At 43.4% G+C, this 72089-nt stretch overlaps 2 protein-coding genes across 3 annotated transcripts; both read right to left on the bottom strand.

Moving 5' to 3' along the window:
* Positions 1 to 3651: 3651 nt before the first annotated feature.
* On the bottom strand, positions 3652 to 10970 carry LOC115131733 (casein kinase II subunit beta). Of its 2 annotated transcripts, none has more exons than XM_029663684.2 (7): positions 10851 to 10970; positions 10066 to 10146; positions 9686 to 9788; positions 5976 to 6091; positions 5780 to 5855; positions 5230 to 5419; positions 3652 to 4981 (listed from the first exon to the last, which is right to left on the bottom strand). In XM_029663684.2, the coding sequence occupies exons 2-7, from the start codon at positions 10135 to 10137 to the stop codon at positions 4891 to 4893; spliced, it is 648 nt and encodes a 215-aa protein (XP_029519544.1). In that variant the 5' UTR covers positions 10138 to 10146; positions 10851 to 10970; the 3' UTR covers positions 3652 to 4890. The 2 variants fall into 2 exon arrangements, with proteins under 2 accessions (XP_029519544.1, XP_064876607.1); XM_065020535.1 differs by lacking the exon at positions 10851 to 10970 and adding an exon at positions 10628 to 10652.
* A 6464-nt stretch (positions 10971 to 17434) lies between these two features.
* LOC115131732 (protein PRRC2A-like) lies at positions 17435 to 68842 on the bottom strand. The gene is given in 19 exon segments (XM_029663681.2): positions 17435 to 22579; positions 22582 to 24322; positions 24325 to 24679; positions 25101 to 25323; positions 25575 to 25905; positions 37620 to 37681; positions 37684 to 37875; positions 40783 to 41377; positions 43099 to 43194; positions 43383 to 43587; positions 43837 to 43960; positions 44492 to 44732; positions 47482 to 47738; positions 51975 to 52118; positions 52263 to 52356; positions 52452 to 52548; positions 52878 to 53055; positions 65385 to 65536; positions 68546 to 68842. Coding segments are annotated over 18 exon segments (5982 nt in total). The 5' UTR covers positions 65500 to 65536; positions 68546 to 68842; the 3' UTR covers positions 17435 to 21647.
* Positions 68843 to 72089: the final 3247 nt, after the last annotated feature.

The following is a 72089-nucleotide window of genomic DNA, read 5'->3' as shown; positions in this document are numbered from 1 at the left end:
TTTGTCCCCATTTGAAAAGACAATCGACTCCTCCTTCAGAATCCATTCAGCAAACTGGGGGGAAAAAATTGATGGGCATTTCAGTTATCCCCAACAAAATCGGGTTACACTTAAGATTCTAATTCTCAAGTATACAACGACAAAGCTTTAAGCTAAGCTATACAGTTTTCAGTAGGTTAATTGTACATCACTTATACTCTCATACTTACTTTCAAGGCAAAGACCCCACAAGAAGTAACATATTGTTGGCATGGTGAGGAAGGGTATCACACACCCATTGTCACATTCGTCATAACGATGAGACCAAGGCGCAGCGTGATTTGAATACATTATTTTATTTAATGAACATGAAGACCACTAAACATACTAACAAGACGCTCATAATAACAAGTGCTGACATGCAACTACACAGATAATAACCCACAAAACCAAAATGGCAACCTAAATAGGATCTCCAATCAGAGACAACGATAAACACCTGTCTCTGATTGGGAACCAATTCAGGCCACCATAGACCTACATTTACCTAGGTAATACCAAAACCGCATAGATACAAAAAACCCTAGACAAGACAAAAACACACATACCACCATCGTCACACCCTGACCTAACCAAAATAATAAAGAAAAAAAAGATAACTAAGGTCAGGGCGTAACACCCATCTGGAGATATTTACAACCCTTCTCTCTCAGGAATGATCTGAACATATATGTTAATAAAAGTACAGCATTTTGAAACACTTTATTGATTACAATATAGAGATTAATAACAGAGGGGAATCTGAGAATGCAGAGATTCCAGCAGGGTGTAAATTGAAGTAGCCAATTCTGGTGCTGACAAGGGCTGGAATGTAAATGACATGTGATCATCTCGGATTATCTAACATCTGAGAACGGGCAGTCATTCCCTCTGATGAAGAGCATCTCTGTCTTGTTGATTATGTGCTGTCATCCAGGTGGAAATGTCACCTGCATATCTGATGTAGGAAAAGAGATAAGAGATAAATTGAGTGTCCAGTGAATATGTTTATGTATATGTACTGTACGTGTGTCTATGTGTATATATATATATTTTTTATTTTTTAAATTTGAATTATTATTATTATCATTATTGTGTTTTGTGGTTGAGGGTGGGGGGAGGTTGATGGGGATGGGGGAGGTGCTGGGGATGTCCTCTTGAGGGTGGAGAGACCTATTGGGGTGGGGATTCTTCAAGGAGGCATATTCAGTGCAAACTACTTTAATGACTTTCATTCATTGGCAAGATAAGAAAACATAGGGATGACATGCCAGCAACAAATGTTGACACAACACATCCAAGTATATTGGACCAAATTATGAAAGACAAGAATTGTACTTTTGAATTCTGTAAAGTCAGTGTGGAAGAGGTGAAAAAATTGTTGTCGTCTATCAACAATGACAAGCCACCGGGGTCTGACAATTTGGATGTAAAATTACTGAGGATAATAGCAGACGACATTGCCACTCCTATTTGCCACATCTTCAATTTAAGCCTACTAGAAAGTGTGTGCCCTCAGGCCTGGAGGAAAGCTAAAGCCATTCCGCTACCCAGGAATAGTAAAGCCCCCTTTACTGGATCAAATAGCTGACCAATCAGCCTGTTACCAACCCTTAGTAAACTTCTGGAAAAAGTGGTGTTTGACCAGACAATGCTATTTCAAAGTAAATAAATTGAAAAACAGAATTTCAACAAGCACAGCACTTACACAAATGACTGATGATTGGCTGAGAGAAATTGATGATAAAATGATTGTGGGGGCTGTCTTGTTAGACATTATCGATCATAGTCTGCTGCTGGAAAAACACGTGTTATGGCTTTACACCCCCTGCTATAATGTGGATAAAGAGTTACTTGTCTAACAGAACACAGAGGGTGTTCTTTAATGGAAGCCTTTAAAATATAATCCAGTTAGAATCATGAATTCCCCTGGGTAGCTGTTTATTAATAAAATGCATGTCAATCTCTCCTGGCTGAAAGTGGAGGAGAGACTGACTTCATCACTACTATTATTTATGAGAGGTATTATTGACATGTTGAATGCACCGAGCTGTCTGTCTAAACTACTGGCACACAGCTCGGACACCCATGCATACCCCACAAGACATGCCACAAGAGCTGTCTTCACAATCCCCAAGTCCAGAACAGACTATGGGAGGCGCACTGTACTACATAGAGCCATGACTAGATGGAACTCTATTCTACATCAAGTAACTGACACAAGCAGTAAAATTAGATTTAAAAAACAGATTAAAAAAACACCTTATGGAACAGCGGGGGACTGTGAAGCAACACAAACATTGGCAGATGCATACACACACATGCACACACACACGATAACATACGCACTATACATACACATGGATTTAGTACTGTAGATGTGGTAGTGGTGGAGTAGGGGCCTGAGGGCACACAGTGTGTTGTGCAATCTGTGAATGTATTGTAATTTTTAAAAATTGTATAAACTGCCTACATTTTTCTGAACCACAGGAAAAATTGCTGCTGGTTTGGCAGCAGCTAATGGGGTTCCATAATAAATACAAAATACAAATAGTCATAGATTTGTTTATTATATAATACATTTATTAGTATTGTTTTCTTCTATTATTATAACAGTTTACTGTGATTATGGATATGCACTCATGTTGACTTACATATTTGAACTTTCTTTTTCGCCACAGAGTACAATTTTTTAAATGTATTATTGTAACTATTACTACTATTACCTACTATTATTGTTACTATTATTACTACTGTACCTACATTCTTAAAAACTAAAACAGAGAAGGTGTAAAAAAAAAAATGTAGGAAAACCATTACAGCGAATAGCACGATAGGATGAGGGATTGATAGAGAGAACAGTAGAGGGTTTTCTGAAATAACCACTTCCTTATGTGATAATTCCTGTAGCACACATCAGAGGGCATGATAGGTCAACAAAAATGATTCTGAAGTGTGCCAGGCCTTGCAGTCCCAAGGTAAAGGGGGGGGGGGGGGTTGGTAGGCAAGAAAATAGCCTTGCCGAACCCCCACCCCCTTTTAATTTCCTTAATTTTGTGGCTAGAATAAAATACTTTCTGGGGCACACACTACTGGTCAACATGAGCTACCAAAATTATTCTGAAGTGTGTCAGGCCTTGCAGTCCCAAGATAGAAGGGGGCAGTGGGATTTTGGCAGGCAAGAAAATTGCCTTGTCGAAATCCTTCTCCAATGATACTGATGTACAGTGCCAGTCAAAGTAGCCACCCATTTCCTTGATGACAGCTTTTCACACTCTTGACATTCTCTCAACCTGCTTCACCTGGAATGATTTTCCAACAGTCTTGAAGGAGTTCCCACATATGCTGAGCACTTGTTGGGTGCTTTTCCTTCACTCTTGGGTTGAGATCAGGTGATTGTGGTGGCCAGGTCATCTGATGCAGCACTCCATCACTCTCCTTCACAGATCAGACACTCCAAAATTCCATTGACACCATTTGGCCAAGAGGCAGAAGTACAGCTGTATCTGTGTGGTTTGCTACAATATTTCCGGTATCGGTGTACTTTCAAGGGATTCCATTTTTAAAAATAAAAATGTCATGGTGAGTATGGAGAAATAACAATCTAATTTATACATAAACCAATCAACACAATTGTATGAAAAGAAAACGTTTATTGAGAATTCTGAATCCTGGTCACTCTTCCACAGTTTCAAAAAAACACAGACACACATGAATCATAATCTTGACAAATCATCCTTATTGTTCTGGATCAAAACATATCAAGAGTTCTACTTTTTGCAACAAGGAATCAAAAGTACACCTGTAGTAGGGCGCCGAAACCCCAACTGCATCACAAAATAAAAACGGATTTTCTGTAACTAGATTTTACATAAATAATACTACAATAATGTGTGGAGGGACACCAGTTAAATCAGTGCAGTTGTGGAGAGATGGGTACTGTTGCAGTGATACTAACCCAGCAACATGTGACAGAGCTGACATACTCACTGTGCCGCACAAACAGGACTGTTGTTTTGGATGACACACAGAGACAGCAGGTGATTTTGTTATGTATTTTCCCGGTCCTTCTAGAACATTTAATTCATTTCAGGTTTATTCGTGTCTATCCTACATCTAGCGTGTAAAAATGCACAGCTATACTATGCCCTAGATGTGGACTTCCTGTAAACCACAGGACCTGTGCAGTTTCTCAAAGTTTAAGGCAAATTTGACAGAACACTTGTATTGTGAATGACCGCCTTGACACACTGGCCTCTGAGTATCACACAATAAAAGAGTGATACAAGCCTGCACAAGTGCCTTGGTAAAACAATGGTTTTACAGAAGAGGTGAAATGGCAACACCCTCAGTGACAAATTCTCCTTATCATCATCATCATCATCATCATCAACCAAGCGGTCTCTGAGTGCCAGCCACAGTGTACATGGGTATGGGGGGGTAGCGGAGGAATTGGTATTCAACCAGTGGTGATGGTCTACCATGACCCTTTACCAAACTGTGCCAAAGACAGGACCGAAAACAACTCACCGTGGAGCGAGTTCATAGGGGCAACATGTGGTAATATCACTAAAAGAAACAGCGGCGTCAAATCCAATAACATCCATGGACTTTCTTCCACCTACCCCTTTTATGTTTCGACACCGATGAGTTTGGTGACGTAGATGCATGGAATCCTAAATGCGTATGTGTGTGTAAGGGTTTGGGATCGAAGCTGGGCGTTTTTGTCTTTACACATTGTTCTCAATCATCCTAATCTAAACTAAATAATAAAGTCTGCAGGACAGAGAGGAGGCATCTGTAAGGAGCTTTGTGCAGATGACCCATCTCCTCAATCATCCCTTTCTCTTTCTCCCACTCTCACTCTGGGCTTTAGCGGATGGCTTTGACAGGGCTCTTGAAGCTGGAGGCTGCTTGCAGCTGGAGCTGGTAAGCCATGGGGTGGATCTTGAATCCATAGAGCCTGTTGTGAGGACATGAGAATTCATTACATCTTGATGAGAGTGTGACAGGTGTCTATAAAGAGATTAGCATTAATGGTAACATTTCATTTACATGACTCTTTCCTCTGGTATGTACTTGGAATTTCTTAGAAAGTTACCTGTTATCAATGAGTAGAAATTGATCGAGGACCCTTTTGCTTTCAGTATATTACGTTGACATGACTCGAAAATGCACACCCCTATTGTAGGGTGACACAGTTGTACTGACCTAGGCACAAACTGGTTGGCGGGCCTCTTGGGCCTGTACTCGGGGTGCACCATAAAGAGCATGTGGGGGAATCCAGTGCCAAAGTAGGCCCCGTCCGTGTGGTGGTGCCGGGAGGACTTGGGAGTGTACACGTCCATACACTTAGGGCAGTACAGCTTCACCATAGCCTCGCCCGGAATGTCCGACAGACCTAGGGAGGGATAGGGGGACGGAGAGGGGGAAGAATTTTGACACATTACTGGTCTGAAGTTATTATGAAATGCTCGGGCACACTATTGTATTCATCCATGTCTCTTGGAAATTAGATTGGATCTGACATGGTTGTGATATGATACATAAAAACCTTACACAGAGAATTCAGAGATACTGTACTGTATAGAGGATCAGCTTTGCATAGTTTGGGTTATGAATGCTGCAATCTGGCTGGATGACAAAGACTGACCTATGAACATGCAAAGCCATGATGCAAATAGTGCTCGGAGGTGGATCAAAACAACCACACAGTGTTAACTGAGTGGTAATCGTTCAAACAAGACCAACACACACTCACCAATGGGAAGCATGGGCTGGTTCTCACAATAGACTCGGGGGCAGTAGCCAAAGTCCCCCTGCTGATACTTCTCCAACTGAGAAAGAGAGATGGAGATAAATTGAGAACGTGAAAAACGTTTCCAGAATAATGCTGCATACATTTGACATGCAGCTTTTCAACAAACATTGGAAACAGAAAAGGGTAGTTGCTGTACCATCTGAGCGATGCCCCGGTTGGTGAGGATGTATCGTGCATGGATCAACCCGTAGAGCATCTCTGCTGCCTGCTCTATGAGGTCACTCTGGTTAGGGTTGTCCTCCAGCTCCTCATCTGTAAAACAAAGAGAGGGAACAGGTTAGGGAACAGGTTATAAGAGAGAGGGGAAGAGGCCATTCATATGGGGCGGCAGGGTAGCCTAGTGGTTAGAGTGTTGGACTAGTAAGCGGAAGGTTGCAAGTTCAAACCCCCGAGCTGACACGGTACAAATCTGTCGTTCTGCCCCTGTTCCTAGGCCGTCATTGAAAATAAGAATTTGTTCTTAACTGACTTGCCTAGTTAAAGGTAAAAAATAAAATAAATAAAGATTACTCACAGAAGCAGAATTGTGCACATGTGACCCATTACAGAAAGCTGGGCATATGACACTTCACAGGAGAGGCATTTCAACTTAATGTTTTCTGCAGAAATCCCTTCTTGAACATGCGCCTTAATAATAAACTTGTCTGTACTCTGTAAGGCTTTAGACGCAGGTGCATGATAATGGTCCATTCTAAATCAAAACAGATTTCACACATATGTAGTATATGTAAAGACAATATTAAATCAAGAATAGTCTGATGGGTGACAATATTAGCCTATCACTTGTGAATGATGCCCAGCAAAATTACTGCCTATTTTTGGGCGACTTTTTCGAATCAGTCGCAGCCTAGCCCATAGGCCTATATATTTTGATAAGGTTTGTATCACAACTAAAAGTAACTCCTTAAAATGAAGCGCATGAATCCGCCTTACAAGGGGTATAGAGCCTAACTGGCATACATAAGCAGTGTGTGAGTTTCAAGTTTGGGGAAGATAATTTAACATAAAAATGCATTTATAATTAAAACATTACATGCATAATCGCATTTGCTGTCATTGTTTTCCGCTAATGGAACATTCACGCTTATAGTCTAACTGCCATGTGTGCATTGCTGTGCTTATGAATGTGAAGAAATAGCTTAATAGTTTATCAACATTTTAAGCTGAAACGTTCTGATCTGTTGCGTCAGCCACATTGCGTAAAACAGTTTTTTTTTATGCTAGTTGTATTAATTTGGGATCTATCGCATCCCACATCTGTCCCGGACTATGTTTGGAATATTTATTTCCTCGCACAGAATAGGTCAACTTTTATATTATGGGGGATAGTAGCTTGACATAGGCCAGTGCTTTTGCTCCTCAGTAAAAAAGTACATGACAGCCCACTTGGATTTTTGCCAAAATACACCTAAAAGACTCTCAGACCATGAGAAACAAGATTCTCTAGTCTGATGAAACCAAGATTGAACTCTATGCCGTGAATGCCAAGAGTCACGTCTGGAGGAAATCATGCTGTGGGGATGTTTTTCAGCAGCAGGGACTGGGGTCACTCTGAAAGATGAATGGTGCAAAGTACAGAGAGATCATTGATGAAAACCTGCTCCAGAGTTCTTAGGAATTCAAACGGGGGCCAAAGTTGACCTTCCAACAGGACAACGACCCTAAGCACACAGCCAAGACAACGCAGGAGTGGCTTCAGGACAAGTCTCTGAATGTCCTTGAGTAGTCCAGCCAGAGCCCAGATTTCAACCCACATCGAACATCTCTGGATAGACCTGAAAATAGTTGGGCAGTAACACGCCCCATCCAACCTGACAGAGCTAGAGAGGATCTGCAAAGAACAACTCCCCAAATACAGGTGTGCCAAGCTTGTAGCGTCACACCCAAGAAGACTCAAGGCTGTAATTGCTGCCAAAGGTGCTTCAACAAAGTACTGAGTAAAGTAAATATTATTTGTTTGTTTTTATGACATTTACATTTACATTTAAGTCATTTAGCAGACGCTCTTATCCAGAGCGACTTACAAATTGGTGCTTTCACCTTATGACATCCAGTGGAACAGCCACTTTACAATAGTGCATCTAGGTCTTTTAAGGGGGGTGAGAAGGATTACATTTCTAAAAACCTGTTATTGCTTTGTCATTATGGGGTAATGTGTATAGATTGGGGGAAAAACAATTTTAGAATAAGGCTGTAACCTAACAAAATGTGGAAAAAGTAAAAGGGGTCTGAATAATTTCCGAAGGCACTGTATAGCCCAACGTTTGTAGAACAACTAAAGTTACATTAGTAACTCTGACTTAATCAAATAGGAGTACCTACGGTACCAGTAAAGGTTTGGACACAGCTACTCATTCAAGGGTTTTTCTTTATTTTTACTATTTTCTACATTGTAGAATAATAGTGAAGACATCAACTATGAAATAACACAAAAGGAATCATGTAGTAACCAAGAAAGTGTTAAACAAATCAAAATATATTTTAGATTCTTCAAAGTAGCCACCCTCTGCACACTCTTGGCATTCTCTCAAACAACTTCATGAGGAATGCTTTTCCAACCGTCTTGAAGGAGTTCCCACATATGCTGAGCACTTGTTGGCTGCTTTTCCTTTACTCTGCAGTCCAACTCATCCCAAACCATCTCAATTGGGTTGAGGTCGGGGGATTGTGGAGGCCAGGTCATCTGATGCATGACTCAATCACTCTCCTTCTTGGTCAAATAGCCCTTACACAGCATGGAGATGTGTTGGGTCATTGTCCTGTTGAAAAACAAATGATAGTCCCACTAAGCCCAAACCAGATGGGATGGTGTATCACTGCAGAATGCTGTGGTAGCCATGCTGGTTAAGTGTGCATTGAATTCTAAATAAATCACTGATAGTGTCACCAGCCCCACATCTCATCCTCCATGGTTCACGGTGGGAACCACACATGCAGAGATCATCCGTTCACCAACTCTTCGTCTCACAAAGACACTGTGGTTGGAATCAAAAATCTCAAATTTGGACTCATCAGACCAAAGGACATATTTCCACCGGTTTAATGTCCATTGCTCGTGTTTCTTGGTCCAGGCAATCTCTTTTTATTAGTCTTTTCTTCTTGTCCTTTAGTAGTGGTTTTGTTGCAGCAGTTCGTCCACGAAGGCCTGATTCACACAGTTTCATCTGAACAGTTGATGTTAATGTGTCTGTTACTTGAACTCTGAAGCATTTATTTGGGCTGCAATCTGAGGTGCAGTTTACGCTAAAATCTAATTTTATGCCACATGAGCCAAATATAACAGGTTTAGGCCCTAGCGTGAAATGCTTACTTTATGAAATAAAATATTTACTAAAAATACTAAAGTAAAAAAAAAAAATGGTATTCTTGATACTATAAAATAACACCACGGAATTCTAAGCAAGTTTGTCTGCTATATGAACTAGTGTAGCCCACAGCCATTTGGCATAGCCAGATCAGGACCTAACATAAGGATAACTGAGTATGCTATTCTGTTCTTTTGAAATGGACTCCATTTTCTTCCTATCATGGGTCTTTAGACCTGTCTAAAATAAATAATGGATTTATTGTGAAGGTGTATGCTATATAAGACTCTTTAAAATGTAGATGTTCCAAAGGCCTGCATCAGTGGTTTGTTGGGAAGCCAGGAGATGCCAAATATGTTTTAGTTCATTAACGGTCAATTACAGTGAGACCAACCAGTTATTTCCTTGACAATCACCAGCTGACAATTTTTGTGACCGCCACAACCCTAGATGCAACCATAACATTGGTATTCCGATCTCGATTGTGTGGAATGTTCTGTACTTCCGAGTGCAGTAGAGATGGTTCTAGAGTTGGTCTGACCTGGTTCTAGGTCCAGGATCATGTCCAGAGCCTGGCGGTAGTGGGGAACCTGCTCATTGAGCCCAGTCAGGTTGAACTTGTCCTGGATGTAGTCCTCATCCACCTGTCAATGGAGGAGAGGACAGAAGGGGTGACAGAAATTAGAGAAATATCAGACCTATTCCTTTTTGAAAGAGTTTGTGTAGTAAGAGGTGGCTGTGAATAATACGATTTTGTTCCAGCCCTCAACTCACCACCTGCCCATCAGTTGACTCTGAAGCAGGTTAGCCGAATCAGGTTTTTGCACACACAGGATAAGGGTTGGCCACCCATGTCTTAGCTGACATTAACTTTTTGGTCAATGAGTGACAATATTGCTCTGGGTGCTGTTAGATACTGACCTCACAGAAAAACTCGTTTCCCCTCAGTCCACAGAACCAGGAGATCCATGACACTTCCTCTGAACTGCTCATCTCGGGAGACTAATGGGTAAAGACATTCAACACAGACATAGATTTGAGCCTATTGCAACTCTTACCCTAAGAGGTCCTCGGAGCTTGCTGATTTTCTGTTCTACTTGATAATTTATTGCACCCACATGGTGTCCCAGGTCTAACTCAGTCCATGATTAGATGGGAACAATGACAAAAATACAGTGGACTTGACTTTGAGGTCCAGAGTTGAGTTTGAAGGGTCGATTGAATTCAGTTATGTGAAAACGGACTGAACTTGATAGTTTAGCAACACAAACATATTATAGGTCGCTAACTACACTCAAGACAATTTTCTAAAACATAACAGAGCAATTAGCTAGATAACTAACTTAGAGCATGTTAACTATAAGAAGCTTACCTACTAGTTAGCTCGCGCTACCCACCGTGCAAATGTGTGACTAACGTTACTGTAGCTAGTTCAAATCAAATTGGTAGTTGACATTGGAAGTGTAAGAAATAAGGATATTACCTGTCACATCAACAATCGTAGTTAGTAGCATACACAAGAGTTATGAGAAATGACCAACAGGGGAAAATGATAGCTAATTGGCTACATCCTTAGCTAGCAGTTACATTCAATATGGCGCAACGTCCAAACTAGGCCGGATGAAATTTGTTCAGTTTTTATTCGCAAGTCCTCTAAAGCTATATCATATCTCATATGAAAACATATAGTAATTTGGGTAACTTACCCCCTGTTACGTGATTTTCACACCAATAAAATGTAATATTTAGTGTTGTAAATTAAAAGGACACCACCTCCCAGTTAACCACTGCAGAGGTTTTCGTTGTAGGCAAAATGATGACGTACAAATCCAGAGACACGTCTGTGGATACTGTAGTTTAATAAGTCTTTCAACAACTACATTTTTTGAGTTATCAACTGAAAATCTGAAAAACGTAGGTTTTATTATATGACTAATATATTGTCAAGTATAAAATATAGGGTGGGAACAGAAGTTATAACAAATATATTTGATATTTCCTCGTTTGCTTGTAATGACTTAACTACAGATTATATGCCTACTTTGGGCAATGCAGGAATACGGTTCCTCATATTTTTGGGTCCTTTGTGAATTATGCTGTAACAAAGGTGACCAAGTTCTGTAGTGGTGGGATTGACTTTACATGGCTTGCAGTAGCCAGTCAATTCTTATTAATGCAGTTTTCTTAGTCCAGATTTCAATAACACCAGTGCCATAGCTGAGCAGTATTCCCCAATCAAATACATTGCAAGGTCCTGTCCTCCATACACTAATCATCAATCTGCAAGACCATGATGTGCATTCGGAAAGTATTCAGGCCACTTAAGGAGACACCGCTCAATAGGTTTGATACTGCACTGTTCTGTGGCATCACAGAGAAGCCACTAGTATACATAGCTAGCTGCCCTGCAAATCAGCATTTCTGTGAGCATCTTGAGAATTGTGAAAATGTACACTAATCTTCTCATTAATTTCCTGTCCGATACTGGAAATATAACAAACTCCTCAGATACAGCTGTTCTTCTGCCTCTTGGTGTGGTGTCAATGATGTCAATGGTGGTGTCAATGATGAGCTGGATAATACATGCAGATCACTTTGGTATGTCTATCTGCCTGATCTGCGATTGTTTACTATACAATGTGAAGGAATAGTCAAAGGGCTTATATCTGATGTGCAAGACTGTTTATTTGTGTGTGTGAACATGCATGTACATACAGGCATAGACATGCAAAGTATGGGTGCTGGAGGTGCTGCAGCACCCCCTGTTGGTGAGATGGTAACTGCAATAATGTGTCAAAGAATATAACATTTAATTACATTATTGATATAAATGATCATGGGTTTGGGGTAGGGTAGACAAAAAAAACATTGGATATTTATAGAATATATGGGAACCATTCTGTATGGAGAGCTCTCAGCTCTGTTTTTAAAGCGGTGATATGCTCTTATCCTTTCAGTTGTAGGGGTTTGGAGTCGGACATGTATTCTGCTGGACAATAAACAGTTTAGTTTGAGTTGAGTCGGGTCCCTCTCTCTTCCTCTGTCCTTCTCCTCGCTCCCGCATGATTTAAGTTGGGGGAAGCAAATTCTCACCATAAAAATGCACCTTTATAATAAAGGATTTCATGCATCTTTCATTGCATTGAGACTTATGTAAAATAGCCTACTATTTCTACTATGTTGAGCAGATTGGAGTCATAATTTAGGCTAATAATATACAGTGCCTTCAGAAAGTATTCACACCCCTTGACTTTTTCCACATTTTGTTGTGTTACAGCCTGAATTTAAAATGAATTACATTGAGATATTTTGTTAACAATACCCCATAATGTCAGAGTGGAAATATGTTTTTTGAAATATTTACAATTAATAAAAAAAGAAAAGCTGAAATATCTTGAGTCAATAAGTATTCAACCACTTTGTAATGGCAAGCCTAAATAAGTCACATAATATGTTGCATGGACTAACTCTGTGTGCAATAATAGTGTTTAACATGATTTTTGAATGACTAGACCATCTCTGTACCCCACACATACAGATAATTGTAAGGTCCCTCAATCGAGCAGTGAATTTCAAACAGACTCAACAATAAAGACCAGGGAGGTTTTCACATGCCTCAAAGATGGGCACCTATTGGTAGATGGGTAATAAAAAAAAGAGACATTGAATATCCCTTTGAGCATGGTGAAGTTATTAATTACACTTTGAATGGTGTATCAATACACCCAGTCTTTTCAGTGTCTTGAGGGGGGGATAAGGCATTATTGTGCCATATTCACAACTTTCTCTATGTTTGGACCATGATAGTTTGTTGGTGATGTGGACACCAAGGAACTTGAGACTCTCGACACACTCCACTACAGCCCCATCGATGTGACACTTTGAGGGAGAGGTTGAGGTTGTGGCCCATCAGGAAGTCCAGGATCCAGTTGCAGAGAGGTGTTTAGTCCCAGGGTCCTTAGCTTAGTGATGAGCTTTGTGGGCACTATGGTGTTAAACGCCGAGCTGTAGTCAATGCACAGCATTCTCACATAGGTGTTCCTTTTGTCCAGGTGGGAAAGTGGAGTGTGGAGTACGATTGAGATGGCGTCATCTGTTAGGGGCAGTATTCGAATTGGAGTGGGTTTAGGGTTTCCAGGATGATGGTGTTGATTTGAGCCATGGACCAGACTTTCAAAGCACATCATGGCTACCAACGTGAGCACTCCATAGCTCTATATTTTCAAGCATAGTGGTGGCTGCATCATGTTATGGGTATGCTTTTAATGGTTAAGGGCTGGAAAGTTTTTATGATTAAATAGAAACGGAATGGAGCTAAGCACAGGCAAAATCCTAGAGGAAAACCTGGTTCAGTCTGCTTTCCACCAGACATTGGGAGACCTTTCAGCAGGACAATAACTTAAAACTTAAAACTCAAGGCCAAACCTACACTGGAGATACTTACAAAGGAGGTAGTGAATGTTCCTGAGTGGCCTGGTTAGTTCTGACTTAAATCTGTTTAAATCTATGGCAAAACTTGAAAATGGTTGTCTAGCAATGATCACCACCTAATTTGACAAAACTTGAAGAATTCTGAAAATAATAATGGGCAAATGTTGCACAATCCAGATGTGGAAAACTCTTAGACTTACCCAGAAAGACTCACACCTGTAATCGCTGCCCAAGGTGCTTAAACAAAGTATTGACTCAGGGGTATGAATACTTATGAAAATCAGATATTTCTGTATTTCATTTTTTTTTTTAAATATATATTTGCAAAAATGTCTAAAAACATGTTTTTCCTTTGCCATTATGGGGATTTTGCGTGATTGTGTGAGGAAAAAATCTATTTAATCCATTTTGAATTCAGGCTGTAACACAACAAAATTAGAAATAAGTCAAGGGGTATGAATACTTTCTGAAGGCACACTAACTCAATCACTGTTCACAAAAAATACTGCAATGTTCAATGCATGGCTGAGCGTGTAGTGGCATAGAGCCGTGGAGGCTCCTCAGAGGAGGACCATCCTCCTCAGCGAATTTAATAAAAATTGAAACTTTTTAAATGTTTATCCTTTTTACATAAAACTAGACAACATATATCCACATCACCAAATAACTTAGTAAAGCACTTCTGCAATGGTGTACAGTAGCCTCAGCAGCACTCTGTAGGGTAGCACCATGGTGTAGCCAGAGGACAGCTAGCTTTCGTCCTCCTCTGGGTACATTGACTTTTAATGATCCAACCTATTGCACGACAAAACCTATTCCCCCTCAGGAGACTGAAAAGATTTGCCGTGGGTCCTCAAAATGTTTTACAGCTGCACCAGAGAGCATCCTGACCGGCTGCATCACTGACTGGTATGGCAACTGCTCGGCCTCCGACCGCAAGGCACTACAGAGGTGTCATCGGAATTTCATAATTCCTATAATTAAATTCACTCAGTCTATTTTATAAGAATTTGTAAGACTCCTATTTGCATAAAATAGACAGAGACCAGTCTTATCAAAATTAGATAATAGTATTTATTCTCGGAGCTCGCTCCCATGGAACCACAAACAGTTTATATACAGAATATGATGTCATAGGTTATAAAATGTCCTTCCTCCTATCGACCAGGACAAAGCAGGTTCAAAAGTTTATTCCAACCCCCTAGCTCGCTCACTCCAGACACACACTTATATCAATATTAACTTCTGAAGTCTTCATCTATCACTATTCAGCAGACAGTTCCAGATGATGGAAAACCTAGGGAGACACTCGCTGCCTTATCTAAACATCCCAGAGCTAAGTTGAGTCGGTTCAACCATAGGTTAACGACCCTCTTTGCTTACTTAAAAACCCACAATCCATTCCTCCCCAACCCAGCTGGAATGGTATTTATTATGTTTAATTACCCCTGTTTCATGATACACAATCCCTTCCTTATGAATTAACATTATTCATCAGATATAAAACAGACTAGAGTTTAATTAGTTATAGTTCTATTTAAATGTAGATATTGTTTTGTCATTATTCATAAAATTCCTAAAAAGAGGGTAGTGCGTACGGCCCAGTACATCACCGGGGCCAAGCTCCCTGCCATCCAGGACCTCTATACCAGGCCCTAAATATTGTCAGACTCCAGACACCCAAATCATAGACTGTTCTCTCTGCTACCACATGGCAACCGGTACCAGAGCGCCAAGTCTAGGTCCAAGAGGCTTCTAAACAGCTTCTACCCCCAAGCCATAAGAGTCCTGAACATCTAGTCAAACCGTTACCCAGACTATTTGCACCCCCCTCTTCTACACTTCTCCTACTCTGTTATTATCTATGCATAGTCACATTAATAACATGTACATATTACCTCAAGTACCTCGACACCGGTACCCCCGCACATCGACTCTGAACCGGTACCCCCTGTATATAGCCCTGCTATTGTTATTTTACTGCTGATCTTTAATTGTTATTCTTCTCTCAATTTTTTTTTATTTCAGATTTTCTTAAAACTGCATTGTTGGTTAAGGGCTTGTAAGTGTACATTTCACTGTAAGGTATACCTGTTGTATTAGAAGCCGCATATGAAAAAATGTGATTTGATAAAATGTGGTGAGTTGACTCAAAGAGAGAAAGACAATAGTTGAACAGTTTTAAACAAATACATTTCTTCAAAAAGGGAGGAGAAAGAGAGCTAGATATATTTAGTCATTTTTCACTTTCACTTAGCAAATGCAGCTAGTTAGCAAACACCTGGCTCAAACAGAGGGATGCTATGTTACCTAGCTGGCTATGACTATCCAACACTTGAACTCTAACAAGTCAAGGTATGCTTTTGGTTTGACTAATGTCATACCACCAGGCCCTGCCGGTGTAACTATTTGACTGTACACTGTACTGCATGATTGTAGTGGGTTTACAAACGTGTTCTATTAGCTACAGTGCATTCAGCAAGAATTCAGACCCTATTCACTTTTCCCACATTTTGTTACGTTAGCCTTATTCTAAAATGGATTAAATACATTTTTCCCTCAATCTACACACAATGCCATATAAGGCGAAAACAGGTTCAGATTTTTGGTCAAATTTATAAAAGATGAAAACCAGAAATACCTTTTTTGCACTATTTGCTATGCTACTCGAAATTGAGCCCAGGTGAATCCTGTTCCATTGATCATCCTTGAGATGATTCTACAACTTGATTGAAGGCCACCTGTGGTAAATTCAATTGATTGGACATTTGGAAAGGCATACATCTGTCTATATACAAAGGTCCCACAGTTGACACTACATGTCAGAGCAAAAAACCAAGCCATGAGGTCGAAGGAATTGTCTGTAGAGCTGAGGCATGACTGTGTCGAGGCACAGATCAGGGGAAGGGTACCAAAAAAATGTCTGCAGCATTAAAGGTCCCCAAGAACACAGTGGCCTCCATCATTCTTAAATAGAAGAAGTTAGGAACCAACAAGACTCTTCCTAGAGCTGGTCGCCCGGTCAAACTGAGCAATTGGGCGAGAAGGGCGTTGGTCAGGGTAGTGACCCAGAACCCAATGGAAACTGACAGAACTCCAGATTCCTCTGTAGAGATTGGATAACATTCCAAAAGACAACCATCTCTGCAGCACTCCATCAATCAAGGTTGGTTAGTGGCCAAATGGAAGTCACTCCTCTGTAAAAGGCACAACAGCACCTAAAGACTCTCAGACCATGAGAAACAAGATTCTCTAGGTCTGATGAAACCAAGATTGAACTCCTTGGCCTGAATGCCAAGCGTCCCGTCTGGAGGAAACCTGGCACCATCCATACGGTGAAACATGGTGGTGGCAGCATCATGCTGTGGGGATGTTTTTCAGCGGCAGGGATTGGGAGTCTAGTCAGGATCGAGGGAAAGATGAACAGAGCAAAGTACCCAGAGATCCTTGATGAAAACTTGCTTGACAGAGCACTCAGGACCTCAGACTGGGGTTGTGATTGCCGGCTGTGATCGCTGCCAAAGGTACTTCAACAAAGTACTGAGTAAAGGGTCTGAATACTTATGCAAATTTGATAATTTCAGTTTTTATTTAATACATTTGCTAACATTTCTAAAAACCGTTTTTTTCTTTGTAATTATAGGGTATTGTGTGTTGATTGTTAAGGGGGGGGGGTGAGAGTCTTTAATCAATTTTAGAACAAGGCTGTAACGTAACAAAATGTGGAAAAATGCACTGTACATATCAGTGCAGAGAACCACCTACCATTGCCCAGGTGGTTAAAATAATATATTTAATTTGTGTCCACCTCTTCTTTACAGGTGGTGGCAATTCATAATAAAATCAAAACAAAAACAGATTTTCCATTAAAACAAAAAGTTTATTTAACTTTCTCTGTATAATTTTATTATAATAAGACACTCCTCTGCTTGTACATTGCTCCCTTGAACTTAAGAAATGGCAACATTAGTTTGTGGGACTGTAAGTTGGGGTAGACAAAAACTTAGATACATACCAATATACATACATGTGTGTATAATACGGTTCCATTAATAAACCATAAATTATAGAACAGCTTTAACCACTCCAGGTACCTTGGTGTGATGCTGGAAATATAGTACAATCTTTGAGGTTTTCAAGAATACACTATTTTTTTCTTTAAACATGGGTACATACAATATGAGCACATCAACAGTAAGTGTTAGGGAAGGATGCAGGGCTCATACAAGCCTGTGTTAAGTGTATGGCTACCACTGTTGTTTTCACAGGCAAGGTGAGCTGCACCCGTGGATGTGGTCATGCTTAGTAGAAGTCATAATGAAAAATTAAATATACCCACTTCATTTTGACTGCCTTAAGAGAGTATGGTAAACATTTCAATACACCCCAAGAACTGATTATGTACTTCATTTGGATAAACATATATATACACACACACTTGAATGTATATACGTGAATGTATATAAGAAAAAAACTGTAAATTGTCTTAATATAGTTGTTAAAACTAAGTGTGGGCAAACAAGGCAAAAGTGTTTGCCATCCACATAACCCCCCCAAAAAATAAGATATTACAGACACCAGAAAATGCACACACACATACACTCAAATTCCCTACTCACAACATCCCAAAGCGAATCTTAAAACGGTGGGTGTCAGTAAACAAACAAACCCCAACTTACAAGCTGTGAAAAATGTATGCAGATGAAGATAAAAAAAATAAAAATTAGAAATTAATCTATTATTTGGTAGGATGCACCCCCCCCCCCCCCCCATCAAATGTTCAAAACAAGCTGTGTGCCATTTCATTCGTCGTGTGATATACATCTGTCTGTGAAATCAAAAGTTCTAAACCCTTGTATTCCCTATAACACTCTTGGAGAATAATAGTATACTTTGCAAATGTATTTGGAAATCAGTGGTGTGAACACAGACCACCCTTGCCCCTTCCCACCATAGTCCAAGATTCAGTTCAATTGAGCTATTTAGTTGCCATCGAGGTTTTTGGAAAGGCCATCTTGAATTAATGTATGCGTTGAAAATACTTCCTCAATATGGAGCTCTTGCCCGCCTTACTTTGGTTACAAGTGTCTCTTCTACAGCACAGTGCAGTTAGTTGTGTTTAAGTAGAGAGCCTTCCTGCATCGAGTAGGACAGCAGATTAATATAATAAAAGCACAATATGCCGATGGCCAAACTTAACACTGTTGTACGATTCCTAGCTGCATAATGTAACAACTTTGCTCAATAAAAATACACCAACCATTTCTTTATACTATAGGTGTGGCCTCATCTCTTGAAGCAAAAAAAAAAAGTAAGGTAAAAAGAATAAACAGCATCTTAAAATAAGATTAAATAACTTTGCATTTACTTCTCGCATTTTCAATGAACAGATTTTTCCCTAACAAGAAATTTCATGCGAAAATATCTATATATATATAAACTTTTGAACGGTAATGTATGTATGTATGTATGTATGTATGTATGTATATATGTATGTATATATACACATACACACACACACACTACTGTTCAACATTTTTAGAACCACTCCTCAATTCAAGGGTTTTTCTACTATTTTCTACATTATAGAATAATAATGAAGACATCAACACTATGAAATAACACATATGGAATCATGTAGTAACAAAAAAAAGTGCTAAACAAATCCAAATATATTTGAGATGCGATTCTTCAAATAGCCACCCTTTGCATTGACAGCTTTGCACACTCTTGGCATTCTCTCAACGAGCTTCATGATGTAGTCATCTGGAATGTAATACAACAGGTGCGCCTTGTTAAAAGTTAATTTGTGGAATTTCTTTCCTTCTTAATGAGTTTGAACCAATCAGTTGTGTTGTGACAAGGTAGGGGGAGTATACAGAAGATGGCTCTATTCGGTTAAAGACCAAGTCCATATTATGGCAAGAACAGCTCAAATAAACAAAGAGAAATGACAGTCCAGCATTACTTTAAGACATGAAGGTCAGTAAATACGGAACATTAAGAACTTTTAAAGTTTCTTCAAGTGCAGTCGCAAAAACCATCAAGTGCTATGATGAAACTGGCTATCATGAGGACCGCCACAGGAACGGAAGACACAGAGTTACCTCTGCTGCAGAGGGTAAGTTCATTAGAGTTACCAGCCTCAGAAATTGCAGCCCAAATAAATCCTTCAAGCAACAGATATATCAACATCAACTGTTCAGAGGGAATCAGGCCTTCATGGTCGAATTGCTGCAAAGAAACCACTACTAAAAGGACACCAATAAGAAGATAACTTGCTTTGGGCAAAAAACACGAGCAAGACATTAGACCGGTGGAAATCTGTCATTTGGTCTGGAGTCCAAATGAGAGATTTTTGGTTCCAACCGCTGTCTTTGAGACGCAGTGTGGGTGAACAGATGATCTCTGTATGTGTATTTCCCACCCTAAAGCATGGCGGATGTGGTTATGGTGTGGGGGTGTTTTGCTGGTGACACTGTCAGTGATTTATTTAGAATTCAAGGCACACTTAACCAGCATGGCTACCACAGCATTCTGCAGCGATACGCCATCCCATCTGGTTTGGGCTTAGTGGGACTATCATTTTTTCCCTCAACAGGACAATGACCCAACACACCTCCAGGCAGTGTAAGGGCTATTTTACCAAGAAGGAGAGTGATAGAATGCTGCATCAAATGACCTGGCCTCCACAATCCCCCGACCTCAAACAAATTGAGATGGTTTGGGATGAGTAGGACCGCAGAGTGAAGGAAAACAAGAGCAAGAGCGTGCAAAGCTGTCATCAAGGCAAAGGGTGGCTATTTGAAGAATCTCAAATATAATATATTTGGATTTGTCTAACACTTTTGATTACTACATGATTCCATGTGTTATCACTATAATTATCCAATGTTGAAATGAGAAAAAAAAAGCAAAACCCTTGAATGAGAAGGTTGTTCTAAAACTTTTGACCGGTAGTGTGTGTGTGTGTGTGTGTGTGTGTGTGTGTGTATAAAGCATTCAAGCTATCAATTCAGTCTTCTTAGGGTAAACAAACTTCAAAATGAACAGGAGAGAATCTTCTGCAAAACAGAGAAGAGAATGCTATGTTGAGAGAGCCTTTTATCTAACAGAACCAAAAGAGCATTGGAAAGTAATAAGAGCAGGTCAACAAAAACTCAATCACACAGCCTAGTTCTGAACAAGCAGCAAAGACATTGATATTCGAGATACAATCAATGTGAGGAGAGTGTGGATGGGTGAGCAGTAGTATTTCAACTGGTCTACTGTGGCTGTCACAGTAATTAAACAGATCAGGAGATCAAAAACTCAAGAGGTGGGGGAGTTGTATAAAAAGGTATTTTAATGACCTGCTTTGTAGAAGAAAAAAATACACATACCTAACTTTTTAAAGGGGGGGTGAAACAAAACTGACCAAGGAGGGAAAAAAACAAGGTAGAGAATTTTTTATTATAATCTATGGTACAATTGTTCTCGTTGAAAGAAGAACCTGAAACCCCCCCCCTACCCCATGTGGGAAAATATAATGAAGTTAACTGCCCTACCGAATACCACCCCAACCAAAAGCATGGTAGAAATATACACAGGTAACATCAATATAAAAATCTGCCTTCTCCTGGCTAGCCAATTCCTCCAACATGTTTATCATGACATGTCACACTGCGTACACACACTACTGCGCGTGGTTGTGTATGTCTGTTATATGTCATATTGTGCTTGTAAATGCAAACATGTTTTTTGTAGTTATGTTCTCAGTCAAAAGAGGTGTGTGTTCGAAACGAACAAGGGTGTCTAATCAAACCTAAATTTGGGTGGAATTCTGTAGGGTGGGGGGACATGACAGGGAGGGAGCAGAGTTGACACTACAATAACGGACGGTAGATTGCAATTGGATGGAGAAAGAAGCGAGGGGGGGTTTAAACATGTGTGTACACTGTCTCCATAACTATGTGCTAATATGTTAAGGGATGAGAACAGGTAAGAGGCTGAGGGAACAATAGATACAGAAAGGGATAAAGAAGAGGGGTGGGGCAGGGGGATGCATTTGAAATGTTTTCAGATCTTCTACTTCACTTCCTGTTTTTGGGGGAGGGCCAGTTTCCACGGCGCTCACCGCGTTGGCCCCCTCCATTTCCAGCTCCGCCTCCTCCCCCACTGGGCGGGCCCCGTGGGCCTCTTCCTCCCCCACCTCCCTCTCTTCCTCCAGCGTTGACCCTCCTGTTCTGTCGCTCCATACCGGGACGCTGGCTGGAGAAGCTTCTCTTGTTTGCCGCCTGCTCCTTCGCAGTCATCTCTCGCTCTCCGACCCCTCCCCCACCTCCACCTCCTCTTCCGGGTGGGTGATGATGGTGATGGGAGGAATAGGACTTCCCTCCTCCTCCCTCCCTCTCCCGGAACTCGGTGAAGTCACTGCTCTCGGAGGCGGTCTCCCACTCCTCATTGGCCTGGTCTGAGTTCTGGTTAGAGAAGTCAGGGGATTTGGCGCCTCCTGCTGGGTTGTGGTGCTGCTGAGAGTGGGCAGGACCAGAGTTGCCCTGGTTGTAGTGATGGTGGTGACTGTTTGCGTTAGAGCTTCCAAGATGGGTGCCGGTACTGCTGTTGTTGTTGGTAGTTGTGGTCGCAATGTGGTTAGTGTTGGGGGCAGTGCCGGTCGAGGGCACCGCTTTGTGTGCGCCGTCAGTGACATCCTGAATGTAATTCTGGCAGGGCGAGGAGGGTCGTCCTCCTCCGTTGATGCGAGCAGCGTTCTCTCGCTCCTTCAGCCTGCGGAAGCGCGGTGGCTTGTCCTGTTGGTGTTGGGAGCGTCCGTGGCGACGGCGTCTCGGGGGGCGCTCAAAGCCATCCTGGGGGACGCAAGGAAAGCCACGCCCGTCTGAGCCAGAGAGAGGAAGGGACCCGCTGGAGTTGGTAGTGGGATTAGCCGTGGACTGCTGGGTCCCAACTCCTCCATTCTCCATGGAGCCCTGTGGGGCTGGAGTAGGTGCAGCAAGGATAGATTGTGGAGGGTTGCTCCTCCCTGATTCTGAGCTTGGCTTCCGTCCACTGACTTCTCCTCCCCACCGGTTCCACGACCCGTGTCTTTGGGTGCAGACGACTGCATTGGGCCCTGCTGCTTGCGGACCGAGGCTGAGGACTTGGAGGCCCAGCCTTGAGGGTCGGCCCTGGATCCTGACCTGTGACCTCCAGCCATTCCTCCTCCGGCTCCACCACTTCTATAGATGCTGCTGCCACCTCCTCCCCCTCCGCCACCCCCCCTACCCCTCCTAGAGGGCACCCCTCTGGGGGTGAACACCCGGGCCTGGGAGCCTCTGGATGGGGCGGAGCCGCCACTGGTAAAGTTATCTGTGCCACTGCCATTCTTGGTGCTGGATTTGCGGTCCTCCTTGTCCGACTGGGCCAGGTCGCTGGCGGCACTCTCACTGCCCGTCTCCGACCCCCTCTGCCTCCTCCTCTTGGGGACCTCCTCGTATTCTGAACCCTCGCTGCGGGTCTCGCTGTGGTTACGGGCACGCCCCGGGTTGGCTTGCGACCCCCCTCGGTTGCGCCTTGCCCCCGATGCCTCGTCATTGAATTCTTGGTGGTAGCCGCCGCCAGCTCGGTAGTCCCGGCTGCTCCTGCTGCCTGCTGCCCTGCCACGGCTAACACTGCCACCCCCGGCCGTGCCCGTGTAAGTGCCCCGGTAACCTCGGCCACGCCCGTAGAACTCGCCACCTCGTCCTCGGCTGGCTCTGCTACCACGGGCCGAGCCGCCGTGGTATGATGCGCCCCCGCCCCTCTCCAACGAGCGCTCTCTGTCCCGCCTATTGGATGGGGGGCCAGAGTACCCTGATGAGGGGGTGGGGTTGACACCGTCTTTGGGACCTTTGCCCACTCCTCCTCGTTCGTTCGCCGCTCGGTCCTTCCATCCGTTTCTGGGTTTGGGACCGGTCTGAGCCAGTTCTTCTTTACCAGACACTGCAGAGGAGCTCTGTGGGCCGGAGGATGTTTCCTGCTTGACTGATGAATTGCCTCCGTCTTTGTCTTTTCCAGAGCCTCCTCCGCTGGTCTTTTCTCCTCCCTCGCCCTCCCCACCCTCTCTTTTCATCTCCTTCAGCACAGGCCTCTTGATAGGCCCTGCCCTCTTATTGGTGTTGCTGCCACCGGAAGGTTTGTTGTGGTCAGACGCTGTTGGGTGATTGGATGAATCCTCCCCTCCGCGGTTGTTTCCGCTCCCTCCTCTCCTGTTGTTCGAGGGGCCTCCTGCGTTGCTGCTGCCGGGCCGTGGCCCCCACTGGGTCTCAGTCTTGTGTTCTCTCCCCCCTCGCTCCCGCTGGTTGGGCTTAGGATCACGGTGGTGGTGCTGCTCCTGGCCCTGCCTCTGCTGCTGGGACTGCTGAGACGTCACAGAGGACTGAGATTGGCTGTGGCCCATCTTATCCTGCTTCATCTCTCTGCTGCTTCCTGCATCATGTCTCTGCCCGGTTCCTGTGTCAGCCTTGCGCTGAGGTGGGAGGAGATGCACGACCGCCTTGCCGCTGCCGTCGTCCCTGGCTGAGGATGACGAGGAGGAGGATGAGCAGGAGGAGAGGGACGGCTGTTGGAGTGGGGGCGAGGGGTCACCCTTCTTGGGGGCTTCGCCTCCTCTCTCACCGCGGCCATTCTCGGGCTTGTGGGGGTGGAGGGGAAAGTGGGAGGGGCCTTGGTGTTGTTGATGACCATGGTGTTGTTGGTGTTGAGGGTGGTGGAGGTTGTTATTCTCCTGGGGGAGAGGTCAGTGCGCCCATTGCGGTCGTAGTGGGGGTGGGGGGCCCCCCAGACCTGGCCCTGTTGCTGGCCACCCTTGTGGCCCTGGCCCTCATCCTGGTGGCTGAAGCCTCCACCACTCCCCCTCTGTTGCTGCTGGTGGGCCATGCGGGAGCCCTGGTCGGGAAAGTTGCTGTAGTTGCCCCGGCCACCCATGTAGGACTGGTGGTGGTGGGGGTGGTGGCTGCCTCCTCCCTGGCCCCCCACCAGAGTGCCCACAGGGGGTGGGGTCTGGTTGGAGGAGCCCGAAACAGAGTTGGGCTGCTGGATGGGGCCTGGCCCTCCCTCTCGCATACCACGGACTGGAGGGGTGTCACTCCTAAAATAAAAACCAGCGATTTAATAAAAACCTTTATTCCATAAACCGTATACTGTACTTATAAAAATGACTGGATTCATATATTAATCTCATTTGATTTCAACTAATACATATTTTCCTATTCAAACAATATTGTATGATTTGCTCATTAAACGGATACTTGAGGATTGGCCCTTTATCTATTTCCACAGAGTCAGATGAATTTGTGGATACCACTTTTGTCTCTGTGTCCAGTATTAAGGAAATTAGATGTAGTTTCACGAGCCAAAGCTAACTAGCAACTTCCTTCGAACTACATGCAGAGATAAAAATGGTATCCACGAATTAATCAGACTCTAGGGAAGGAGATAAAGGGCCTCATTGCCAAAAATATCCCTTTAAATGACTGTGAGTGACATCTGACACCCCCCCTCCGTCTTACCTAGGCCCTTTGCCACTGACATCATCCTCTTCCAGTGCCTGCTTCTGTCTCAGAGGGGAGCTCAGTCCCCTGCCGTCGCTGCCCCCAGGGAACACCTCAGGCCCCCAGGCCAGTTTGGGATCCATGGGAGGTGTCCCACGGTTGGGGTGTCCCGGGTGCTGCTGCCTGTCGAAGGTGTCTGAACCAGAGCCCCCCGAATCGGAGCGCTCTCGCCCCATCATCCCTGAAACAGAAATGGGTGTCACATTAGGGAAAAAAGTGATACTCAATTATAAAAATTTTAGCTGGCAACCTGGTGTCATTTCCTATAACATATAAACATTATTGCATTATCATAATCTAAATATTCAACATTTGAATCTGGTTTGCACAAATCTGCCATTGACCTGCAAATTCAGATTCTGCCCTATGGCAAAATACCAACTCCTTGACTAAATATTTTATATATCAAACCAGACTACCATGAGTACCCACCTGCATGTTGCATGTTGGGCGGGTAGTAGTCCATGGGCCCTGGAGGTCGACCCTGCATGCCCCCCTGCATCATCCGGGGGTCCATGTAGGGCATCATCATCCAGCGCGGGTCAAAGTTCATGGGCAGGGGCTGGGGGCCGCGGCCCATTGAGCCCTGTGGCGGGTACTGAAGGGACCCTGACTGCTGCTGCTTGGGACACTGGGTCTGAGTGCTGGCCCCCGGAGAAGGGCCCTGCTGCGGCTGCTGGGGTGGGAACTGCTGCTGGCTCTGTTGGGCTGCTGCTTGGCTGTGCTGCTGCTGCCACTGCTGTTGCTGCTTCATCAGCTGCTCCTGAAGACACCAAATTCGTAAAGTGTTCAAACCCCTTCACTTTTGACATTTTGTTATGTTACAGCTTTACTCAATTTTTTTTATTTATTATTTATTTGTTCCTCATCAATCTACACACAATACACCATAATGACAAAGGAAAAAAATGTTGTTTTTTTTAAATATCAAAAAAAACAAAAACATATTTACATAACAGCTAGCCAACGTCTACCGAACAGAGCTTCCGCACCCAACAACCCGGTCGCATTTCGCTTCGCTCCACAGGTAGTATCACATTTTTCATTTCATTACAGTACAACGGCTTGATTTGTTTGATCGTAGCTAGCTACATAGCTAGCTACATAGCCGTCTTTGTATCAAAGATAATTGTGTAGTCTAGAGCGATTTCCTAGGTTAGCTAGCCAGCTATTGTCGTTCTTTTAACGCAACGTAACGTAATCAACACTGCTAGCTAGCCAGCTAGCCCCGAATAGCAGCACAGTAGAAACTATTACACTCAACGGAACGACTTGATTAGTGTAGTGTCAACAACGCAGCCACTGCCAGCTAGCCTACATAGTCAACAACAGGCACTTGTCATCTCCCGTCTGGATTACTGCAACTCGCTGTTGGCTGGGCTCCCTGCCTGTGCCATTAAACCCCTACAACTCATCCAGAACGCCGCTGCCCGTCTGGTGTTCAACCTTCCCAAGTTCTCTCACGTCACCCCGCTCCTCCGCTCTCTCCACTGGCTTCCAGTTGAAGCTCGCATCCGCTACAAGACCATGGTGCTTGCCTACGGAGCTGTGAGGGGAACGGCACCTCAGTACCTCCAGGCTCTGATCAGGCCCTACACCCAAACAAGGGCACTGCGTTCATCCACCTCTGGCCTGCTCGCCTCCCTACCACTGAGGAAGTACAGTTCCCGCGCAGCCCAGTCAAAACTGTTCGCTGCTCTGGCCCCCCAATGGTGGAACAAACTCCCTCACAACGCCAGGACAGCGGAGTCAATCACCACCTTCCGGAGACACCTGAAACCCCACCTCTTTCAGGAATACCTAGGATAGGATAAAGTAATCCTTCTCACCTCCCCCCCCTTAAAAGATTTAGATGCACTATTGTAAAGTGGCTGTTCCACTGGATGTCTTAAGGTGAACGCACCAATTTGTAAGTCGCTCTGGATAAGAGCGTCTGCTAAATGACTTACATGTTAAATGTAAACAACGCAGCCTCTGCCAGCTAGCCTACTTCAGCAGTACTGTATCATTTTAATAATTTTAGTCAATAAGATTCTTGCTACGTAAGCTTAACTTTCTGAACACTCGAGACGTGTAGTCCACTTGTCATTCCAATCTCCTTTGCATTAGCGTAGCCTCTTGTGTAGCCTGTCAACTATGTGTCTGTCTCTCCCTGTTCTCTCCTCTCTGCACAGACCATACAAACGCTCCACACCGCGTGGCCGCGGCCACCCTAATCTGGTGGTCCCAGCGCGCACGACCCACGTGGAGTTCCAGGTCTCCGGTAGCCTCTGGAACTGCCGATCTGCGGCCAACAAGGCAGAGTTCATCTCAGCCTATGCCTCCCTCCAGTCCCTCGACTTCTTGGCACTGACGGAAACATGGATCACCACAGACAACACTGCTACTCCTACTGCTCTCTCTTCGTCTGCCCACGTGTTCTCGCACACCCCGAGAGCTTCTGGTCAGCGGGGTGGTGGCACCGGGATCCTCATCTCTCCCAAGTGGTCATTCTCTCTTTCTCCCCTTACCCATCTGTCTATCGCCTCCTTTGAATTCCATGCTGTCACAGTTACCAGCCCTTTCAAGCTTAACATCCTTATCATTTATCGCCCTCCAGGTTCCCTCGGAGAGTTCATCAATGAGCTTGATGCCTTGATAAGCTCCTTTCCTGAGGACGGCTCACCTCTCACAGTTCTGGGCGACTTTAACCTCCCCACGTCTACCTTTGACTCATTCCTCTCTGCCTCCTTCTTTCCACTCCTCTCCTCTTTTGACCTCACCCTCTCACCTTCCCCCCCTACTCACAAGGCAGGAAATGCGCTCGACCTCATCTTTACTAGATGCTGTTCTTCCACTAACCTCATTGCAACTCCCCTCCAAGTCTCCGACCACTACCTTGTATCCTTTTCCCTCTCGCTCTCATCCAACACTTCCCACACTGCCCCTACTCGGATGGTATCGCGCCGTCCCAACCTTCGCTCTCTCTCCCCCGCTACTCTCTCCTCTTCCATCCTATCATCTCTTCCCTCTGCTCAAACCTTATCCAACCTATCTCCTGATTCTGCCTCCTCAACCCTCCTCTCCTCCCTTTCTGCATCCTTTGACTCTCTATGTCCCCTATCCTCCAGGCCGGCTCGGTCCTCCCCTCCCGCTCCGTGGCTCGACGACTCATTGCGAGCTCACAGAACAGGGCTCCGGGCAGCCGAGCGGAAATGGAGGAAAACTCGCCTCCCTGCGGACCTGACATCCTTTCACTCCCTCCTCTCTACATTTTCCTCTTCTCTCTCTGCTGCTAAAGCCACTTTCTACCACTCTAAATTCCAAGCATCTGCCTCTAACCCTAGGAAGCTCTTTGCCACCTTCTCCTCCCTCCTGAATCCTCCTCCCCTCCCCCCTCCTCCCTCTCTGCAGATGACTTCGTCAACCATTTTGAAAAGAAGGTCGACGACATCCGATCCTCGTTTGCTAAGTCAAACGACACCGCTGGTTCTGCTCACACTGCCCTACCCTGTGCTCTGACCTCTTTCTCCCCTCTCTCTCCAGATGAAATCTCGCGTCTTGTGACGGCCGGCCGCCCAACAACCTGCCCGCTTGACCCTATCCCCTCCTCTCTTCTCCAGACCATTTCCGGAGACCTTCTCCCTTACCTCACCTCGCTCATCAACTCATCCCTGACCGCTGGCTACGTCCCTTCCGTCTTCAAGAGAGCGAGAGTTGCACCCCTTCTGAAAAAACCTACACTCGATCCCTCCGATGTCAACAACTACAGACCAGTATCCCTTCTTTCTTTTCTCTCCAAAACTCTTGAACGTGCCGTCCTTGGCCAGCTCTCCCGCTATCTCTCTCAGAATGACCTTCTTGATCCATATCAGTCAGGTTTCAAGACTAGTCATTCAACTGAGACTGCTCTTCTCTGTATCACGGAGGCGCTCCGCACTGCTAAAGCTAACTCTCTCTCCTCTGCTCTCATCCTTCTAGACCTATCGGCTGCCTTCGATACTGTGAACCATCAGATCCTCCTCTCCACCCTCTCCGAGTTGGGCATCTCCGGCGCGGCCCACGCTTGGATTGCGTCCTACCTGACAGGTCGCTCCTACCAGGTGGCGTGGCGAGAATCCGTCTCCACACCACGTGCTCTCACCACTGGTGTCCCCCAGGGCTCTGTTCTAGGCCCTCTCCTATTCTCGCTATACACCAAGTCACTTGGCTCTGTCATAACCTCACATGGTCTCTCCTATCATTGCTATGCAGACGACACACAATTAATCTTCTCCTTTCCCCTTCTGATGACCAGGTGGCGAATCGCATCTCTGCATGTCTGGCAGACATATCAGTGTGGATGACGGATCACCACCTCAAGCTGAACCTCGGCAAGACGGAGCTGCTCTTCCTCCCGGGGAAGGACTGCCCGTTCCATGATCTCGCCATCACGGTTGACAACTCCACTGTGTCCTCCTCCCAGAGCGTTAAGAACCTTGGTGTGATCCTGGACAACACCCTGTCGTTCTCAACTAACATCAAGGCGGTGGCCCGTTCCTGTAGGTTCATGCTCTACAACATCCGCAGAGTACGACCCTGCCTCACACAGGAAGCGGCGCAGGTCCTAATCCAGGCACTTGTCATCTCCCGTCTGGATTACTGCAACTCGCTGTTGGCTGGGCTCCCTGCCTGTGCCATTAAACCCCTACAACTCATCCAGAACGCCGCAGCCCGTCTGGTGTTCAACCTTCCCAAGTTCTCTCACGTCACCCCGCTCCTCCGCTCTCTCCACTGGCTTCCAGTTGAAGCTCGCATCCGCTACAAGACCATGGTGCTTGCCTACGGAGCTGTGAGGGGAACGGCACCTCAGTACCTCCAGGCTCTGATCAGGCCCTACACCCAAACAAGGGCACTGCGTTCATCCACCTCTGGCCTGCTCGCCTCCCTACCACTGAGGAAGTACAGTTCCCGCTCAGCCCAGTCAAAACTGTTCGCTGCTCTGGCCCCCCAATGGCGGAACAAACTCCCTCACGACGCCAGGACAGCGGAGTCAATCACCACCTTCCGGAGACACCTGAAACCCCACCTCTTTAAGGAATACCTAGGATAGGATAAAGTAATCCCTCTCACCCCCCTTAGAAGATTTAGATGCACTACTGTTCCACTGGATGTCATAAGGTGAATGCACCAATTTGTAAGTCGCTCTGGATAAGAGCGTCTGCTAAATGACTTAAATGTAATGTAAATGTAAATGTATTTAGACCCTTCGCTATGAGACTCGAAATTGAGCTCTGGTGCATCCTGTTTCCATTGATCATCCTTGAGAAATGTCTACAACTTGATTGCAGTCCACCTGTGGTAAATTCAATTGGTTGGACATGATTTGGAAAGGCACACACCTGTCTATATAAGATCCCACAGTTGACAGTGCATGTCAGAGCCAAAACCAAGCCGAATTAATTGTCCGTAGATCTGAGACAGGATTATGTCAAGGCACATATCTAGTGAAGGGTACCAAAAAATGTCTGCGGTATTGAAGTTCCCCAAGAACACAGTGGCATCCATCACTCATGAATGGAAAAAGTTTGGAACCACCAAGACTCCGTAGAGCTGGCCGCCCGGCCAAACTGAGAAATCGGAGAATGAGGGCCATGGTCAGGGAGGTGACCAGGAACCCGATGGTTACTCTGACAGAGCTCCAGAGTTCCTCTGTGGAGATGGGAGAACCTTCCAGAAGAACAGTCATCTCTGCAGCACTCCACCAATCAGGCCTTTATGGTAGAGTGGCCAGACGGAAGCCCCTCAGTAGAAGGCACATTACACCCCGCATGGAGTTTGCCAAAAGGCACCTAAAGGGCTCAGACCATGAGAAACAAGATTCTTTAGTCTGATGAAACCAAGATTGAACTCTTTGGCCTGAATGCCAAGCGTCTCGTCTGGAGGAAACCAGGCACCGTTTATCATCTGACCAATACCATTCCTACGGTGAAGCATGGTGGTGGCAGCATCATGCTGTGGGGATGTTTTTCAGCAGCAGGGACTGGAAGACTCGTCAGGATCGAGGGAAAGAGGAACGGAGCAAAGTACAGAGATCCTTGATGAAAACCTGCTCCAGTGCGCTCAGACTGGGGCGAAGGTTCACCTTCCAACGGGATAACGACCCTAAGCACATAGCCAAGACTACGCAGGAGTGACTTCGGGACAAGTCTCTGAATGTCCTTGAGTGGCCCAGCCAGAGCCCAGATTTGAACCCTCTCTGGAGAGAATTGACAATAGCTGTGCAGCAACGCTCCCCACCCAACCTGACAGAGCTTGAGAGGATGTACAGAGAAGAATGGGAGAAACTCCCCAAACACAGGTTCACCAAGCTTGTAGCGTAGCATCATACCCAAGAAGACTCGTTGCCAAAGGTGCTTCAAAAAAGTACTGCGTAAAGGGTATGAATATTTACTTGCAAACATTTCTAAAAAAACAGTTTTTGCTTTGTCATTATGGGGTATTGTGTGTAGATTGATAAGGGGGAAGAAACTATTTATTCCATTTTGGAATAAGGCTGTAATGTAACAAAATGTGGAGAAAGTGAAGGGGTCTGACTGAATTCTTTCCAAATGCAAGTATGCCATTTAGCAGACGCTTTATCCAAAGCTACTTAATCATGTGTGTAGGGCTAGGCGATAAAGCATTAGTTAGATTAATTTGAATGTATGTTTTAGCGCAAAATTTCAATTGCCAGTATCACAAGAATCACATTATTTTGTTTTTATCAGAGTTTATGTCCGCTTGTTCTCATGTCTTTTTGGTCTCGTCTCCTTGGCTCGTTCTGTGCTGTGTGCACCTTCCCACAAAAAAATAAAACACAACCACACACACACACACACCAAGCCACTCGCAACAACAGATGAAAGACCACGTCTTCCTCTCTGACAAGCAGTTTAAACTCGCTATTTGTATTTGAGGTTTGGTCCAACAGAAATCAAATCAAATTTATTTATATAGCCATTCGTACATCAGCTGATATCTCAAAGTGCTGTACAGAAACCCAGCCTAAAACCCCAAACAGCAAGCAATGCAGGTGTAGAAGCACGGTGGCTAGGAAAAACTCCCTAGAAAGGCCAAAACCTAGGAAGAAACCTAGAGAGAAACCAGGCTATGTGGGGTGGCCAGTCCTCTTCTGGCTGTGCCGGGTGGAGATTATAACAGAACATGGCCAAGATGTTCAAATGTTCATAAATGACCAGCATGGTCGAATAATAATAAGGCAGAACAGTTGAAACTGGAGCAGCAGCACAGAAATCGGTCAAATGTACACCGAAACACATTAAGACATTTTACTGTAACAGAGGATACCCCTTTTATTGGCTCAACAAACAAAATTGACAGAGAGCATACACTACCCAAAGACAATTGATTCTGGAAAATGAATGCTCAGTTTGTTGCGCGCAGCCTTGCGGTACCGCTAGCTGGCAGCATTTTAGCCAGAAGTGCTAGCCGTATAGCCTGTCATAAATGTGCAATGAGCATAAAAATACAGATTTATGTCAGGAATTGACAACAGATTCTCATTCTGAGAAATAATAGCCAGGTAGGCCATTTAATTAACATCTAAACAAAGTGGACAGTTCAAAGAGTTGGAGATGGACAGGAGGGTTCATAACTGTTCTACCTTGTTAGCTAGCAAATAGATCCAAGTTGGCTAGACTTGAAATACAAAATATTAGCAGGCTACTCACTAGCACATGGGCTGGGCCGGTGCTTGAGAAATTGTTTTGGAATCATGTGTTCATTTTCTGTAATACCTTGTTTGTCATTATTAGATGTGCATGGTTTTGGTTGAATTTGTCACAAAAGTGGGATTTTCATAGATAAGACATGGACGCCAGATGAGTGATTGAGAGAAAAAAAAGGTTGTACTATTTTTATCAAATATTTGCATTATTAGTTGGTCTTATGGTTGTGAAAGGCTTATAATTTAGCCTAGGTATAATTTGACAATCCCTGAATTCATTAGAATGCTGACCGTTTGAAATGTAGTGTATTGACTTAATTGTGCAACAAAGCTTATTTAGGGAATGAATATCCATCCATCCATCTCTCTCTCTTGTGTTTTTTTCTCTCAAGACAAACACCTTCCTAGTATTGAGTTGCACCCCATTTTGCCCTCAGAACAGCCTCAATTTGTTGGGGCATGGACTCTACAAGGTGTCAAAGGCGTTCCACTGGGATGCTGGCCCATGTTGACTCCAATGCTTGGCACAGTTGAGTAAAGTTGGCTGGATGTCCTTTGGGTGGTGGCCCATTCTTGATACACACAGAAAACTGTTGAGCGTTAACTGCTTAGTGACAGGGGGCAGTATTTTCACATCCGGATGAAATGCATGCCCAAATTTAACTGCCTGCTACTCATCCCCATAAGATTAGATATGCATATTATTAGTGATTTGGATAGAAAACACACTGAAGTTTCTAAAACTGTTTGAATCATGTCTGCGAGTATAACAGAACTTATGTAGCAGGCAAAACCTTGAGGAAAAACCATTCAGATTTTTGTTGTTTTTGAGGTCACTCTTTTCAATGGGTTTTCATTGGGAATCCTGATTTCTAAGGGACCTTCTTGCAGTTCCGCTTCCACTGGATGTCACCAGTCTTTAGAAATTGGTTGAGGTTTTTTCTTTGTGTAATGAAGAAGTAGCCCTGTTCAAAACGAGGGTCACTTCAAGTGTACTGTTAGATAGAGGCGCATGACCAGAAAGGTAGTGTCAGTTTGTTTTCTTCCTGTATTGAACACAGATCATCCAGTCTTCAATTTTATCAATTATTTACTTTAAAAAATACCTAAAGTTGTATTACAAAAGTAGTTTGAAATGTTTTGGCAAAGTTTACTGGTAATTTTGAGATATTTTGTAGCCACGTTGCGCAAGTTGGAACCGGTGTTTTTCTAGATCAAACAAGCCAAATAAATGTACATTTTGGATATATATCGACGGAATTAATCAACCAAAAGGACCATTTGTGATATTTATGGGACATATTGGAGTGCCAACAAAAGAAACTCGTCAAAGGTAAGGCCTGCAGGCTTGCAGGTACAACCAGGAATACAATTTTCCCGAAGCGAATCCTTTGTTCGCACCCACCAGGGTAATTGAACTGATTCCAGAGGCCGACCCAAAACAACGCCGGCAAAGGGTAGGTACTCGGAGGGGTCTTCTAGTCCGACTTAGTCCGCACACCACTCACCGCTTCTGAGTATATTACTCACTAATGTTCAGTCTCTGGATAATAAAGTTGACAAGCTCAGGGAGAGTATTTCCTACCAGAGAAACACCAGTGATTGTAACATACTCTGTTTCACGGAAACATGGCTCTCCCGGGATATACCGTCTGAGTTGGTCCAGCCAGCTGGGTTCTCAGTTCATCGCGCAGACAGGTATAAACAACTCTCCGGGAAGAAGAAGGGCGGGGGTGTATGTTTCATGATTAACAACTCATGGTGCAATTGTGATAACATACAGGAACTCAAGTCCTTGAGAGCATCCTGTCGGGCTGTATCACCGCCTGGTACGGCTCACCAGAGGGTGGTGTGGTCTGCCCAACGCATCATCGGGGCAAACTACCTGCCCTCCAGGACACCTACAGCACTCAATGTCACAGGAAGGCCAAAAAGATAAATCAAAGACAACACCCGAGTCAATGCCTGTTCACCCCACTATCATCCAGAAGGTGAGGTCAGTACAGGTGCATCAAAGCTGGGACCGAGAGACTGAAATAGCCATCACGAGCACATTAGAGGTTGCTGCCTATATACATAGACTTGAAATCACTAGCCACTTTAATGTTTACATATCTTGCATTACTCATCTCATATGTATATACTGTATTCTATTTTACTGTATCTTAGTCTATGCCGCTCTGACATTGCTCATCCATATATTTATAATTCATCATTCCTTTACTTAGATATGTGTGTATTGGGCATATGTTGTGAAATTGTTAGATATTACTTGTTTGATATTACTGCACTGTCGGAGCTAGAAACATAAGCATTTTGTTACACCCGCAATAACATCTGCTAAACAAGTGTAATTGACCAATAAAATATGATTTGATGTCTCAAGTAGAGGACGGCCGATTAATTAGGGCCGATTTCAAGTTCTCATAACAATCGGAAAATCGGTATTTCTGGACACCGATTTTGCTGAATTTTATTTTATAAAAAAAACAAAAACATTTTTACACCTTTATTTAACTAGGCAAGTTAGTTAAGAACACAATCTTATTTTCAATGACGGCCTAGGAACGGTGGGTAAACTGCCTTGTTCACGGGCAGAACGACAGATTTTTACCTTGTCAGCTCGGGGATTCAATCTTGCAACCTTACAGTTAACTAGTCCAACGCTCTAAACACCTGATTACATTGCACTCCACGAGGAGCCTGCCTGTTACACGAATGCAGTAAGAAGCCACGGTAAGTTGATAGCTAGTATTAAACTTCTTATAAAAATCAATCAATCAATCAATCATAATCACTAGTTAACTACACATGGTTGATGATAATACTAGTTTATCTAGCGTGTCCTGCGTTGCATATAATCGATGCGGTGGCATTCGTGAAAAAGGACTGTCGTTGCTCCAACGTGTACCTAACCATAAACATCAATGCCTTTCTTAAAATCAATACACAAGTAAATATTTTTTAAACCTGCATATTTAGTTAATATTGCCTGCTAACATGAATTTCTTCTAACTAGGAAAAATGGTATCACTTCTCTTGCAACAAGAGAAGGGTTTGGGCAACAGTTTGGGCCACCTAGCCCATTGCAAACTGTGTGAAGACTATTCCTTCCTAACAAAGACAGCCAACTTCGCCAAACGGGGGATGATTTTACAAAATCTCATTTGCAAAAAAAGCACAATTGTAGCACGACTATACCTAACCATAAACATGCCTTTCTTAAAATGCCTTAAAATCAATACACAGAAGTATATATTTTTAAACCTGCATATTTAGCTAAAATAAATCCAGGTTAGCAGGCAATATTAACCAGGTGAAATTGTGTCACTTCTCTTGCGTTCATTGCACGCAGAGTCAGGGTATATGCAACAGTTTGGGCCTCCTGGCTCGTTGCGAACTAATTTGCCAGAATTTTACGTAATTATGACATAACATTGAAGGTTGTGCAATGTAACAGGAATATTTAGACTTATGGATGCCACCCGTTAGATAAAATACGTAACGGTTCCGTAATTCACTGAAAGAATAAACGTCTTGTTTCCGAGATGATAGTTTCCGGATTCTACCATATTAATGACATAAGGCTTGTGTTTGTGTGTTATAATTAAGTCTATGATTTGATAGAGCGGTCTGACTGAGCGATGGTAGGCACCAGCAGGCTCGTAAGCATTCATTCAAACAGCACTTTTGTGCGTTTTGCCATTGCGCTGTTTATGACTTCAAGCCTATCAACTCCCGAGATTAGGCTGGTGTAATCAATGTGAAATGGCTAGCTAGTTAGCGGGGTGCGCGCTATTAGCGTTTCAAACGTCACTCGCTCTGAGACTTTGAGTAGTTGTTCCCCTTGCTCTGCATGGGTAACGCTGCTTCGAGGGTGGCTGTTGTCGATGCGTTCCTGGTTCGAGCCCAGGTAGCGGCAAGGAGATGGACGGAAGCTATACTGTTACACTGGCAATACTAAAGTGCCTATAAGAACATCCAATAATCAAAGGTATATGAAATACAAATCGTAGAGAGAAATAGTCCTATAATTCCTATAATAACTACAACCTAAAACTTCTTACCTGGGAATATTGAAGACTCGTGTTAAAAAGGAACCACCAGCTTTCATAAGTTCTCATGTTCTGAGCAAGGAACTTAAACGTTAGCTTTCTTACATGGTACATATTGCACTTTTACTTTCTTCTTCAACACTTTGTTTTTGCATTATTTAAACCAAATTGAACATGTTTCATTATTTATTTGAGGCTAAATTGATTTTATTGATGTATTATATTAAAGTTAAAATAAGTGTTCATTCAGTATTGTTGTAATTGTCATTATCACAAAAAATAAAAATAAAAATAAAATATTTAACTCGACTGATTAATCGGAATCGGCTATTTTTGGTCCTCCAATAATCAGTATTGGTATTGAAAAATCATAATCGGTCGACCTCTATTCTCAAGACTTAAAATCCTTCTTTAACTGTGATCAAATAATTATTTTCCATGTAGTCGCTTATTTGTTTACTCACAATACCCTCTAATATCTTACTGATTGAAGGGAGTAGACTGATTGGTCGACTATTAGCAGAGGTAAGGAATTTGTTGTCGTCTTTTGGGATTAGACACACCTTAGCATGCTCCCATACATTTGGATATTGACTGTTTTCCAGTGACCAATCAAATATATATTTCAGCGGAGCTGCAATTGGAGAGTAGCCTAGCGAAGATAAATATTGTCCATAAGATCATTATCCATAGATTTACCATTGGGTAATGACTTCAGTTGGTTATTAGACTGACCTGTTGCTGTCTCTGGAAGCGGGGAGGCAGGGACTTCTGGTACTTGGAGTAGCCCTGTCCCGGGGGCCGCTGGCTTGGCGACTTGCTCCTCCTCCCATGCTTTCTACCTTCACTGGGTCTACCACTCCTCCACCACCTCCTCCGCTGCGGACGTGAGCACTATCTAGGATCTCCTCCTTCCCTTCCCCAGGGACCAGGATCTCCAGAGGGGGCTGCTGCAGCTGGGGAGTGGGGGGCTGGGGACACACCTGGGTGTCTGGATGGGAGGAAGGGGAGAGAATATAGCAATGATATGCCACTGGTTGTTGGAAGAGGTAAGCAGATGTGAATAATAGCAAGTCATGTGCTATACAATTAAGGAAGGTCAGTAAAGGTACTATTGTGAACTTAAGACGTGATAAAACAACAACTTCAAAGATGAACAACCGTTTGGCAAAACACATACAAGCCTTTTGTCGACTGTCCCAAACATACCTTTTTAGAGATGCCCACATCAAACGGCTAACCAAGTTGAAATATGAAGACAACACCAGAATGAATGCTGGGTAAAAAAATAGGGCTGTTACGGTGACCGTATTACCACCACACTGGCAGTCACAGTAAATAGGCTTCTCAAAAACTGCACTGATGCCGCTATAGGCTAGGCCTACTATATTTACTTCTCAACTATCCTAATATTAAGCACACTGCTTCGCCTTACAACCGCAGTAGCCTACCTGGCCTGGCATGAAAATGAACTGCGGGAAAAGCATCCTCCATTTGTTATTTAAGTGCATACGGATTACATGTATCTTTTCCCCCTGCCCGTGACCGACAGGTGCATGATAATGGCCCATTCTAAATCAAAATTTCACACATACAGTACCAGTCAAAAGTTTGGACACACCTACTCATTCCAGTTATTTTTTTAAATTTATTACTATTTTCTACATTGTAGAAAAATAGTGAAGACATAAAAACTACGAAATAACACATGTTATTATCATGTACTAACCAAAAAACGTGTTAAACAAATCTAAATATAATTTACATGAGATGCTTCAAAGTAGACACCCTTTACCTCGATGACAGCTATGTGTGTGCTAGAGGTCGACCAATTAATCGCCATGGCCGATTAATTTGGCCTTTTTGGACGCCGATTATGGCCGATTAAATTGCAATCCACGAGGAGACTGCGTGGCAGGCTGACCACCTGTTACGTGAGTGCAACATCGAAGGACCTTGTGGCTGCAAGGAGCCAAGTTAAGTTGCTAGCTAGCATTAAACGTATCTGATAAAAAACAATCTTCACATAATCACTAGTTAAACTACACATGGTTGATGATATTACTAAGTTAACTGGCTTGTCCTACGTTCAATATAATCAATGCGTTGCCTGTTAATTTATCGCCGAATCGCAGCCTATGCCAACTTAGCCAAACGGGTGATTTAACAAAAGCACATTCGCGAAAAAATACCATGCGTTGTCCCTCGCCATAAACATCAATGCCTTTCTTAAAATCAATACACAAAGTATATTTTCTTAAACCTGTATATTTAGTTAAAAGAAATTCATGTTAGCAGGCCATATTAATTAGGGAAATGGTGTCACTTTTCTTGCGTTCAGTGCAAGCAGGGTCAGGGCATATGCAGCAGTTTAGGCCGCCTGGCTCGTTGCGAACTGTGTGAAGACCATTTCTTCCTAAAAAAAAAGGCTGTAATTAATTTGGCAGAATTTTACATAATTATGACATAACATTGAAGGTCGTGCAATGTAACAGCAATATTTAGACTTAGGGTTGCCACCCGTTCGACAAAATATGGAAAGGTTCCATAGTTCACTGAAAGAATAAACGTTTTGTTTTCGAAATGATAGTTTCCGGATTTGACCATAATAATGACTAAAGGCTCGTATTTCTGTGTGTTTATTATATTATAATTCAGTCTATGATTTGATAGAGCAGTCTGTCTGAGCGGTGGTAGGCAGCAGCAGGCTTGTGAGCATTCATTCAAACAGCACTTTACTGCGTTTGACAGCAGCTCTTAGCAATGCTTGAAGCACAGCACTGTTTATGACTTCAAGCTTATCAACTCCCGAGATTAGGCTGGCAATACTAAAGTGCCTACAAGAACATCCAATAGTCAAAGGTATACGAAATACAAATGGTATAGAGGGAAATAATCGACGCGTCATAATTTCTATAATAACCACAACCTAAAACTTCTTAACTCGGAATATTAAAGACTCGTGTTAAAAGGAACCACCAGCTTTCATATGTTCTGAGCAAGGAACTTAAACGTTAGCTTTTTACATGGCACATATTGCACTGATACTTTCTCCTCCAACACTGTTTTTTTGCATTTATTTAAACCAAACTGAGCCCATTTCATTATTTATTTGAGACTAAATTGATTGTATTTATGTATTATATTAAAATAAAAGTGTTCATTCAGTACTGTTGTAATTGCTATTATTACAAATATATATATAAAATCGGCATCAGCTTTTTTTGGTCCTCCAAGAATCGGTATCTGTAATGAAAAATCATAATCCGTCGACCTCTACTGTGTGCAGCCTACGCAAGAAACAGAGCAGAGCTCATGGCTTTGATGCGACTTTTTTCAAATCATCATTAGAGTTGCATCATGCAGCCTTAAACACATAGCCGAACGTTTGAATCACAACTAAAGTTGAATAAATAACTAAATTAATAATTTAGGAGAACCTGTTTCTTTTAAATATATATTCTATTTTATTCAGCTTTGTTCAATTGTATTCTTCTTACTATAATGCCACAGGAATTATAAGCAAATCTTGTCGTGCAAACTACTGTGGCCCACAGCCATATGGCAGAGCCAGATCAGGGCCTAACATAAGAACGACTCAGAATATGCTCTTCTGAAGTAGGCTATATTTTCTTAATACCATGTTTCTTTAGGCATGCCCACAATAAATAACAGATTTATTGTGATGTGTAGGCTTTATTAAATGGATTTATTATACATTAAAATGTAGATGTTCCAAAGCGCTGCATCACTGGCTTGTAGGCTGTGCATGGAAGCCAGGACATGCTAAACATGTCTATGTTAATTAAATGGTAAATTACCTTGCAACCTGCAGTTTTTTGTATGACAATCACCTGCTGACAATTTTATGACCGCCATAGCTCTTGTCAGAACTCACCAGCATTGGAGTCATAGCTGCTATTGCTATTGGCCCTCTGTCTGTCGGTGGGACTGGGCCCTGGCACTAGGTCCCTGGTAATAGCCTGGGCAGCCAGGGGGGGCTCCTCAAGGTCCACGCAGGGGGACGGGGGCTGGCTGATGTTGGGGGAGCAGGCTGAGGCCGACAGGGAAGGGCTGGGGCTTCCGGCCGTGGTGGAGTTGCCGTCCAGACTGGGGGGCTTGGAGCCTCCGCTGCTCCCACCACCACCCTGCTGGGCCTTCTCATCCAGCCTCTTCAGCTTCTCAGCGCAGGCCGCACGGCGCTCTTCCTCCATCCTTCGCTCCTCCTCTTCGCGGCGCCGGCGGGCGCGTTCAACAGCGGCCGAGATCTCTGAGGAGGACTGCTTCCTGCGCTGGCGCCATGTCTCCTCTTCATCTTCGCCAGTGGGCGGGGCCAGCAGGCCAGTCGTCTGAGGTGGAGGGGTGGGGCCTCCGGGGATGGGGGAAGTAGCCTGCTGCTGTTGGAGCTGCGAGGAGGGGGCGACCTTCCCGGGGGCCAGGGAGACAGTTTCAGGGGCTACCACCGGGCTGGACTGATTAGGGGAGTTGCGGTCCTGGAGAGATTGAATGAGGACACATATGACAACAAACTCTGCTGCAATATGAAAAGAAAAATGAAAAAAAAAAAAATCCTAGGATGGTATGAATAATTCCAAATAACTGATCCACAAAAAAGGTGTGTGAAAATGCTGTCCGGCTATACACAGTGTATACAATATTAAAAACACCACCTAATATTTTACCCTCAGAACACTCAATTAGTCAGGGCATGGACTCTACAAGGTGTTGAAAGCGTTCCACAGGGATGCTGGCCCATGTTGACTCCAATGATTCAAACAGTTGTGTCTGGATGTCCTTTGGGTGGTGGACTATTCGTGATACACACAGGCAGTACATGTCAGAGCAAAAACCAAGTCATGAGGTCAAAGGAATTCTACGTAGAGCTCCAAGACATGATTGTGTCGAGGTATAGATCTGGGGAAGGGTACCAAAACAATTCTGCAGCATTGAAGGTCCACAAGAACACAGTGGCCTCCATCATTCTTAAATGGAAGAAGTTTGGAACCACCAAGACTCTTCCTAGAGCTGGCCGCCCGGCCAAACTGAGCAGGGGAAGCCCTTGGTCAGGGAGGTGACCAAGATCCCGATGGTCACTCTGGCAGAGCTCCAGAGTTCCTCTGTAGAGATGAAAGAACCTTCCAGAAAGACTAACATCTCTGCAACACTCCACTAATCAGGCCTTTATGGTAGAGTGGCCAGAAGGAAACCACTACTCAGTTAAAGGCACATGACAGCACGTTTGGAGTTTGCCAAATGACACCTAAAGGACACTCAGACCATGAGAAACAAGATTATCTGGTCTGAATTAACTAAGACAGAACTCTTTGGCCTGAATGCCAAGCATCACATCCGGGGACAATCTGGCGCCATCCCTACGATGAAGCATGGTGGTGGTGGGAGCATCCTGCTGTGGGGATTTTTCAGAGGCAGGGACTGGGAGACTAGTCAGGATCAAGGGAAAAATGAACGGAGCAAAGTACAGAGAGATCCTTGATGAAAACCAGCTCTAGGACCTCAGACTATGTTGAAGGTTCACCTTCCAACAAGACAATGACCCTAAGCACACAGCCAAGACAATGCAGGAGTGGCTTCGGGACAAGTCTCTGAATGTCCTTGAGTGGCCCAGACAGAGCCCGGACTTGAAATCAATTGAACATCTCTGGAGAGACCTAAAAATAGCTGTGCAGCGACGCTATCCATCCAACCTGACAGAGCTTGAGAGGATCTGCAGAGAATGGGAGAAACTCCCCAAATACAGGTGTGCCAAGCTTGTAGCATCATACCCAAGAAGACTCAAGGCTGTAATCGCTGCCAAAGGTGTTTCAACAAAAAACTTAGTAAGGGTCTGAATAGTTATGTAAATATCATATCAGTTAAAAATTTAAAAAAAAAACATTTTTTGTTGCATTGTCTTTAAGGGGTATCGTGTGTAGATTGATGAGGGAAAAAAACAATTTAATACATTTTAGAATAACGCTGTAACATAACAAAATGTGGAAAAAGTCAGGGGTCTGAATACTTTCTGAACGCACTCACTGATTGAAGTGGATATAACAAGTGACATCAATAAGGGTTCATCACTTTCACCTGCATTCACCCAGTCGGTCATGGAAAGAGCAGGTGTTCCTAATGTTTTGTACACACACTCTCGCATATATATACACACACACACACACACACACGAGGCCCTCTCTCTCCCCAGGTAGGCAGATACCTGTCGGTAGTAGGAGTAAGGCCCCTGTCCCTGGTGGAGGAGAGGCCCTGGGGGGGAGAGCTGCTCCCGGGACCCACCCAGTCCAGGCCTACGCCCCTGTAGTGTACAGGCAGCCACAGGTTACAGTTAGCCAGATGCATCTAGTTACCTATTATGCTAAATACGCTAATATCCATGTCCTCAAAGCAATCCTGCTTTTTACTATAAAATGGTCACTGTTCACTTGCACTAGCCCTGAGATGCCTCTGAAAGTCCACAAGACTAGCCCTTGCAGAGGGTCGTACCTGGTAGGTGGCATGGGCGCCTTGGCTCCCCCAGCCGCTCTTGCCCCCATCCTCGGCCCATCCTGGCTTGCTGGAGGGGGGTGGGGGGCCGTCGTGGTCAGCGTTGGAGGGAGGGGTGCGGTGGGTGTCCCTGTCCACTCCGCTGTCAGAGACTCGGGAGCGCTGCACCACCTGAGGGGGACCTTCCTGAGACCTTTGCATCTCCCTGGGGAAGGAAATAAGAGACGACACATTTGTCACGTCAAAACCAATCCCACATTCAACAACCATTTCAAGAATTCATTACATTCTGGCTCCGTCATTTATTAATTCAGAAACAATTTATGTGAGCGTATGGGTCTTCGTGGCAGAAAGGAGGATTGCTAGCACAGCACAGTACAAATAGTTTTAAACGTTTAAACTGTATTTTCCAAACCATGTCAATCTTATGTTGGGCAGGTACTGTGGGACATACCGTGCACCGTTCTTGCTCTCGCTTCTTTCACTCCTCTCGGGTCTCTCGTTCCTCTCCTCATCTTCCTCTCCTTCATCGTCGCTGAACTTCAACTTGGCCGAGTAGTCGATCTCCTCGTGTGCCCCTGTTTGACAGACTCAACGGTTCAGGGAAGCACAATAGGCATGCGGACCGCATTTGCACCGTTGCCATCCTCGACCATTATACACAGCCACTCACACTATGAGGGAGACTTGAAACAATGCATGCTTCTCATCTCTCCCTCACTTAGATAATCCTGATGTCTCCCCTCCCCTCCCCCACACAAAGCACTACTGAGTCAATGAGATGAGATGATGCCGTCGAATGTGCAACCCACTGTGTTTCTCCATGTATTAGCAAACTCCCACCATATCAGCACCATACAATTGATATGATAGAGAGGGAATGTCTCTCGGATTCTAAAATAATGAAGGTGGCTGGCTTTCTTGTAATACTTTCAGGCTATCCAGTCAATTGTCCCACGTTGTTTAAGGTTCTCATATCAATTTAACAGTGTACAGGTCTCTACTCTTAATGTGATGACTTTTTGCACTTGCCACTGCTTTCTGAGCAGTATACTCTACCAATAATTACAAGTGTTCCTGAGTCCTGACTTCTCCTTTCTCTCTCTTACCTGCCCAGCCCTCGTCTCCGTCCTGGTGGTCTAGTTCATCTAGCTCCTTCAGGTCATCCTGCTTCAGAATGGAGGGTCGCTTCACCACCTCTCCTCCCCCACCACGGGGACCGCCCTGGGGACGCCCGCGGCCGTCCTGACCCTGCTGGCGAAACCTGGGAGGGGCCTCACCAGGAGGGGGGTACCTGTAGGGCCCCTGGGGGCCGTAGGGAGGCGGGAAGGGCAGAAAGGGAGGGTACATCTGAGACCGAGAGACACAGAAAGAGAGAGGGTAGAAAACATTTAGAGACCCTGAGATGCACAAAAGCAGAGATTGACAGTACACTAATGCTACACTGGTGGGTAACAGGGTGAGAGCCCATCTGTGCGCACACCTCTAACAGTGAGATGTTCTAACACGGTTTCTGTGCCACCATTTGTATATTCTCTTGAAAATTTTCGCCAAATGGATGGAAACATACATTGCATTCGGAAAGCATTTAGATGCCTTAACAAAATGTTGAAACGGTCACGTTACAGTCTTTCTCTAAAATGGATTAAATAGAAACATTTCCTCAATCTAGACAATATACCCCACAACGACAAAGCGAAAACAGGTTGTTAGAAATTTGGGCAAATGCATTACAAATAAAAAACAGAAATACTTTATTTACATAAGTATGGAGACCCTTCGCTATGAGACTCGAAATTAAGCTCAGCTGCATCCTGTTTCCATTGATCATCTTTGAGATGTTTCTACAACTTGATCGGAGTCCACCTGTGGTAAATTCATTTGACTGGACATTTGGCACACACCTGTCTATATAGTTGACAGTGCATGTCAGAGCCACAGCCATGAGGTCAAAGGAATTGTATGTAGAGCGCCGAGACAGGATCGTGTCGAGGCACAGATCTGGGGAAGGGTACCAATACATTTGTGTAGCATTGAAGGTCCCCAAGACCACAGTGGCCTCCATTCTTAAATTGAAGTAGTAGTTTGGAGCTGCCAAGACTGTCCCTAGAGCTGTCTGCCTGGCAAAACTGAGCAATCGGGGGAAAAGGGCCTTGGTCAGGGAGGTGACCAAGAACCAGATGGTCACTCTGACAGAGCTCCAGAGTTCATTTGTGGAGATGGGAGAACCTTCCAGAAGGACAACCATCTCTGCAGCACTCAGCACTCCAATCAGGCCTTTATGGTAGAGTGGCCAGACGAAAGCCATTCCTCGAGTAAAAGGAACATGACATCCAACTTGGAGTTTGCCAAAAGGCACCTTAAGGACTCTCAGACCATGAGAAACAAGTCTGATGAAACCAAGATTGAACTCTTTGGCCTGAATGCCAAGCGTCACGTCTGGAGTAAACCAGACACCATCCTTACAGTGAAGCATGGTGGTGGCAGCATTACACTGTGGGAATGTTTTTCAGCGGCAGGGACTGGGAGACTAGTCAGGATGGAGGGAAAGATGACGTGAGCAAAGTACAGAAAGATCACAGATTAAAACCTGCTCCAGAGTGATCAGGACCACAGACTGGGGCCAAGGTTCACCTCCCAACAGGACAGCGACCCTAAGCACACAACCAAGACAACACAAGAATGGCTTCGGGACAAGTCTCAAAGTCCTTGAGTGGCCAAGCCAGAGCACAGGCTTGAACCCGAGCTAACACTTCTGGAGAGCCCTGAAAGTAGCTGTCCAATTCATCCAACCTGACAAAGTTTGAGAGGATCTGCAGAGAAGAATAGGAGAAACTCCCCAAATACAGGTGTGCCAAGCTTGTAGTGTCTTACCCAAGAAGACTCGAGTCTGTAATCAATGACAAAGGTGCGTCAACAAAGTACTAAGCAAAGGGTCTGAATACTTATGTAACTGATTTTTTAAATTTACAAAAAATTATAAACTGCTTTATCATTATAGGGTATTGTGTGAACAAAAAAACAATTTAATCTATTTTAGAATAAGGCTGTAATGTAACAAATGTAGAAAAAATCAAGGGGTCTGAAAACTTTCCGAATGCACTGTAGCTATAATAGATAGAGCCCCTGTGAGCACACATGCAGAGATTATACCAGAGCTGTGTTCGAATACCCATACTAACATACTGTATACAATCGGGGGAGTGGCACAGCAGTCTAAGGCACTGCATCTCAGTGCTAGATGTGTCACTACAAACACCCTGGTTCGAATCCAAGCTGTATCACAACCGGTCGTGATTGTGAGACGCATAGGGCAGCGGAAAATTGGCACCGCACCGTCCGGGTTTGGCCAGTGTAGGCTGTCATTGAAAATAAGAATTTGTTCTTAGACTGACTATCCTAGTTATAATACATAAACTAAATACTACATACAATTAGTTCATTTTAGAATACTGTAAACAAACTGTATCCTTTCAGTTGAGAGCGTCCCAGCGCTTTGCTTCTCTACTGGAAGTTGATGCTGTTGCTATGCAACCTCTTAGTAGGTTGTTAGCATAATAAATGATTAACTAGACATTCTACGACTTCGGGTGTGTTACTAATAAATTCAATCTGGAGTGCAAGAGTGCGCTCTGGGCATTCACATATTCAGAGCATTGTCAGATTGTCTGTTTGTAAATTTAGAGCGTTTCGCTCTGGGAGCGTTCAGAACGCAAACTGGACACTCTGGTCGAGGAGTAGGGTTGATCCGGGCGTTCTTACCTCACAACGGCAGTCAAGCACCCAAGCTAACTGGCTAACTACTTCAAGACACAATGATAGACCACCTCACACTGACCATTTTACTCACGGCTGCATATTTTCCGCAATTTTCTTCAAATCTGAAAACGTTATGAGGCCATGCCCATTTTTGGAAGAATTGCATGATGGGCCCTAAAAGCACGGAAATAGTGTCCACTGCTTGTATACGAATGTAGTATGACATCCGGGAACTTTAGACATACTAACTATATCCATACATGACTAATCAGCATTCCATATACTCAATTTACGTCACGGCTAGTATGAGTATTCAAACACAGCTCAGGAGTAGACTTACGAATGGAGGCATAATCCCTCTGTACTGGGGGAACCCAGGGCCCATGGGGGGCTGGGGCAGGCCAGGGCTGCCAGCGGGGGGATTCCTAGGCAGCCCATGGGACTGGAGGTTTTGCTGCTGCTGGAGAGGAGGGGGGCCTGCCTGGCCACCACCGGCAGCCCCCTCCATCGCCAGCACCCCGCCCGGGCCACCCTCTGCGACCCCCTCTCCGGTGGGCGCCAGGGCACGGCCCCCACCGTCCCGCCAGCTCGTCATGTCTGGGGAGAGAAAGGGAAAACGAGGAAAAAAGGTAATAAAATGGATGGGAATAGGAGCCACTTATACCAGCGTTTGTATTAATAATAGACATGCAATAGAATCATGCCACAGCGAATGTCCTAGTTATAAAAATTAGGGATGCACGATATATTGGGGAACATATCGGAATCGAACGATATTAGCTAAAAAATGCCAACAGCCCGATGTCTAGTTTAACGGCGATGTGCAAAACCGATGTCAAAGCTGATGTGCATACTAGAGGTCGACCGATTAATTGGAATGGCCGATTAATTAGGGCGGATTTCAAGTTTTCATAACAATCGGAAATCGGTATTTCTGGGTGCCAATTTTTTTTTAATACCTTTATTTAACTAGGTAAGTTAGTTAAGAACACATTCTTAATTTCAATGACGGCCTAGGAACGGTGGGTTAACTGCCTCGTTCAGGGGCAGAACGACAGATTTTCACCTTGTCAGCTCGGGGGATCCAATCTTGCAACCTTACAGTTAACTAGTCTAACGCAATAACAACCTGCCTTTCTCTCGTTGCACTCCACAAGGAGACTGCCTGTTACGCGAATGCAGTAAGCCAAGGTAAGTTGCTAGCTAGCATTAAACGTATCTTAAAAAAAACAATCAATCATAATCACTAGTTAACTACACATGGTTGATGATATTACTAGATATTATCTAGCGTGTCATGCGTTGCATATAATCTGACTGAGCATACAAGTATCAAAGTATCTGACTGAGCGGTGGTAGGCAGAAGCAGGCACGTAAACATTCTTTCAAACAGCACTTTTGTGCGTTTTGCCAGCAGCTCTTCATTGTGCGTCAAGCATTGCGCTGTTAATGACTTCAAGCCTATCAACTCCCGAGATGAGGCTCGTGAAACCGAAGTGAAATGGCTAGCTAGTTAGCGCGCGCTAACTAGAGGGACGGAAGCTATACTGTTACACTGGCAATACTAAAGTGCCTATAAGAACATCCAATAGTCAAAGGTTAATGAAATACAAATGGTATAGTGGGAAATAGTCCTATAATTCCTATAATAACTACAACCTAAAGCTTCTTACCTGGGAATATTGAAGACTCATGTTAAAAGGAACCACCAGCTTTCATATGTTCTCATATTCTGAGCAAGGAACTGAAACGTTAGCTTTCTTACATGGCACATATTGCACTTTTATTTTCTTCTTCAACACTTTGTTTTTGCATTATTTAAACCAAATTGAACACGTTTCATTATTTACTTGAAGCTTTATTGATTTTATTGATGTATTATATTAAGTTAAAATAAGTGTTCATTCAGTATTGATGTAATTGTCATTATTACAAATAAATAATGAATCGGTATCGTTTTTTTTGGATCCTCCAATAATCGGTATCGGCGTTGAAAAATCAACTTGGTGACACCCATAGAACACAACTGTGAAGAGTTTATGCAAATATTAGTGATGTAGCTCTTATCGCGGGACTGTGACAGTGTGAAATCACCCCCCCCCAGTCAGCCTATTGTGTATTGACATTCATTTTGCACGGTACATCTTTACCTAAGGATTGGGGATCAATTTAATGGGGAATCAGTCTACTCAATACCCAAGATATTTTTTCCCAACATCCTCCTCATTTATCAGACTCCAAAACATCCATGCAGTATTGTTTGTCCAAAACATCCACATAGTATTGTTTGTTCAATACACATAGGTTGACAAATGCGGCTCAATTCAGTTTCCGAGTCCCGCAATAAGAGCTATGACACTAATGTTCTCTGGGTGTCACGGAGTAGACTGATACCCCATGTCATTGATCCACAATCCATAGTTTAGTGATTTCAACAGATTTTTGTCAAATAACAAATGGTCCATTGTTGATTTTTATGTAACATTCCAACCTCATTTAGCATGATCTATTCAATTATGGCATAATTCTACTATTTGTATTCATGTGCATCACTGCCAATGACATACTTTTATTCTGAAGGCTAACTACAAAGTCGACTATTGTGGCTAATCCTGATTGTGGTTAGCTTCACCTAGATAGGTCCGACTACCATTAATCAAATAAGACCGGTTTTATAAATTAGGATTATTTTATATGACACCTAGCTATATAGTTAGCTAGCTATAGCTACTGAAACAGATTGTTCTTCCCCAAAAACATAGCAAAACGACATTGTTTGCATCCATGAGCTAGCTAGCTTTTATTTATGACCAGGACTGTAGGTGCGTGAGACAACTCTTCCAGCATCATAGCATACTTATCGATGAATCCTTGTGACATATGAAATACGAGTGATAGTGTAATCTATGTGGAATAACTACGTTAAAAAAAAGGTATGGACGCGTTAAATTATTATGTGACGTGCAGTCATATTCAGGTCCTGATTGGTCAACAAGTTTATTTGACATGTATGTTTTTTGACATGCAAAGACCCAAACGGCATTCCATAGTATGAGAAATCCTGGTTGAGAATGAAACGACTGAACAAATGGACAACGAAACACAGAAAGTAAGTGAAAGAAATAGGTTTTGATTATGCTTTACTGGTAATGGGGACATACGTATATGCTAACAAAATAACTTTTTGGTTCGTGTGGTGTGTGTGTAAGTCAGTTAACCTCTTTAAGTCGACCCTCTACTTTTTTGAACATTCTGTTAAAAATCGCGCAACATTTCAGCGCCCTGCTACTCATGCCAGGAATATAGTATATGCATTTGCTTAGTCTGTGTGGATAGAAAACACTCAGACGTTTATAAAACTGGTTAAATCACTGCTGTGGCTTTACCAGAACGGCATTTACATCGAAAAGCACAGGAAAAACTGATCACTGAAAATGGGAAAATATATCCATGCGCTACTTGAACCCATTGATAAAGGTGAACCACAATTAATTGACTGAGGTTGCAGTACCTACAGCTTCCACACGGTGTCTAGAGTCTTGTCATTTCCCTTCGAGTTTTTTCTTGGTCAAACACATGCAGGGCACCGTATCTCCTCGGGTCTAGGACCGGATATTTTCGTTGAGTTTCTAGCCGGACATTTTTCCAGACGGACAGCTAATGATCTTTACATCGCCTCCTGATGAATTTTATCGCTTATTAACGTTTACTAATACCTAAAGTTGCATTACAAACGTATTTGAAGTGTTTTGTGAAAGTTTATCGTCCACTTTTTGAATTTTAAAAAATGACGTTACGTTTTGAAACAATGTTTTTTTCGTTTATCACACAGTCTACATATAACGATATCTAGGCTTTATATGGACCGATTTAATCGAAATAAAGACCCAAATAGTGTTTATGGGACATCTAGGAGTGCCAACAAAGAAGATGGTGAAAGGTAATGAATGTTTTCTATTTTATTGTGCGGTTTGTGTAACGCCGAAATGCTAATTATTTTGTTTACGTCCCCTGTGGGTCTTTTGGGGTGTTACATGCTATCAGATAATAGCTTCTCATGCTTTCGCCGAAAAGCATTTTAAAAATCTGACTTGTTGCCTGGATTCACAACGAGTGTAGCTTTAATTCGATACCCTGCATGTGTATTTTAATGAACTTTTGAGTTTTAACTAATACTATTAGCATTTAGCGTAGCGCATTTGCATTTCCAGAGCTCTAGTTGGGACGCAAGCGTCCCGAGTAGAAGCAACAGGTTAAGAACAAATTCTTATTTACAATGACGGCCAATTGTGCACCACCCTTTGGGACTTCCAATCACAGCCGGATGTGACACAGACTGGATTCGAACCAGGGACTGTAGTGGCGCCTCTTGCACTGAGATGCAGTGCCTTAGACCGCTGCGTCCATGTGTGTTAAGCATTCTAGTACAGTTAAATAGTTAAAAGGCCGCTAAAAATTCAAATATCGGTTATCGGTATCAGTTTTTTTGAGGAGGCAAAAAATATATATCGGATATCGGTATCGGCCAAAAACATCATGACGATGCATCACTAATAAAACTGTTCCCAGAATTCCTTTTTTCTCTCCTCTCAGTTGGAGGATTCTCAGTATCAGGTGTGAATAAGCAGGGAGTTAATCCTCCAACTGGCAATCCTACAACTGGTATTTCTGGAAAATGTGGAAATTTTAGGACAGTTACCGGAATTTTGCAATCATGGTCGTTAAAATAAGCTCTTGCTCTGAACGCTGCTTCTTCTGTTCTGTCGGCAACCCTCTTCACTGTACGTGTGGTCTACAATAAACAATACAAAGAGGAGATTTAACGTTACTCACTCGGGGGGCGGAGGCTTGGTCCGGGCCCATACAACTGATCTGCAGTGCCCTGTTCCCTGCCAGCTTTTTCCTGGTCGCCAGCCGCCTGCAGGGTGGGAAATTCCTCGCGAGAGAATGGCGACCGTTGGTTTGATCCCTTTCCACCTGTATGGTGTGAGAGAGAGGAGGGGTTACTCAACGTCAAATCTCCAAACGTGAGTTAATTAGGCAATTGATGCGGCAGTCAAGTCTGCTGCAAAGTACCATAGGAGAGGGAAGTGACAGACAGATGTAAAGTATGATACTCACCATCTCCTTGTGCTCCATGTGTAACACTGGCCTGAGCCCAGGACCTTGCCCCTGCGGCCTGGGCTGAAACCGTGGCCGGAACCGGAGGTGGAACCTGAGAGACACACAAAATAGCACAACATTAAGCACCATTGGCAGGATGGAACCATTTTGTGTTTCGGTTTACATTGGCATCGAATTGGTGTGTACCTCTGGAGTTGGCGGGGTTCTCGGGCGGGTCGGTGCAGGCGTCTGTGAAACCACAGGCTGCTGCGACTCCAGCTGCGGTGCTGACAATACATCGGTACTGAGAGATGGAGAGAGAGGAAGAGAGAGAAAAAGGAGAGAAACACAAGAAGTGGTAAGTGTCAGATGCACCAGTCAGTCAGACAGGCAATTGCGCCAATTACCCAGCTAGTAGGGGCCTATTAGTGATGTTCCACAGCATTATTGCTGCTATTTCTTGAGATAAGATAGCATCTGCGCATTCAAATCACTAGTAGATGTGCTAGTCAATTCTTCTTCTTTTTTTACTGCAGATAACATAGTGAAGATTAAAGCGAACACTGACAAGGATTTAGTATATTCAAATCTATGGAGCGCCTCATGGGTAGCATGTCAGGGGGGCCTCCTCACCTCTTTGGGTCTGCTGGTTCCTGCTTGCTTGCCCATCCTGTGCCGTCTTTTGGAACGAGCGAGACGTTGGGATCGTTGCCTTTGTTCTCTGCCTTCAGACTGGGCAGGCTGGCAGGGGGTGGCATGCGCCGCGCAGAGGCAACTTTACCAAGAGACTGAAGGCCATGGCGGGGGGGAACTGATTAGGGGGAGGAAGAGAGGAGGGAGATGAGGTCATTAGCAGAAAGACCACAGTAACTTGAGACCACTGAGAATCAAATGGAGGGGAGAGGGGGACATGAGAACGACAGTGGTGATCGCCGACACAATATGTAGGAATTCGATAGAGATGCCGTAAGAACTGCTTTACAACACGAGTTGACTTATGCTGGGTTATAATTAATAGGGACGGCATTTGAAATGATTTCGGTATTCAAATAATGTCACAATATTTTTTCCTGGATATCTGGATAGTCATGTTTTAAAGGGATTTTTTTTGGAGAGATACTTCAAATAGAGACTTGCTCGCGCTGGCTTGAGAGAGCCGGTGAGCTGCGCTCCTCTTATTTCAGCAGAATGTGGGGGAGGGGCGAGAGAGGAGCATGGGCCCGGCGAGTGTGATCGTCTATACCTGTGGCATGGAGGGAGAGAGAAAGTAAACAGACTTATGACAAACGTGTTGCTGCCATAGGTTGTCTCTCATACCATCTGGTAGTGCTTGTCTTGATTGCATCAAACTGCTGTAAAGATGCTAGCTAGCTAGCTAAGTTAGGCAGCTAGCTAGCTAAAGTAGCACGGCTGATTGAGGATATTTTGTGGCACTACCCGTCCAATGTCTATAACAACTCTATTCATATGAAACACTAGCCTACTCCTCACTTAGCAAACTTAATTCTGTAACTTTAATTACATTTTGCATTGATAAAAAAGATGTCCCATTTCACTTGCTACACATGGAGCCTCTGACTGTAGCGCTGCTTTGATTGACCGACGTTGACAATAAGCTACACATGTAGGCTACCATAGGGCGCATTCACAAAACCTGTCATAAAACAGTTGTATTGAAAATGGCAAATGTAAATGGTGCATCTTTTTCTTTTTTTTTACTAGGCAAGTCAGTTAAGAACAAATTCTTATTTTCAATGACGGCCTAGGAACAGTGGGTTAACTGCCTGTTCAGGGGCAGAACGACAGATTTGTACCTTGTCAGCTCGGGGATTCGAACTTGAAACCTTTCGGTTACTAGTCCAACACTCTAACCACTAGGCTACCCTGCCGCCCCAATCCTTGTGGACTATATAGCAATGTCACATAAATAATAGTGTTCTATTACTTGGGAGAGTATACACAAACGTATGTTTGGATATTCAAATAATTGTGCCCATCACTAAAATGTAGCAGTTGCCTTCAACTGCATAGAAGATTTTAGTTTTTGTTTCCTCGAGGCCAGTAGAAAGAAATTGTGCTCAAGCAATGTTGGAAATGCTGCAGCCATTTTACACGGGCACCTTCTGTAAAAAGTGAGTCTACTGAATATCAATTAGCAGTAAAAATAAAAAAAATTGCAGTATATATATATATTTTAAATACTGAAAAATCACATTTAAATAAGTAGTCAGACCCTTTACCTATTTCTTGGTTGAATCATCTTTGGCGGTGTTAATAGCCTCGAGTTTTCAAGATCTGTCAGGTTGGATAGGGACCTACCCTGCAGAGCTATTTTCAGCTCTCTCCAGACATGTTTGATCGTGTTCGAGTTCGGGCTCTGGCTGGGCCACTCAAGGACATTCAGAGACTTGTCCCAAAGTCATTCCTGCGTTGTCTTGGCTGTGTACTTAGGGTCGTTGTCCTGTTGGAAGCTGAACCATTGCCCAGTCTGAGGTCCTGAGCACCCTGGAGAAGGTTTTCATCAAGGATCTCTGGGTATCTCCGTTTATCTTTCCCTCAATCCTGACTAGTCTCCCAGTCCCTGGAAAACATTCCCACAGAATGACGCTGCCACCACCATGCTTCACCGTAGGGTTGGTGCCAGGTTCCCTCCAGATGTGACGCTTGGCATTCAGGCCAAAGAGTTCAAGCTCGGGTTTCATCAAACCAGAGAATCTTGGTTCCCATGGTCTGACAGAGTGACTACACCGCTCGCCGTGCATTGCAAAATAAATGTAGAAGTCTATGTTATTCAATTATTGCACCCACACAGCTCGCGAGCGCCTGTGTTGCCAAGGACAAAAATAGAAGTCAGTTCTATTTCGGATGCAGATTGCGCTGCAATTCCTGCCTCTCTGCATCTCCTCATTTGTTTATAGAAGCAGGTACCCACGTGTGTGACTGAAAGACGAACGAGGTCAGTGGCGGTAATGAAAGTTGCCAATCGCATTATAAAGTCAAGAGAAGAAAAGGCCTGGAAGAAAGAGAGATGACTAGAAACGATTCAGTTGACCGTTTTGTGTGTGGATCAATTGTTGGAGTAGAGGACCTTTTGCATTTCAGGTAAAATAACAACTCAATGTTTATATCCCAGGACAAATTAGCTAGCAACAGCAAGCTAGCTAAATAAGACAAATTAGCAAGCAAGTGCAAGCTAGCTAAATTGCCATACATGTTTAATGCTTTTCGACATGTCCCCAAATTAATATAATTGGTTTATTGTTTGTTTTGATATTTTAACCTGCGTGTCGTGATTGCTTTTGGTGTGGGGGGACAAAATACGTTTATGCATGATGGCGCATGAGCGCAGCCGGTTTGGGTTCCGTGTAAGAGTCTTTAGGTGCATTTTGGAAAACTCCAAGTAGGCGGTCATGTGCCTTTTACTGAGGAGTTGCTTCAATCTGGCCACTCGACCATAAAGGCCTGAATGGGGGAGTGCTGCAGAGATGGTAGTCCATCTGGAAGGTTCTCCCATCTCCACAGAGGAACTCGGGAGCTCTGTCAAAGTGACCATCGGGTTCTTGGTCATCTCCCTGACCAAGGCCCATCTCCCCCGATTGCTTATTTTGGCCCAGGCGGTCAGCTCTAGGAAGGGTCTTGAGCTGTGTTCGAATACTCATACTAACCACACTAACTGTACTATTGTGGCGTAAATTGAGTATGATTATTGGTCATAGCATGGATATCGTTAGTATGCCAAAAGTTCCCGGACGTCGTACTAAATTCGCCAAAATACACAAAGTATATAAGCATTGGACACTATTCCTGTGCTTTTAGAGCCAATAATGCAAATGGTCATGACCTCATAACGTTATCAGATTTGCGGAAAATATGCAGCCGAAGTCCGACAAGAGTGTATACAAATTAAATGAACTAATTATGACAAAAGAAAATATGTTGATCAATGTAATAAAGTAATGACTTTTCAAATAAGTTACGTTACACGTTACATTGTCTGTCAATTTGTTAGCTACAGCAATATGTAGCAGTAAGTTAGCTAGCATTAGTTGGCTACTAATAGATTGTTGAACTTGCCAGTATATTAACCATATGCTATGTAACTATTTATTGACTTGATTATTCACGTAATTCTTATCTAAGTGGTAAAGTCATTGTGCTTTCTCAGTGGACATTGTTCATTCTGGCTATATACTCCGACTTCAGAGCACCCTCGTCTGACGTGTACCTGTGCCAGTGCACAGAATAACTGATCAATTTACGAACGCACAACACCCGTTGAATATGGCCGGTGAGTAAACGTCGGCAAAAATTTGTCATTAAATTGCTGCCAGTGTAACGGATGTGAAATGGCTAGCTAGTTAGCGGTGCGCGCTAGTGGCGTTTCAATCGGTGACGTCACTTGCTCTGAGACCTTGAAGTAGTGGTTCCCCTTGCTTTGCAAGGGCCGCGGCTTTTGTGGAGCGATGGGTAACGATGCTTCGTGGGTGACTGTTGTTGATGTGTGCAGAGGGTCCCTGGTTCGCGCCCGGGTATGGGCGAGGGGACGGTCTAAAGTTATACTGTTACATTGATGCTGTTGACCCGGATCACTGGTTGCTGCGGAAAAGGAGGAGGTCAAAAGGGGGGTGAGTGTAACGGATGTGAAATGGCTAGCTAGTTAGCGGTGCGCGCTAGTGGCGTTTCAATCGGTGACGTCACTTGCTCTGAGAACTTGAAGTAGTGGTTCCCCTTGCTCTGCAAGGGCCGTGGCTTTTGTGGAGCGATGGGTAACGATGCTTCGTGGGTGACTGTTGTTGATGTGTGCAGAGGGTCCCTGGTTCACGCCCGGTATGGGCGAGGGGACGGTCTAAAGTTATACTGTTACACCAGCAGCACAATTACAGTCACCAACACGCTGGATAACATGAAAACAGCCTAACCAGCTCTGCTAGGGTGAGTTATCTCATTTGTTTCCTGGAATCTGTTAGCAAGTTAGCTTGGGTGCCGTTGTGTTGATCAGAGCGTTCTGACCTCACTACACCTTGGCCAGAGCGTCCAGTGTGCACTCTCAACGCTCCGTGAGCAAAACGCTGGCACTCTAGATTGAATTTACGAACACACCCGAAATTGTAAGATATCTAGCTATTAATTGGTTAAGCTAACAAGCTAGCTAGAAGTTGCATAGAAACGGCATCAACTTACGGTAGACAGACGAAGCGCTGGTATGAAAACTGAAAGGATACTGTTCGTTTACAGTGTACTAAAATGAAATAATAGTACATAGTATAAGTATATACTCATTAAGTATGGAGTAAACAGTATGTTTGTATGGGTATTCGAACACAGCTTTGGTGGTTCCAAACTTCTTCCATTTAAGAATGATGGATGCCACTGTGTTCTTGGGGACCTTCAATCCTTCATACATTTTTTGGTACCCTTCCCTAGATCTGTGCCTTGACACAATCCTGTCTCAGAACTCTAAGGACAATTCCCTTGACCCCATGGCCTGTTTTTTGCTCTAACAAACACTGTCAACAGTGGGACCTTATATAGACAGGTGTGTGCCTTTCCAAATCATGTCCAATTAATTTAATTTACCACAGATGGACTCCAATCAAGTTGTGGAAACAGGATGCACCTGAGCTCAATTGAGTCTCATAGCAATCTGAATTCTTATGTAAATAAGGTATTTGTTTTCTTAAGTTAAATACATTTGAAAATGTCTAAAACCCTGTTATCGCTTTATCATTATCGAGTAGTATGTAGATTGAAGAGTTGTTTTTTTACTCCATTTTAGAATAAGGTTGTAACGTAACAAAATGTGAAAAAGGGGAAGGTATCTAAATATGTTTCGAATGCTCTGTATATACAAAAGTATGTTGAGACCCCTTCAAATTAGTGGATTCGGCTATTTCAGCCACACCCATTGCTGACCGGTGTATAAAATCTTACACAACTATGCAATCTCCATAGACAAACAATGCCAGTAAAATGGCCTTGCTGAAAAGCCCAGTGACTTTTAAAGTGGCACCGTCATATGACGCAACCTTTCCAACAAGTCAATTCGTCAACTTTCTGCCCCGATAGTTGACCGGGGCAGCTCTAAGTGTTGGGGAATAATCAGTATTAGTTGGTAACATAGGTAAGATGTTTTATATTCATCATATGTTTGTAAGTTACTTCTCATCAGAATGTTATTTTTGTATAATACTGTGGCGGGGTTGCAGTATCTGTTCTATGTCAAGACTAAGTTGCTTGGGCCGGAGAAAGGGGAGAGGTCAAGCATCTCTTGGCTCCACAATGTCTGTGTGCCAGTCAGTGTGTCTCTGATCTTGTCAAGATAGGATGGATTTGATATATGCCTGTTGATATGGAGGATTGGTTTATGGTTCTGAGTTTGAGAAAGGAAACAAAGCTGAACGATTTATTATGTCTATGCTGTCTGACTATGTGTGTTTTTTGCTATTAAAGGATCTCAGTTGAAATGTGTAAGGGACTCTCAGAGAATTCATTGATAGACACTGAATTGATCTGAGAGTCACAGGGTTGTGATAGACCTCATATAATTAAAGATGGACTTTGATAACTAACTCTGACTTGTGTGTGTGGTTTGATCTCATGATTTGGTAAATAGAGGAAATTTCCACGACATTTGGCGACGAGGAGGGGATGTGAATCTTCACTCGGTGACCGTTCCTACGATCTAGGTAAATAAATCGTGCACGAGGGATCCCCTAAACTTGGGATCTCAGGGAAACCACACTTCGGGAACGAAGCAGATGGACCAACCTTTGATCTTAAAGGAAGCGAGCCGAGTGGATACCACATCTCGAACTGAGTTTTTTTTAAAGAAAAAGGTGAGCGAACCACACACAGATTTGAAGTCGAGTTTTTTAATTATGCCTGTTAGGTATACTCTGAGCGTGAATTCCTTTGTAAGGAAGGCACCTTGGCGGCGTAAGCAGGGCCGAGTCAGAGGAGAGTAATCTGGGGGTTTTGTGGACTCAAAAGATACTCTGCACTGTCCAGTAAGCAGTGACAAAGAGCCCTCCTGACACTGAATTGATCACAGTGGGGATTTGGTGAGGTCTGTCGGGGTGAGGGGCCAGGGGACTGTGTGTTCTAGGTGAAACACGGCACTTGGTGAAGCCCTATTGGAAGAAGGACCTCATTCTGTGCGTCTGTGTGATTTGTCTAAATGACCCTCAGATGTGGTGAATTCCAATTATTTTAAATGTGCTAGCCAGGTGTGCCCTGGGTTACTCTGTGTACTCTGAGTATTTTGTTATGGGATCGCTAGGTAATAGTTGTGTGAGCGGGGTAGGGTTGACTCTGTGTGGGCAAACCTTTTTATGTTCTGATGTTCTGTGTGGACGTCTGACCAGTTCTGTGTGAACATCTGACCAATCTTGTGTGGGTGATCCTTAAAGTTCTGTGTGAGTACCTAAGATTTCTTAAGTTTTATATGGATTCTGTGAATTATTTGAAATTATGATAAATTGTATGTGTGTATAATCAATTACTAGAGATTTGATAAAGTAAATGCTGAGAATGATTAGATACAATTTAAACCATCCATTCATAGACGGTTTTGAGTTGGTATCTTAAATGGATAATTTGATAAAAATGAAGTTTTTAAGCACTATTAAAATAATATACAAAATCTGGGAAATTGAGCTCTAGAAAGTGATTAGTGTGTCCACTTTTGGTTATCTTACCCTAACGATGTAACTATAAAACACATATTGGATTATCTCCGTCTGGGTGAAACATTTGAAATTTAACTGTCCTTAACCTGCCACGCTGTCCTTAGCGTCTGCCACGCTGATCCTTAACCTCTTAAGTCGACCCTCTACTTTTTTGAACATTCTGTTAAAAATCGCGCAACATTTCAGCGCCCTGCTACTCATGCCAGGAATATAGTAGGGTCTTTTGGGGTGTTACATGCTATCAGATAATAACTTCTCATGCTTTCGCCGAAAAGCATTTTAAAAATCTGACTTGTTGCCTGGATTCACAACGAGTGTAGCTTTAATTCGATACCCTGCATGTGTATTTTAATGAACTTTTGAGTTTTAACTAATACTATTAGCATTTAGCGTAGCGCATTTGCATTTCCAGAGCTCTAGTTGGGACGCAAGCGTCCCGAGTAGAAGCAAGAGGTTAAGAAAAGGATAAGCTTGAGAGCAGGCATATTTATTAGAAATCGCTAACGTTGCGTTATGGTAATGAGCTTGAGGCTGTAGTCACGATCCCGCATGCGGCGTACTATGAGGTTAACAAGTTTATCTTTAAAATGGTGTAAAATACTTGTATGTTTGAGGAATTTTAATTATGAGATTTCTGTTTGAATTTGGCGCCCTGCACTTTCACTGGCTGTTGTCATATCGATCCCATTAGCGGGATTCAAGCCATAAGAAGATTTTATTTATTTTATTTCACCTTTATTTAACCAGGTAGGCTAGTTGAGAACAAGTTCTCATTTGCAACTGCGACCTGGCCAAGATAAAGCATAGCAGTGTGAACAGACAACAACACAGATTTACACATGGATTAAACAATTAACAAGTCAATAACACAGTAGAGAAAAAAAAGAGAGTCTATATACATTGTGTGCAAAAGGCATGAGGAGGTAGGCGAATAATTAAAATTAAAATTTTGCAGATTAACACTGGAGTGATAAATGATCGGATGGTCATGTACAGGTAGAGATATTGGTGTGCAAAAGAGCAGAAAGGTAAATAAATATAAACAGTATGGGGAAGAGGTAGGTAAAATTGGGTGGGCTATTTACCGATAGACTATGTAAAGCTGCAGCGATCGAGTAGCTGCTCAGATAGCATATGTTTGAAGTTGGTGAGGGAAATAAAAGTCTCCAACTTCAGCGATTTTTGCAATTCGTTCCAGTCACAGGCAGCAGAGAACTGGAACGAAAGGCGGCCAAATGAGGTGTTGGCTTTAGGGATGATCAGTGAGATACACCTGCTGGAGCACGTGCTACGGGTGGGTGTTGCAATCGTGACCAGTGAACTGAGATAAGGCGGAGCTTTACCTAGCATGGACTTGTAGATGACCTGGAGCCAGTGGGTCTGGCGACGAATATGTAGCAAGGGCCAGCCGACTAGAACATACAGGTCTCAGTGGTGGGTGGTATAAGGTGCTTTAGTAACAAAACGGATAGCACTGTGATAAACTGCATCCAGTTTGCTGAGTAGAGTGTTGGAAGCTATATTGTAGATGACATAGCCGAAGTCGAGGATCGGTAGGATAATCAATTTGGCGGCATGAGTGAAGGAGGCTTTGTTGCGGAATAGAAAGCTGACTATATTTTATTTTAGATTGGAGATGTTTGATATGAGTCTGGAAGGAGAGTTTACAGTCTAGCCAGACACCTAGGTACTTATAGATGTCCACATATTCTAGGTCGGAACCATCCAGGGTGGTGATGCTAGTCGGGCGTGCGTGTGCAGGCAACGAACGGTTGAAAAGCATGCGTTTGGTTTTACTAGCGTTTAAGAGCAGTTGGCGGCCACGGAAGGAGTGTTGTATGGCATTGAAGCCCGTTTGGAGGTTAGATAGCATAGTGTCCAAGGACGGGCCGGAAGTATACAGAATGGCGTCGATTGCGTAGAGGTGGATCAGGGAATCGTCCGCAGCAAGAGCAACATCATTGATATATACAGAGAAAAGAGTCGGCCCGAGAATTGAACCCTGTGGCACCCCCATAGAGACTGCCAGAGGACCGGAAAGCATGCCCTCCAATTTGACACACTGAACTCTGTCTGCAAAGTAGTTGGTGAACCAGGCAAGGCAGTCATCAGAAAAACTGCGGCTACTGAGTCTGCCGATAAGAATATGGTGATTGACAGAGTCAAAAGCCTTGGCAAGGTCGATGAAGACGGCTGCACAGTAATGTCTTTTATCGATGGCGGTTATGATATCGTTTAGTACCTTGAGCGTGGCTGAGGCGCAACCGTGACCGGCTCGGAAACCAGATTGCACAGCGGAGAAGGTACGGTGGGATTCGAGATGGTCAGTGACCTGGTTGTTGACTTGGCTTTCGAAGACCTTAGATAGGCAGGGCAGGATGGATATAGGTCTGTAACAGTTTGGGTCCAGGGTGTCTCCCCCTTTGAAGAGGGGGATGACTGCGGCAGCTTTCCAATCCTTGGGGATCTCAGACGATATGAAAGAGAGGTTGAACAGGCTGGTAATAGGGGTTGCGACAATGGCGGCGGATAGTTTCAGAAATAGCTGATTTGTACGGGTCCAGGTTTTGCAGCTCTTTCAGAACATCTGCTATCTGGATTTGGGTAAAGGAGAACCTGGAGAGGCTTGGGCAAGTAGCTGCGGGGGGGGCGGAGCTGTTGGCCGAGGTTGGAGAAGCCAGGAGGAAGGCATGGCCAGCCGTTGAGAAATGCTTGTTGAAGTTTTCGATAATCATGGATTTATCGGTGGTGACCGTGTTACCGAGCCTCAGTGCAGTGGGCAGCTGGGAGGTGCTCTTGTTCTCCATGGACTTCACAGTGTCCCAGAACTTAACACAACACTGCATAGAACAGGTCATTTTCTCATACACTGAACAAAAATATTAACGCAACATGTAAAGGGTTGGTCCCATGTTTCATGAGCTGAAGGGAAAAAAATCCCCTACGTTTTTATTAGCACAAAAAGCTCTCTCAAATTCTGTGTAAAAATGTGTTTATATCCCTGTTCGTGAGCATTTCTCCTTTGCCAGATAATCCATCCACCTGACAGGTGTGGCATATCATGAAGCTGATTAACCCATAAGAGTCTAAGCCCCGTCTAAGCCGGGAGACAGGTTCTAAGAAACTATAGTGCATCCGATAAGTATTCAAACCCCTTGACTTTTTCAACATTTTGTTACATTACAGCCTTATTATAAAATTTACTAAATACAAAATTTTCCTCAATCTACACACAATACCTTGTAATGACGAAGCGAAAACTGTCTGTTAGTTTTTTATTATTGAATTAACAACATTTTGAACAGAAATACCTTACATAAGTATTTAGACCTTTTGCTAAGAGACTCGAAAATTGAGCTCAGGTGCATCACATTTTCATTGATCATCCTTGAGACTTTTCTACAACTTCATTGGAGTTTACCTGAGGTAAATTCAATTGATTGTACATGATTTGGAAAGGCACACACTTGTCTAAGTTCCCATAGCTGACAGTGCATGTCAGTGCAAAAACCAAGCCATGAAGTCTAAGTAATTGTCCGTAGAGCTCCGATAAAGGATTTTGTTGGGGCACAGATCTGGGGAATGGTACCAAAAAAATGTTTGCAGCATTGAAGGTCTTAAGAACACAATGGCCTCCATCATTCTTAAAAGGAAGACGTTTTGAACCACCAAGAATCTTCCTCAAGCTGGCCGCCTGGCCAAACTGAGCAATCGGGGGACAAGGGCCTTGGTCAGGGAGGTGACCAAAAACCCAATGGTCACTCTGACAGAGCGCCAGAGATGGTTGTCCTTCTGGAAGGTTCGCTCATCTCTGCAGCACTCCACCAATCAGGCCTTTATGGTAGAATGGCCAGACGGAGCCACTCGTCAGTAAGAGGCACATAACACCCAGCTTGGAGTTTACCAAAAAGGCACCTAAAGGACTAACGGACCATGAGAAACAAGATTCTATTGTCTGATGAAACCAAGATTGAACTCTTTGGCCTGAATGCCAAGCATCCTGTCTGGAGGAAACATGGCACCATCCCTACGGTGAAGTATGGTGGTGGCTGCATCATGCTGTGGCGATGTTTTTCACCGGCAGGGACTGGGAGAGTAGTCAGGGTTGAGAGAAAGATGAATGGGGCAAAGTACAGAGAGATCCTTAATGAAGTCCTGAGCGCTCTGGAGCAGGTTCTTAGACTGGGGACGAAGGTTCACCTTCCAACAGGACAACGACCCTAAGCACACAGCCAAGAGATGGCTTTGTGACAAGTCTCTGAATGGCATTGTGTGGCCCAGCCAGAGCTGACTTGAACCCAATCAGAGAGACCTGAAAATAACTGTGCACCAATGATCTGCACCCAACCTGACTTATAGCATCATACCCAAGAAGTCTTGAGGCTGTAATCACTGCCAAAGGTGCTTCAACAAAGTACCGGGCAAAGGGTATGAATAATTACGTAAATGTGATGTTTAAGTTATTTTATTTAATTTTTAGTTGCAAAATAAATCTGAAACTGTTTTTGCTTTCGCATTATAGGGTATTGTGTGTAGATTGATGGGGGGGAACTATCTAATCCATTTTAGAATAAGGCTGGAAGCTAACAAAATATGAAAAAAGTAATGGGGTCTGAATGTTGTTTCAAGGTCATACCAAGGATCATTTTGCTATTTGATTTAGAATTTTAAGACCCGTTGAAGTATAAAAAAAAATATATAACAATTATTTGACAAAAAAATGTTTTGGGGCCCACCTGCTATTAGCCCACACAAATCAAGTGAACAACAGATTCACTACATGGAACAGATCACAAAAGTCCCAAAACAAATCAAAAGGAAGTTTGTTTTGAAGTGTCTGTCATACGAGAGATCAGGAAACTTTTTTTGTTGTTGATGTATTTAACCCCTTATTTTTTGGCACTAAACTGTCTCCATATATACTGCCATACAATTTTTCATAGGCGGATGTGGAGGAAAGTTTGATTTCAGAGTGGATATCGACCTTAGGGTTAAACAGCATGATCATTACACGGGTGTGCTGGGGACAATAAAATGCCACTCTTAAATGTGCAGTTGTCACACAACACAATGCCACACGTCTCAAGAATCTGTTTTCTTTTAAATCAATAACAGAGTTTACGTGATCAAAGGGGGAAAAAATTATGTAGGCATTCATATGTAATGGGGCACAATAACTCCAATTATTGTGAAGGATGTATTTGATGCAACGTGTAAAAAAAAGTGGACTAGGTGTGCATGCACAACCAAGTCGGCCCATAGATCTTATATTGACAAAATTAGTGCATAATATTATAACTTGTATCAACAAGAACAATCAAACTATGATCAGAACACGACGGTCCGATCGGGACACCTCCCATCAACACCTGACATTGTTCGACTTTTAAAAAGGGAGGCTTTGCACTATCCACACACAGAAAACTTGGACAACGGAAACGAGAATACTCACCAACAGGCTTTTGTGCTTCAAGGCTCTTTCCTTTGTAGGTATCAAACAGGTTGAGAGACGCATACTTGGATTTGCCATCCTTCCCCTTTGCAGTTTGCCCAGAGCGCTCTGACATTGCGCTGTCCGCTCATTGAGTATGGTGAGCCCTGAGACTGGGAGAGAGAGAAAGAAATGGAGACATTTGAAGCAGCACTGTACGTGAAGGTAAATTTGGTGTTGAGTTCACACAGGTATCTAAACAAAACACGTCCAGATATCCAGTCTTTGGTTTGCAGTGTGTGCGTGACAAAGTTTGTAGTGTGGACAGAGAGGGAGAAGACCATGCTCAGGACAGGTCAGTAGCATTACAGAGACCTGTGTGTGTGAGCAGAGCTAGTACATTGCCATAAACATGTCAACACAGGAAATACTGTACCGAGAGAATAATACAATCCATGGCACAGTTGCCATGGTGATGCATTATAAATGATGTTCAGTTCTACTAGGTTTGCCTTGAGAGGGGTTGCCTCCATGGCAACACCAGGGTTGAGCCAATTTTACTGCTCACCAATACAATCCACTGGGTTGACATCTGTCCAATTCAAAGATTTGGTGACAGCTAGAGGTGTTATGCGTATGTATACTGAACAAAAATATATAACACTCAAAACTTTCAAAGATTTTACTGAGTTCATAGAAGGAAATCAGTCAATTGAAATAAATAAATTAGGCCCTAATCTACAGATTTTTCAAGAGGAGCAGTCATGGGTGGGCAAGGGGGGGCATAGGCCCACCCACTGGGGAGCCAGGCCCAGAATCAATTTTAAAAATCACACAAAATGGCTTTATTACAGACAGAAATATTCCTCAGCACCCCCCCACCCACTTCTCAGATGATCCCGCAGGTGAAGTAGACAGATGTGGAGGTCCAGGGCTGGCGTGAATACACGTGGTCTGCAGTTGTGAGGCTGGTTGGACATAACATAATTTTAGATCATTTTGTATTGAGGCAACTTATGGTAGAGAAATTAACAAATTATCTGGCAACAGCTCTGGTGGGCATTCCTGCAGTAAGCATGCCAATTGCATGCTCCCTCAAAACTTGAGACATCTGTGGCATTGTGTTGTGTCACAAAACTGCACATTTTTGAGAGGCCTTTTATTGTCCCCAGCACAAGGTGTCCCTGGGTTAAGATCATACCGTTTAATCAGTTTCTTGATATGCCACATCTGTCAGGTGGATTCATTATCTTGGCAAAGGAGAAATACTCACTAACATGGATGTAAACAACTTCGTGCACACAATTTGAGAGAGATGTAACATTTCTGGGGTATTTTATTTTACCTCATTAAAACATGGGACCAACACCTTACATGTTGCGATTTATTATATTTTAGTTTGGTACAAACCCTGTCAAACATTACAAAAACAATCTCAGTCTTGTAGGCAGTGCCATCTTGTTAGAGGTAAATGTTGCCCTCAATGTCATTTAACAAGATGGAGATCAATTGGAAGATGCACAATGAGTTGAGGAATATCAAATTAATATATGCTTATCGGAGGTCCTCTGTAGCTCAGGTGGTAGAGCATGGTATTTGCAATGCCATGATAGTTATGTGTTCTTTCATAGTTGATGTCTTCACTAGTATTCTAGTAAAATAAAATGTAAAACCCCTGGAATGAGTAAGTGTATCCAAACTTTTGTGTGTGTGAGATATATATACATATATATATACACACACATAATATATATAGTGATCCTGCCCATTTTCTGGCAAGATTGTCAGAGCTCAACATTTCAGTAAAATTTTCTGGCAAGATTGAAATAAACAGTAACTGTTTATGCTGTAACTCTAATGTTGAGCTCTGACAAGCTTGCCAGAAAATGGGCAGCATGACTATACTGTGATTTCATGTAGTTATATCAAGAGAGAAGGAGCAGTGACAAGCCTTGACACAGTTATGGTCCATGGCAAGTACACAGCATAAACAGTGTCATGTTAGATGGGTATTCAATAGTGCACTACAAACCACAAGAGCAATTGACAAGATAACTTGACACATTTAAAGAGTGCAACAATAAAGACAGGAAGGCACCCATCAATAACTATGCCAGATGATGAATCAAGAATGTTTTCAATGCACGATTGTATTTAGTGAAGATTGCCTTAATGATTTAAATATACTTTAAAGTCATACTATTGTCTCAAAAACTACCAAATAGCAGTGAACCTCGTGTGCCTCAATAGCCCAATGAGATTAGAAAATTAGGTCGTGGGATGGCCGGCAAATTGCATGTTGTGCGGGGATTAACAGGGCAGCTATGGAAGCCATCGCTACAATACACCAGGAAAGGGCCTTTAACACAGAAAGGAGTTCAGGACCAGCCACAGCCTGTCATCATCAGCATCATAACCGCTAACACAGTACACTCAACGGCAATGGTCAAACAAACACACATGCCAAGAATACGCTTTAAAAAAACGGTTGTTAGCACATATAATTCACTGTAGCCAACGTTAGCTCAGTGAACAGCGAGCTAGGTAGTTAATGCGGCCTCCATATTCACGTTGGGGGGGGGGGCTGCGATGTTTCGTAATGCATATCCAGTTGGTGAAATTAATTTAGTTGTATTCCTCGTGGAATCAGTGGATACGTCAATCATAACTCACATTTAATGCGATAATAAGGATCGTATAAAGCCCAAATACTAGGAACTAGGCGATTTGGCAAATTATTTCATTAAGATAACAAAACAAAATGGCGGTGCGGGTAGGCCCATCTTTAGAACAAACCGGTGAGCAATGAATCTAGCTAGTTAGCTAACGTTACTTGCGTTGACGATACGAACATTGAACATTCACCCACGTTGTGAAAACACAATTGGCTGTTGTGTAACCAGATTATTGTATAACTATCGAATCGAAAATAGTAACCTAGCCATCTCCAATATATCTTCCTACAACTCGTCCTGTTAAGAACCAAACCAGACAGAAATTGAGCAGATTGTTAACCAACACTATTCTCGCTAGCGAGTGACTGTTAACCGACGCTAACATTAGCTAGCTAACTAAGGTTACCTCATTAGCAAACATCTATTGCGGTTGCCATCGTTACATATCAACTATAATATAACTAGCTTTTTTTTTTACATCAGGAAATACAATATGTAGCTACTAACCTGGTCTTGTCCCGACTTGTCTCGAGGTTGTACGGCAGAATAATGTAATCACGTTAGCTTACTACACTAGCTTATTGCTCACGCTGGTGCTATAAAGTAACGTTTACCCTAGCTTGCTCGCTGAAACTACAAATGTATTTATATTATAAAACCAGAGAGCGGATACTGTAGATTGACGTGTGTAAAGCGGGTTACTTGTACTCCTTTTTCTTTTTCCACAAAACAAAATAAAAATATTACAGGAGAACTTGATCCGTCACTACAAGAGCCGTCAACGGCTACTACAGACCGTAGTGCAGAGGGGGGCGGAGGGCACGCAAAGAGGGCGGGGTCAGATTAAAATAATGAGTTCCGAATCCGCATTTTGGCCTATCAGATCTAAAATGTTGGATTATTTTCAATTTGCATGGATTTAAATCACGCCCTGTACCCTACATTGTCATGTCGTGGAAACATTTACGTAATGTATTTGTAGCAGTTCATCCAGTGAACAGTCAGTCTACTGTTGCCGCGTTCAAAACAACTGGGAACTCGGGAAAAATGTGGTCAGACGAGGGAAACTAATTTTGAATGGTCATCCCAACTCGAATTTCCAACTGGGGATCTCGGACCACTTTCGAGAACTTCGACTGTCGTACTTGAATGATCACTGATTTAACCTCATATTTTTCCTGAGTTCCCAGTTGTTTTGAACGCACTGTTTATCGTGTCACACTGTCTGGCTGCTATTTATGAACACTAAAACAAAATCAAGTGTGTGTTTTTCATTCTCACTATAATGCAATTCAATAGTTTATGGTTTATCCCTCTTGATCATCTCTCATGCATGACCATATATTTAAAGGAGAAGTTCACCCATGTTTACATGTTCAATCTTTCTGTGCTTGTAGCTGATCACCCAAACAGTTTTTAAATATTTTGTTTCATTACAGAACAAAATGGTTGTCACATTGCCATTGATTACAATGCATTATGAAAATGTGTCTAAAACATGTTAGAATACGCTCCAAAACACTCCAAACCTATTGTTGATTGATGTGTTGTGAGTTGGCTTTGAGTGTTTTGTAGCGGTTTTTAACATGTTTTTTAGACCAGAAGTTCAACCTGTTAAACTCTGAGCGGAGTTTAAGTGGTACCCACTCTGTCAATTTTGGTCAGAGGCCGTAAATCACCAGCTATGGTTAGTGGTGTAAAGTAATTAAGTAAAAATACATTAAAGTACCGCTTAAATCGTTATTTTTTATCTGTACTTCTTTTACTTTTACTCCACTACATTCCTAAAAAAATAATGTACTTTTCTCGTTGCATTTTGAATGCTTAGCAGGCACGAAAATTATCCAATTCACACACCTATCAAGATAACATCCCTGGTCATCCCTACTGCCTCTGATCTGTCGGATTTACTAAACATAAATGCTTCGTTTGTAAATTATGTCAGTGTTGTAAACAAACACAAGAAAATCATGCTGTCTGGTTTGCTTAATATAAGGAAAGTGAAATGATTCATACTTTTACTTTTGATACTTAAGTATATTTTAGCAATTACATTTACTTTTGATACTTAAGTATGTTTAAAAGCAAATACTTTTAGATTTTTACTCAAGTAGTATTTTACTTGGTGGCTTTCACTTATACTTGAGTCATTTTCTATTAAAGGTATCTTTACTAATGTATGACAATTGAGTACTTTTTCCACCAGTGGCAATGGTCATGTTCAATTTAGATCAAGTCACCAAAAGTGTAAACATTTTGTATGCATGGAAAGGGTACACCCTGGTGGTCATCGTAATGCAACATGTTTCTTTTCCATCCACATTTAATGTGTCATTACCTTGAATTTATCCTCCATGTGCGTCATTCATTTATTTCACTTGTTTCCAGTAGGAAAATACATTGTAAAAGAAGTTTGAAGTTTCTTTGCCTGTCTGTGTGTTGTAATTTCTTTTTGAAAGCCCCGGTCACTAGTGTCATTTTAAAATGTAAAGCTTAAAAATCAGTTCAGCCATTTTCGCAGTGAGGTACTACCAGTGTTTTATATCTTAACTAGATGACTATCAAGGGGTGCTGTGCTGAAGCCACCATACCTAAATCTTTGCACTCCCTCACTATTGTAAAAAATATTTTGAAAGCTATAGAAATGCATTTATTAATCAAACCAAGCAGTTGCCATACCAAGCTGTGATGCAGCCAGTCGATGCTCTCAATGGTGCAGCTGTAGAACTTTTTGAGGATCTGAAGGCCCATACCAAATCTTTTCAGCCTCCTGAGGAGGAAGAGGCATTGTCGTGCCTTCTTCACTACTGTGTGTTGGTGTGTGTGGACCATGTTAATTCTTTAGTGATGTGGACCTCGAGGAACTTGAATCTCTCGAACCGCTCCACTACAATCTCGTCGATGTGGATGGGGCGTGCTCAGCAGCCAGTTTCCTGTATTGCACAATCAGGTCCTTTGCCTTGCTGACATTGAGGGAGATGTTGTTGTTCTGGCACCACAATGCCAGATCACTCACCTTCTCTCTATATGAGGTCTCATCGTCTCTATATGAGGTCCAGGGTGTCTAGGATGATGGTGTTGATGTGAGCCATGACCAGATTTTCAAAGCATTTCATGGATACAAATCAAATCAAATTGATTTATATAGCCCTTTGTACATCAGCTGATATCTCAAAGTGCTGTACAGAAACCCAGCCTAAAACCCCAAACAGAAAGCAATGCAGGTGTAGAAGCACGGTGGCTAGGAAAAACTCCCAAGAAAGGCCAAAACCTAGGAAGAAACCTAGAGAGGAACCAGGTCGAATCAAATCAAATCAAATTGTATTTGTCACATACACATGGTTAGCAGATGTTAATGCGAGTGTAGCGAAATGCTTGTGCTTCTAGTTCCGACAATGCAGTAATAACCAACAAGTAATCTAACTAACAATTCCAAAACTACTGTCTTATACACAGTGTAAGGGGATAAAGAATATGTACATAAAGATATATGAATGAGTGATGGTACAGAGCAGCATAGGCAAGATACAGTAGATGGTATCGAGTACAGTATATACATATGAAATGAGTATGTAAACAAAGTGCCATAGTTAAAGTGGCTAGTGATACATGTATTACATAAGGATGCAGTAGATGATATAGAGTACAGTATATACGTATGCATATGAGATGAATAATGTAGGGTATGTAACATTATATTAGGTAGCATTGTTTAAAGTGGCTAGTGATATATTTTACATCATTTCCCATCAATTCCCATTATTAAAGTGGCTGGAGTTGAGTCAGTGTCAGTGTGTTGGCAGCAGCCACTCAATGTTAGTGGTGGCTGTTTAACAGTCTGATGGCCTTGAGATAGAAGCTGTTGTTCAGTCTCTCGGTCCCAGCTTTGATGCACCTGTACTGACCTCGCCTTCTGGATGATAGCGGGGTGAACAGGCAGTGGCTCGGGTGGTTGTTGTCCTTGATGATCTTTATGGCCTTCCTGTAACATCGGGTGGTGTAGGTGTCCTGGAGGGCAGGTAGTTTGCCCCCGGTGATGTGTTGTGCAGAC

Source organism: Oncorhynchus nerka, linkage group LG7 (genome assembly GCF_034236695.1).
Source record: "Oncorhynchus nerka isolate Pitt River linkage group LG7, Oner_Uvic_2.0, whole genome shotgun sequence".
Lineage (NCBI taxonomy): Eukaryota > Metazoa > Chordata > Actinopteri > Salmoniformes > Salmonidae > Oncorhynchus > Oncorhynchus nerka.
The sequence above is the reverse complement of the archived record's forward strand: the minus strand, read 5'-3'. Positions and strand labels throughout refer to the sequence as shown.

Coding starts and splice junctions, on each gene's coding strand:
- LOC115131733 (XM_029663684.2), bottom strand. CDS start 10,137: ATGAGCAGTTCAGAGGAAGTGTCATGGATCTCCTGGTTCTGTGGACTG. Junction 9,789..10,065: donor GAAACGAGTTTTTCTGTGAG/GTCAGTATCTAA, acceptor CTCCATTGACAG/GTGGATGAGGACTACATCCA. Junction 4,982..5,229: donor GCCAACCAGTTTGTGCCTAG/GTCAGTACAACT, acceptor TCCTCACAACAG/GCTCTATGGATTCAAGATCC.